The 60,948-nt window shown below is 39.6% G+C and overlaps 1 protein-coding gene and 1 long non-coding RNA gene across 3 annotated transcripts; both read left to right on the forward strand.

Moving 5' to 3' along the window:
* Window positions 1–7,920: 7,920 nt before the first annotated feature.
* On the forward strand, window positions 7,921–15,260 carry LOC135180128 (uncharacterized). Its single transcript, XR_010304289.1, has 4 exons — window positions 7,921–8,067; window positions 10,106–10,317; window positions 12,723–12,896; window positions 14,859–15,260. It is a non-coding gene; the product is annotated as an uncharacterized LOC135180128 (long non-coding RNA).
* Window positions 15,261–17,198: 1,938 nt separating this feature from the next.
* Window positions 17,199–43,203, forward strand: BACH1 (BTB domain and CNC homolog 1). 2 transcript variants are annotated; one of them, XM_064152388.1, is made up of 5 exons: window positions 17,199–17,342; window positions 29,541–29,838; window positions 33,299–34,684; window positions 36,323–36,529; window positions 39,798–43,203. In XM_064152388.1, exons 2-5 carry the CDS (start codon window positions 29,599–29,601, stop codon window positions 40,257–40,259), a joined length of 2,295 nt encoding a protein of 764 aa, XP_064008458.1. In that variant the 5' UTR covers window positions 17,199–17,342; window positions 29,541–29,598; the 3' UTR covers window positions 40,260–43,203. The 2 variants fall into 2 exon arrangements, with proteins under 2 accessions (XP_064008458.1, XP_064008459.1); XM_064152389.1 differs by lacking the exon at window positions 17,199–17,342 and adding an exon at window positions 22,710–22,730.
* Window positions 43,204–60,948: the final 17,745 nt, after the last annotated feature.

The raw sequence follows: 60,948 nt of genomic DNA on the forward strand, positions 1-60,948 counted from the left end.
AGCTGAATCTCCACAGACCTCTCCCTTACTGCATCTTTCTTGCATCCGTATAAAAGAGCCATTTATTCACTTTTAAGTGTGACTCTCTACACTTAAGTAGTAGCCCTCTGGGAATGCTGTTAAAAATGAGACTCTGAGTCATGCTATGCAGACATAAAAAGTACCTAAAACTTGGATTCTGAGTAGCATGAGCACCAAATTGTTCTGTCTTCACTTGAAAAACCCTTCTCAGAAACCAAATACTTATCAACAACATATTCTGCCAATTCCACAGAGCTGAGTATAGCATGGGTATGAACTGAGCACACATGGAAAACTTGGAAACTTATGCTTGTGCAGCTCTAATCGTAGATCTCTTAAATTCAGTGCTCACACAGTGCAGCAGGTTTGTGACTTCCTTGTGGAGAGAACTACAACTTTCGCAGGGGAAAGTGAAGCGAAAGGAACTGCTTCGTGCCTTGCCTGGCTGGTTCTGCCTCTTGTTCTTCACATGACTGGCAAAATGCAAAGAGATATTCAGAGGACATAAAACATAGCCACTTGTCATTAGGGCAGCCCATTCCAATGGCAAATCACTCTCTCTGGCAAGAACTTCCTCCTAACATCCAGCCTAGACCTCCCCTGGCACAACTTGAGACTGTGTCCCCTTGTTCTGTTGCTGGTTGCAAGCAAAGCCCATAAACATATTTTAAGATTAGCAACTGAATATCCAGATTGGCTCTTGTTCTGTTGCTGGCTGTCTGGGAGAAGACACCTGGCTACAGCCTCCCTTCAGGTAGTTGTAGACAGCAATGAGATCACCCCTGAGCCTCTTCTTCTCCAGGCTGCTGTCCCAGGTTGAGGCTATAGGGTTAAAAAAAAAATCTGGGGTTTAGAAGATTTTTTTTCAATCCCATAATTCTGCTATCTCTTTATAGACCCACAACAAGGTCAGCTCGTTCTCCTTTCCTCCTCCTCCTGCCCTGTGTGTGTGGCAGGAGCCAATCTCTTGGGAAGAACATGTAAGCAGTGGGCCTCTTGCACTGCAGTGGCATTGGGGGGGGAGGATTGGAGCACTGGGGAATGTAGATCTATGTTTTTTTGGGGATGGGGAAAAATTCAAGGGGGTTTGCCATGGATGGGATTCTTGCTTTGTAATGTCTAGCTCTGCTATTTTTTTTTCTCTCTAAATATAATTCTGTGTTTTCTCTCCTATTTGATTTGAGAGTTTAATTTCTGTTGTCTCTCTTTAGAGAACCACGGCAGCTGCACACCCCCAGCTGCCTCAGCCTCTCCTCACAGGGCTGTGCCCCAGGCCCCTCACCAGCTTTGTCGCCCTCCTGTGGACACCTTCCAGTATCTCAACATCTCTCTTGAATTGAGGGGCCCAGAACTGGACACAGCACTGCAGATGTGGCCTGACCAGTGCTGAGTACAGGGGCAGAATAACCTCCCTTGTCCTACTGGCCACACTGTTCTTGATATACTAAGAATCTGAATTTTCTCAGGGTTCAGCCTGAAGCTTTTTTGAAGTGAAACACTTGATATTTACATATTCTGTGAGACAGGCAGGCAACTAAGCAAGTGAACAAACCATCCACCCACCCAAGCTCTCAGTGTGTTTCTCATTTGAAGTCTGGTAAAATAAAGTCCTGAAGTGAAACAGCTGACTGGTGGTAGGATATTGATTTTTTTAATATGCTGAAAGAAGAAATTGCTTGGTGATGTCAGCTAAGAAATAGAGGAAATATACCCTACAGAGAAGTCTGTTCATTGGCACTCTTTTACCTTCAGAGGTTTTTGATGATATCTCATCTTAAGACTAGATGATTTATTCTATCATAGTGGAATAATCATAGAATGGTTTAGGTTGGAAGGGACATCAGAGATCATCTAGTTCCAACCCCCCACCATGGGCAGGGACACCCCCCACTAGAACAAGCTGCTCAAGGCCTCATCCAACCTGGCCTTGAACACCTCCGGGGAAGGAGCAGCCACAACCTCCCTGGGCAACCTGTGCCAGTGTCTCACCACCCTCACTGGAAAGAACTTCTTCCTAACATCTAGTTTGAATCTCCCCTCTTCCAGTTTAAACCCATTGCCCCTCATCCTGTCATTACAAGACCTTGTAAATAGTCCCTCCCCAGCCTTCCTGTAGGCACCCTTCAGATACTGAAAGGCCACCACAAGTTGTTCTCGAAGCTTTCTCTTCTCCAGGCTGAAGAGCCCCAGCTCTTGTAGCCTATTCTCATAGCAGAGCTGCTCCAGCCCTCTGACCATCCTCATGGCCTCCACTGGACTGGCTCCAATAGTTTGATGTCCTTCTTGTGTTGGGGGCTTCAAAACTGTACACAGTACTCCAGGAGAAGTCTGATGAGAGCAGAGTAAAGGGAGAATCCCCTCCCTTGCCCTGCTGGCCACACTGCTCTTGATGCAGCCCAGCGCACAGTCACTGTCTGGGCTGCACATGCACACTGCTGACTCACGTTGAGCTTTTCATCAGCCAAGACCCCCAGGTCTAAAGATGTGGAAAGAAGATATAAATGCACTGTAAACCCTGTGATGGTGTATGTGAGTCTTTTGGGGTTGCCTTGGAAAACTGTTTTGGACTGTTTCCTTTATGTCCACAGGACACAGGGAGAAAGGCATGCAGTGGTTTCTTACCACTCTCCCATCTATAGACTGCTGCTTCATCTCCACTGCTGCATGAACTCCTGGGGATTCTAAGGACTTGCACATCCTTGCTCCTGGTCTTCCTGGCATCCTTTACCATGCCCTAACCTGCTGCCCGCTTTGGTCACTCTGAATACCTGACAAGCTGGACTGCTATTTTTTTCAGTTGCTATTCCAGGTGATTCCACCCTGGATCTCTTCACTAACCTTCTTTAAAGATGAGGTAAGCACTCTGCAAGGTCAGCTCAAATTTCATCCTTCCTTCTGCCTAATTATTCCTGGGAAAATCTGCATGCAGTTTATCTGTGCACCATCCCTAAGAACCAACAGTCCATTCTGAGAAAGCAGAAATGTTTCATTTTAATGCTGCTCACAAACAGTCCCAGGACCAAACTTTCCTGTTACTTGTTCTTTCTCCTAGAACTTTTGTCCCTCGTTTCCTTTGGTGAACTGAACCATTTAATTGCATTTCTTGTTACAACTGCCACAACCTGCTGTCAGATGACTGCTTTACAAGAGCTCCTGTCTCTCTTTGCAGAAAAGTTAATTTAAACCCTCACCCCAAAACTTTATTACAATAATTGCATTTATTGGTAGCAACATACTAGCTGTTTAGTTAATCAACTAATTCACTAACAGACACCCATCTTTCTTCATGCACAGCTTTTCTCTGATTGTAAGAGTCCCTAGCAATAAACAACTTGGTTTACCATTTTTCTGCTTTTTAATAGATGACTGAGAAATTGATTTATTTTCCCTTAAGGCTCCTCTGACCAACAGCAACAACAATTCTCCCCAGTATAAGCTTATTTCACCTCTGCTGCCTGTAGGGTGGGGAGAGTACTCTATCTCCAGTATGCCTGCTTTGGCACTGATAGTCTGGAGGCATCTTTCCTACCTGGAACCCATTTTCCTAGAAGTTTATTTCCTGCCTTTATCTGGTAATACAAACACATTTTCTACTTGAGCAGTTTCTGTAAGCAGGATGACTTTACACTCAACACAGAACAATGCATATTTTCTAACTTGTTTTACAGAGGAGGCTTGGATTAACTAATTGTACTTCATTCTATCAGTGGTTAAATCTTGTGCTTTCACTGTAAGCATTTTCCAGGCCATTATCTATCTAAATACCACTTTGTTTTTCCCCTTTGGATGAAGCATCAATTTTAATATGTGTATCCCATAACAGAATCATAGAATCAACCAGGTTGGAAGGGACCACCTCCAAGAACACGCAGTCCAATCTATCACCCAGCCCTATCCAATCAACTAGACCATGGCATTGAGTGCCTCATCCAGTCTTTGCTTGAACACCTCCAGGGACAGTGCCTCCACCACCTCCCTGGGCAGCCCATTCCAATGCCAATCACTCTCTCTGTGAAGAGCTTCTTCCTAACATCCAGCCTATACCTCCCCCAGCACAACTTGAGACTGTGTCCCCTTGTTCTGTTGCTGGTTGTCTGGGAGAAGAGACCAACCCCTACCTGGCTACAATCTCCCTTCAGGCAGTTATAGAGAGCACTGAGGTCAGCCCTGAGCCTCCTCTTCTCCAGGCTGCACACCCCCAGCTCCCTCAGCCTCTCCTCACAGGGCTATGTTCTAGGTCCCTCACCAGCTTTGTCGCCCTCCTGTGGACATGTTGCAGTACTTCAACATCTTTCTTGAATTGAGGAGCCCAGAGCAGGACACAGTGCTCATGGTGTGGCCTGACCAGTGCTGAGTACAGGGGCAGAATAACCTCCCTTGTCCTACTGGCCACACTGTTCCTGATACAGGCCAGGATGAAATTGGCTCTCTTGGCTCTCCTGTGCACACTGCTGGCTCATGTTCAGCTACTATCTACCAGTACCCCCAGGTTCCTTTCTGCCTGGCTGCTCTCAGCCACTCAGTCACCAGCCTGTAGTGCTGCTTGGGGTTGTTGTGGTGAAAGTGTAGAACCCTGCAGTTTGCCTTGTCAAATCTCATTCCATTGGCTTTTTCCCACCCATCCAGCCTGTCTAGGTCCCTCTGCAGGGTTCTCTTGCCCTCCAACAAATCAACACCTGCTCCTAGCTTGGTGTCATCTGAAATCTTACTGATGCCAGCATCTGGACTCAGTATTGATGATCTGGACTCAATCCCCTGGTCCAGATCATCAATAAAGATATTGAACAGGACTTACTGTAGTCCTGTATAGTAGTAGTCCTGTACAGTCCTGTAGCATTAGTTCAATAAAGATACTGAACTAATACTTGCTTAGCTATAATGGCCACCTAGCTGGAAGTCAGCTACAATAGATGGCAGAGTTGTATGTTGTTGTTTGAAAAGCTTTCTAAAAGGCCTGTGCTAATTCTTCAGGCATAAGCTACCTACCTAAAGCCAGAACATCAGAAGGGTGCATAGACCTCAGCTAACACAGTCAGCCTTCTGAGGACAGACACTCAGCACAGGTCCCCTATAGCTGACATGTGCAAACTACTGGAAACTTCCTGGAGTGTGAGTCTGCTCAGTTCTTTGTGGGTCACTTGGTTTCAGAAGATGACTGAGGGCCTGTAGAGTTATGTTTTGCTTGTCAGGGAGCCCCACTGCAGGTCTCAACTGCTAAAAATGCTGTCTGTCTTAAGTGAGACTCATCATCTTTATCATTGTTCATTAGGGTATACTGGTTTATAGTGCTGAAGGAGTTGTGTCACCTCGCATCAGTGCATGTTAATTCATCCTTCTGGCTGTTGTCTTGATCCAGTGAATCGTAGCTCTCTGCAGCAGTGGATGGCTGCCCTACAATACATGACACTATTCTTTACAAAACTGTTACAACACCATGTCACTTAAGGGAGTGTCATGACACAAAAATTACACTAGAGACTGAATTTTAGCATCATTTAAAATTTAATAGTGAAAAATACAAGAGGATATTTAACAAGTTGCTTCTAAGGTAGATTTCTCTATTTTTAACAGTATCAGCAGCATAAAGCTTGGCAGAAGTTGAATTCAAACAACTGCACCACCTGTGATGCAGTATTATCTCAAAACCACAAAATAGCTAGAAAATACAACTGACTCCTCAGTCACCAGTTTTTGGTGCCGCATCAGTTTCAGAGCAATTGGCAAGTAACACAAAGCCACCTAAGTTGTCCCTACCCTGACAGAAATGAGGCTTCCCTGGCACCGTACAACTGATAACTTGTAACCCCAAGTCTATGCTGCAGTGCCTGCCAATTTTTAACTGCTTATCTAAAGAATTTCTCATTTTATGCAACAACAAGCATTGATACCAATGACAGCCAGCTTTGTATTAACAGAAACACGCAAAGCTCTGTCACTGTGCCCTTGCAAATACAACTGCCAATGACACAGAAGCAGTTACAAGCTTCTTGTTGGTAGAACAGCCACCAATCCAAATAAACATGACTGTACTGACACATGACCTCTCTCAAAGTGACAAGATGAGAGGTAGAACCTCAAGCTGCTTTATTTAGATATCACTTTCTGTTTTAGCTGGTCTAAATGAACAGATGGGGTTTGGAGCCTCATATAAGGACCAGTTGGGGGAAAATTAAATTTCCAAAGACAGTAAAATTGGTTGTTACTATTACACAGCAGCATTTTAGCAAAACTGGTTTTATACAAAATTTCTGCTATTCACTGTTTTGTAAGATCAACATTTGGAAGTTTCCTTCCCATTCTGCTGCATCACTTCAGTCTTCTAAATCAAATTGTGCCACCTGTGGTAAGTTGGCCTTGACTGGACACCAGGCATCCACCAGCCTTAGAAGCACAGGCTGGGGAGAAAGTAAGATGGAAATAACTCATGGGTCAAGACAAAAGCAGTTTAATAAAGCAAAAGCAAAGACTGCACACAAAAGCAAAGGAAAACAAAAGACCTATTCTCCAATTCCCATCTGCAGGCAATGTCCAGCCACTTCCCAGGAAGTAGGGCTTCATTACTTGCAGCAGTAGCTCCAGAGGACAAACATCATAACAAATGTCTCCTTCTCTGCTCTCTGAGCTTTTATTGCTGAGCAGCTGTCATAAAGTACAGAATTCCCCTAAATGGAATATTCCTTTCATCATTTTGGGTCAGCTGTCCTGGCTACAACCCCTCCCAAGATCTTGCCCACCCCCCAGTGAGGGGAGAATCTTGGAGAGACAGCCTTTACACTGTGTGAGACAAAACACTGCTGTGTTATCAGCACCTCTCTAGCTGCTATAGGGAGAATGAACTCCACCTCAGCCAGACCAAATCCATCCACCAATGAGACTGACAAACAGTAACAGAAAAAAATAGTCTCTGATATTTGCTGAAATGTAGCAGAACAGGGTAAGCTTTGAGGAAAAGGTTAAAGGTCTGATCATTTACATCTTAGTGGGACTACTCCTTTGCCTATTGACATTTACTCCATTTATGTCTTAGCAGATGAGGAACTCAGTGTATACTGCACTTCACTTTACTCTCTATTTTGGAGTATTCAGCACACAACTCTACGGAGTTGTGTCATTTTGCATACACATTACTTATGTAGGCTATAAAAGCCAATGCCAAAGCCCACATTTCCCAGCTGGAGTGGCAGATCATTTGTGTTCCTGAATGCTCTTTTTCATTTATTGCTTTGTTCAAGAAACATTGTTTAAAAAGCCCCTGGATTGCTCATTCTTACCCACGCCTCCTCACAATCTGCTAATAAGGCAACAGTCACTACTGTGTATCTACATGCAATTTCTGCATGTATTTATTAAGTTCAATACACAGTCAAGTTGTGTACAACTCCTTGAATGCAAAAAATACATTTTTTTTAACTTCAGCTAGCATTTTAAGGTTTCTTCTCCTAGCAGTGTGTCAGCTCTACCGTTTCTCTGCCTGAAAGAAATGTGCAGCATGATATACCTCCTGGCGTCATGCAATGACCATAGTCCAACACTGTCCCTAGCTGCCTTAGTTCAGTATGTTCTCATTTTCTGAGGAGGCACATGATATGTGACTGGTGGGCTCAGCTCTTGCAGCGTAGTAATTCATAAGGAATTAACAAGAACATTGGTATTTTGTTCTTTCTTAGAGGGACTTCATGTGAGATAATTATCTCAATTTCTGATTTACAGCAATGTGTCACAAAGGTCAAGGTATTTGTGTTTCCTAAAGCAGCAACTTGCAGTCACATGGTGGGAAGGCATGCCAACAAGCACTTAGAACTGAAAGGCCTATATCTTATCAGGACCAAACATGACTGTGCTCTGCTATGACTACACATAGAGATGTAAACAGTTTGACCGTGACTTGCAAAACTCCACCTGAAGCCCAGAATCCCAAATTCTTCTACTCATTCTTATGTGGAAGAACATGAGAAGTAGGTAATGCACAAGTACAACATGCCCCAAAGAACACTGCTCCTGTGAGTAACTCAACAAACCTTAAGATGACCCTGGATGTTTTGAGAGGTAGGTCAACAGGAAACTGCTCTCCTGAGCACTCCTTCTTGAAGGGTCACCAGTAACAGCATGTTTTGAAGAAAAAGAAGTAGAGAAGATACTGCTCTGAAGGTTCTATACAGAGTCACAAGTCTTGGAAAGGTTGTAGGGTCTTAACCTCCTAAGGAGTACACCCAACCACAGACAACAGCCCTGCACAGAGAGCAATCTACTATGTGCTCAAATAGTCTTTGAGTTGACATAGTCAGGATTTGATAGATGCACAAAAAGATGAGGACTTTGTACAAGAGAAAAGAGATCATGGTGGTATATGAAATAACATAAGAAAATTAATCCCCTATGCTAAACAGGAGTTGGAAAGCACCTTACAGGGAACTCAAGATCTATTTGTGATTCTCCTTATACGGAAATCAGTCTGAGCGCAAAGTGCCCACAGGAATCTGAATCTCTCCCATCCCTCTATTTGAGCAGCAGACCTTCCATTCCTCCACCTTCCTTCCTCTTCCTTACTCCTTCAAATGCTTGCTGAGAGGTTGTGTAGCCAACACATAACCCAATCCAGCTGGCCTTTTCTCAGGACTGAAGACCCTATGTGAGCTCTGAAAATAAGAGAGAGGAGCTTATTTGAAGGAAGACACAAAATATGCACTAGGAACTATCACCAGCATACTCACAGGCTGCTTTTAAGCACTGCTCTCAAGCTTAGAATACATTTGTCCAGCTTGGATCTTGAACCTGGCACAAGGTATATGGTAACAGTAGGCTGCCATATAGTTCAGGATGTCTAAATAGGTCTTTACCAACTGCAAATGTTTTTGCAGGGTGATTTGAAAAGTTCCCAGGCTAGGCAGCCTCTTGTCTAGGATCCAACAAACACCCAAGGCCTGCACTGTCATTATATGCAACCTTTATGTGCCTGCCTGACAAGAAGCAAATGGCCAAAAGATGTTGTGATTATTGGACAGCAGCAGGAACATCACCAGAGGTTTTTGATGAGCACCTAAGTCAGCTTTGTCTCTGGCTAGGCTGCTTGGACTGTTTGAGCCTTCTTTAGTACTTCATCTCCACTAAGGGAAGGCTGAGGAGAGGGAGAATCTCATCAATGAGTACAAATATCTGAAAAGAGGGTGTACATATGATGAAGACAGGCTCTTTTCTATGGTATCCAGTGAGATGAAGTGGGCAAAAAGTGGAACACAGGGAGCTCTGCCTGAACACCAGGAAACAGTTTTTCACTATGAGGGTAAATGAGCACTGGTACAGGTTGCACAGAGAGATTGTGAAGTCATCATCCCTGGAGATACTCAAAAGCTATCTGGGCATAGTACTGGACAACTTGCTCTGCGTGGCCATGTTTGAGAAGGAGTATTGAGCCAGATGACATCCAGAAGTCACTTCCAACCGCAACCACCCAGTGATTCTGTGAAGGGAAAGAGGAAAAGAAACTGTGTTCCTAAGCCCAACTTTGAAACTGGTTTCAAGAAGCTCCCAACTTGCACCACAAGAAACCAAATTCAAATAGGTTTCTAAAAAAGGCTGTCTTTTCCAGTGCTGGCAGTCTCCACAGGTGTGGATCATCAGACATCCAAAGGGAGAGGAAAGGCAGGAAAAGTAGGAAACCTCCATCTATTGTGTCCCAGGTAACACTTCATAAGAAAAAAAGAACCAAGTTACCAGGAAATGACACCATGAAATCAGTTTCATCATTTCTATAACAAGTGCCAGATTTGCAAGTACCCTTCCCAGTTGTAAACTTGCTGTTTTCAGCAACTTTCACCCTCTGATGACAGATGACCTCGAGTCTGTGCATCAACCAACACGCTGTTTTTGAGAAGAGATGCCATCACAGTTAGAACTAGTGCAGAAAATTTCAGGTCTGTTTCTCTCTCTCATTTTGGCATGTTGATGGTGATACCTCCTCTGTCTTGTTTGCACTGGGTTACCTTTTGCTGCGTGTAGCAGTTTTCAGTTCTTTGTGGCTTTCACAGAATTAAGCTACAGATAAAAATCAAAAGTAGAGTTAAAATTGGCCTTGTTTTCTTTTCAGTATGACTTGTGCACTTAAACCATGACTCATCATGGCTTGCAGTCACACCCAAGCACAGGACAAGCTGATGACTGGCCAGCCGCTGGAGAACAAGAGGAAATCTCGATAAGACACAACAGATGAGTGAAGATTGGCTCACTCTTCTTACTGGATCAGTGCAGTGACAAACAAACCAGCAAGCACTCTGATTTCTCGGTTGAGACTCCAGCTTGGTAATGAGTCCCAGAAACCAACCAGCTTCTGTTATGGGGCATTTAATGTGCAGCTCTAAACAGAAGCAGTCACTGAATCATCTTTTCCTCTGTTACGACAAATGGGAAACAGTACAGTCTCAGAAAGATAAATCCTCTTTTCAGAAAGCTGTAACAGGAGAGTTAATATGTTGAACAGTCAAACTGTTTTCCTGTTAAGCCATTATGTGAACAATGCAACAGCAGTAAGTTACAATAAGAACCTTGTGCTGTGAAATTAAAACCTAGCCAAGTATTTGAATTCCTAGTCTTGGTAGGGTTTACATCCTTAGAGATAAGTCTTTAAATATATCATTCACTTCTGCAATAATCCTGTGTAGCAAATGCAAGCTGGGTGATCATAATGAAGAACCTATTTAAGCAAAAAGAGTATCTTAATTAACTACCTTAAAAAAAAATGTTATATCACACTGGAAAAAAATAAAATATTCTGTCTCTTCTTTCTGACATGGTCAGAAATCTCTAAAAGCAAATACAGTTTCATTGTACACAGCTCTGGCAAATTTACAGCAGCCTTCAGACAGCCTAATTTCAAGTCCATCTTCAGAATCTTTATACCAAAATATCCTAAATTTCACCCTTTTTCAGGCATTAAGACTCAAAAGGCAAATATGCTTAGATGTATGGGAGTGACATCCATTTCTACATTTTCTTTCAGAGTGCTTGAAATGTGTCTGCCTAATGGCAGAAACTGCAGCCTTTGAATCACTGAACCAGTGTTTTTGCTGTTCATCTGTCTTGGTTGTGTTTGACCTCTGTGATGATTGTTAACAGAGAAAACATTCAGCTCTTCTTTCCTTTCTTCACTATGACTCAACATCCTTCTCCTCTCAGGGGTATGACTACAGTCTTTAGGGAATTGGTCCAAAGTTTCAACATTTCAAGTATTTCAGAGGTTTATAAATCTGCATGTGTATGAGAAGCCATTTGTTTCCTACTTTAAAGGGTCTTACCCACAAGTATTTTTGTCATTTAAGAAAACTTAGGGTATCTCCTTCTATGGATATAAGGAGCCTTCTTCTGGGGTGTAGAGGGTCTGCATTTTAATAGAAGAGTGATAACCTAGCACTAATGAGTAGACTCCTCAGTTAGAGCACTTCATAATGAAAGCAAAAGGAGCCCTGAAAGAGACACATATGAGAACAATGTCTTTTACCACTCTCAGTCCTCTTAAACCAAGGGTGTGCAAAGGAGCCATGTCAAGGTGCTAATTCAGGACATTATTTCAATAGACTATATTATAAATTAAAGAAAACACATGGAGTCTTTCTCAGTACTGTGAAGGCTATATTCTGAACAGAATTACTCTCTGAAGAGATTACTTTCTTTCCCTGCATGACCCTTTCACAGGGGAAGGGCACCTGGAAATGGTGGGGATTGCTGTGCATTTAGTTTGCGGTCCTATGAATGCACACCCTCAACTCCCCAGTCATAAGGTCTTTCACCAGGCTTCCCTCCATCTTCCCAAAGCTGCTGTCCTTCCATGAATCTGTTTGCAGATCTATCAATCCAGCTAAAAGCTAAGCTTCTGCTAGTTTCAGGCTTAGTGGTTTTCTGTTGCAGGGAGCTAATTCATCCGAAGCCCACACAGCTGCAATCCCACAGCATTACTTGAGACTGCAAACACTCATCAAACCCTGGATGACATACACTGTCTTTCCCACACACGCCAAGGTTTCCTCCCAGGCTTCAAATGAGCCAGTGTGTCACAATGCCTGGTTTGGAGAGTCTTGCCACAGCAATTTCACCTCACGTCTTCAGTATTTCTGGCCTTTCCCCAGATCCCTAAGATTAGGCATTGCTGCCTGACAAAATGAAGCCATTATCCATTTTACTCCAAGTTTCCAGGAAAGCAAATCCATTTTTCATTAATAGTTTTACTCTTCCAAGCTAAGTACCAGGATGGGGCTTTTTCATCTGTCCTGACACAATTCTTATTATTTGGCCTTTTCAAACACCTCCCTCAGCCTACCTAAGCAGTCTTCTTATTTTCCACAGCTAGACACTCAAATCCTCTTCTCATCTTTTTTGCCACACAGTTTATAACCTTTCTTATAGAATTAAAAATCACATTATTTTCAGGGAAAAAAAAAATTCCCTATTGAAATACTAGTGTTTAAAGTTGCTGGGTTTAAGTGATATTTGTTATTATCATCATCGCTAATTATGTATTTATCATAACAGTTTTTATATTGTTTTATCTTTAAAACATTAATTATTTGTCTGCAGGAAGACATTACTTCCTTGTTTTTTAGCTTAGCTCCCAGATCTTTTTTTTACTGGTTTTACTTCTCTTTTTTAGGAAAAAAAAAAAACAACCCAACACTAACTTTATTTTTCCTCTCTCTGGTTATGTCTGATTTCAGTGAGGAAATAGTGAATTCTTCAGTCTGTGTATGAGAAGCAAGCCATTATGCCATAATGTAATTCCCTGTTGTGTGGGAAGTCAGCATTGCATCATCCCTAGCACTGGGAACAAGAGATACGACCCCTTCTTGATGGGTGCAATCCAAGCTTTGGTAGTCAACCTTCACATCAAAGTAAGAGTTCCATTTGTTTTATTTCTTTTTACTTTTTCTCTCTTCTGTTCCCTTCCCCCACCCCCACCCCTACCCCCCCCAAAAAAAAAAAAATCTTAAGTGAAAAAAACAAAAATACTGAAAAAAAAAACCCACCAAAAAAACCAACCAGAAAAAGAATCCATATATTTTAAGTCTAGTGGTCAGCATTTTAAGTTCTTTTGCTTATGCTTAAACATTGTATTTCTGTAATTGGAGACCAACCATAACCTATCAACTCTCTTTACACCACTTTCCTAAGCATCTCATCCAAATGTCTTTTAAGCACCTGCATGGACAGTGATTCTACCACTTTCCCAAGCATCCTGTTTCAATGCCCTATGACCCTTTAGGTGAAGAAATCTTTCCTACTATCTAATTTAAAACCTTCCTGGTGCAACCTGAGGCCATTTCCTCTCATCAGCTGCTACCTGGGAGAAGAGGCTGGTTCCCCACCTCACTACAACCTCCTTTCAGGCAGTTGTAGAGAGCAATGAGGCCTCCCCTCAGCCTCTTCTTCTTCAGGCTGAACGGCCATAGCTCCTTCAGCCATTCCCCATAGCTGTTCCACACAGGACTTGTATTCAAAACCCCTTTTTAAGACCTGGTAGTACCCAAATCTCAAGCAAAAAGGCGCTAATTTGATATCATTATTGAATAGTTGTATTTAACTCTGATTGTACTGGGGAGCATACTGACCAACTAATAACTAAAAATAATTAAATACTGCTTTGTTAATGAGGTGAAAGGCAGTTATAAGTCAGAGAAGGAAAATCTGTATTAGCCTTTATAAAAATTGAAAACCTCAGAAATTTGCTCAATACACTCTTCATATGAATGGCAGAGGGAACCACACCATCTTTCCCTGATAAATTATTTTGCTAAATACTGTGTGAGATCAAAAACATCTCAGATGCTCAAGTTCAATAATTCCTTGCATAATCAAAATATGAGAGTTGTATAAACACAGGAATAACCGTTGTGTTATGCATGAGGAGAACTGTCAAAGGGGTTATTTCAGTTTACAAAGCACTGGATGTAATTTATTCCTTTAGCGGAAATATACATGAATATATTTGTCAGAGAATTCCCAAAGGAACTGGGGTGAGGCAATCTTTCATTGTAGAGAGGGATTCTTCTCACTTCAAAGGCATCTTACTTCCTTCAGAGAACGTTTGCAAGATCAGTGTATAAAAATGAACAAGCAAAGCCCATAAACATATTTTAAGATTAGCAACTGAATATCCAGATTTGCTCTTAATGCAGTAAGTATCTTTGAATCTTCCATCAAGTGCCTTTGAATCTTCCATCCTTTGCCTGGTCCCATCGTTTATACTGCTGTTGCTCTTTACAGTCTTTCAACACTACCCTCTTTGCCTCGCCTGCTCCAGCACGGTGTAGCTGCAACACATTTGTCCCACATGTTAGTGTGGATGATCATATGGGTATATAATCCTGTTTGCTGCAGGCCTTTCAGAGAAAACATCGCTTGACTAACCTCATGTGCTGCCAACACAGTAGACTGTTTACTTTGTGGCTGTTGCTTTTGTTAAGAATGATTGCCAGTTACAAAACGCAACTGTTACTCACCTGCATTAGCCCACAACAAAGACTCTATGAATCCAGGCACATGTGAAAATAAAAGGAAAGATGTATTACTTTAGAAGACAGATATATCTATGTGCCAAGCACTACAGCAGGTGTAACAAAAAGACAGACTTCCATCTAGTGCAGACACAGACATGGTGTTAATGTCTATCTTGAATTTTGTCAAAAGAGGGAAAGATAACTTTTATTTTTCAGCCTTTTCCATCTGTTTGCACAATTTTCTGAGTTAACTACTAGGAGATCTTGGAGTCTGCAGCAAGTGGGAACCCTTGAGTAAGCTGAGCTATGGTTGCACATCTGCTTTTACAGTGCTTTAGGTTGTCATTTTTATCTTAGGTGTTATTGAAGAAGACTGATTACAGAAATAGAGACAAAGAAATACTAAGAAAATGCACCTTACAAATCTGAACCTAAAAGATGTAAAAATGATCCAAGAAAAAGTGAAGTCTTCCTCTGAAATGCAGCCACTCTCCTCTTAAAGAAACCTCAGCATTCAGAATCATCTCTTCAGCTTGCAAACTAATAAAGTAGCAAGAATGTTTCATCTGTTATCAGTTTTAATAATGCCTTTTGAAAAAAAGTTATTGAAAAGTTCTAGTTTGTTGTGAAAATGAAACTGTTTGGTTCACTGGGCAGGGGTGGAATCAGTCCTAGAACCCTCAGTCCTCTGACCTGTGTTAATTTCTAACTTGCTTGCCAACGAAAGCAAATAAAATAATTTCATTGTAATGATAATAACTCTGCAGAAGAGTACTAATACATGTGGGAGTAAAGCAGTATATAAAGGTGTACTCCTGACACTCTGTGATTTTGAAACATAAGCATTTTTCTGCATACTTTCATCTGTTTCTGATTTCTACAAGCTCAGTCATTACATTCAAACATGAACTCCTTCCCCTTTTACACACAACTATAGTTACTAAATATTACCAGGAAGATATTTCCTCATACTTTCCCTAAAAGTTCTCAAGAAGGTTAAAATGAAGTTTAAAATGTCTACTTGTAAGAACGGCTACAGGATGCTTAAATCCAGTGCAACACAGATTGTGTATTTCATAGATTCATATAATGTTTTGGATTGCAAGGGAACTTGAAGATCATCTAGTTCCAACCCCCCTGGCATTGGCAGAGACACTTCCCACTACACCAAGTTTCATACTTGCTTTATTTTACAATGTATAAATTTATTTTACAATTAATACATTTTACATTTAAAAATGTAATCTTATAATTCAATTGTAAACAAAATTATTAAACTTTGTTGACATTTAATAACAAGGAAATTCCAGTAGTATTCTTGCAGTGTATCTTTTGCCATCATTAAAGTTTTATTCACCTTCTGGAAGGAGGTTGCCTTCAGTGGTGTTATTGAATAAACAGGTACATGAAGTTTACCCTTCCTCTGATATTGCCAAAGGAGCATTTTTTCCCTTTTAATGTACAAAGGCAGATAAGTTTTTTCTAGCTTTGAATCAGTTGCATTGCCTTCAAGCTGTTACTGGAGAGAAGGAGCTGTCCTCTGGCTCTTTTTAACTGACGGAAAGGCTTTACTGATACTCTAAATTGCTTTGGAGGAGTCAAGCATCTACCAAAGCCTAGAAATACTGAAAATTTTGTGGCCCTCAACAGGGTAACATGCCACAGCAGTCTCGAAAATACTCTGAGCTATCTTAGACTGAATTTGTACATGCACACAAAAATACTTGTCAAGACCTCAAATCAGTATGCAAGCTACATAGACATAGCACTGGACATCCTAGACTGCCTTTCAGTAGGGATAGTAGCTCAGCAGTAACACCAGATCACTTTCAGCTCCGGCAGTTCTGGTGTGCCCGTTGCTAGCTGAAGGCTATCCCTTTCCCGTAACTTACTCCACAGCATTTTTTTGCCTTACTTGACACCTTATCTCCTCGTACACTGCACAGCAGCGAGCTTGATAGTTGGATGACAACTCAGACACAGATGAGGACACTGTCAGCATGACGCGTCCAGATCACCTTCACATCAACGCAGCTGGGCTGCCAGAAAAGATTTCAGACCACACACTTACACTGAGCACGTCTGTGATACCGGCAAAAGCTCCCTCAGGATGGTACCTGTACAAAACGCTACTTCAGCATTTCCTGGCACAAAAGTAATCACGTTACTGGTCAAGCCTGTTAAATTAATGGCAATTCCCAGCACAGGTCTCGCCCCACGCTTGTAAAAGCATGCGAGTTTTACAAAGGTAAAGCTCTAGACGCTTTTCTCGCCCCGTCACGCCCCCTACTCTAGACAACACAGGGGGCTACCGACCACTCAGCTACGGGGGCGGACACAGCAACCAGCACACTCCAGCCACCAAGAGCTGGCCTTCGGAGGTACCTACAGCTTTCTGCCCGCGAAGACCCTTCCCCTCAGAGAGGCGGCGAAAGGCCCGCCCAACGCCCATGCCAATCCCCCGCCGCCACCTCGGCTTTCCAAGCCGCCCCGACGAACCGGTGCGCTCCCGACAGTGCCAGAGGAGGGCAACAGGACCCGGCGCTGCAGCCGGGAGCGGTGCCCCGCATGCGCACTGGCAGCGGTGTGGGCGGCTGCGCGTCGGCAGGGCCAGCCGCGCCCAATCAGCGAGCGGGGTGTGCGCGCGGAGCGGAGGGGCGGGGGCAGGAGCTGCGGGCGGTAATGTTGTTGGTGGTCACCTGACCGCTCGCGCCGCAGTTGGGCCGCAGCCCTCTCCTGGAGCGGCTGGGCCTGGGGCAGCGGGAGGAGAGAAGGTGTGAGGCGGTGCTGGCCGTACCCTCTGGCCGACTGGCCCGCAGAGAAGCGGCAGCATGTACTAAGGTGAGCTGAGCCGAGCCCATCGCTGTTGCGAGCGGGTGCGCGGGTTTTCGTCCGCCTGTCTATCCGCTCGGTGCCCGCTGGGCTGAAGGGCTTAGTGGGGTGAGGGCAGCACCGGTCGGGCGTGGAGGGAGGGGCGAAGGTGGAGGAGTCTGAAGCGTGTTCACAGGGGCGGTGTTAGTCAGCGAGTGCCCCCTTCCCCTGCCGCTCTGCGGCCGGCGTAGTGGCCTGTCCCGCCGCGGCGGGGGCGAGGGCTGTGAGAGCAGTGGAGGAGATAGCTGGCGGGGGCGCCCTGTCAGCGATGGGCACCGTGCGGCGCCCCGGGCCCCTTTTTCTGCGCTCCGCTTCAGGTATTGTCCATTCGCCCCGCCCCTCTCCCCCCGTCCCCCTTCCCCCGCGGCCCGTGCCGTGGGCTGGGCGTTCAGTCGTTACTCGGTGTCTCGTCCCCGGCTTCCGCGGCTGCCCACGTGCCTGCGCGCTCTGGTGACACAGGCGTGACTCTCCCACGCCGCGGACCCTGGCTCTGTGTGAAAGGGGCGGCCGTAACCCCGCTTTGTCGGGGTGAAACGTACAACTGGTGTGTTTACTGTTTGTTACCCATTGTGGGAGCTGGGGGCAGATTTATTTTAGACTGTAAACAACGTGGTACAGATGCTGTCTGCCTTGTTCTGTGCAGTGAGATACTTGGCATGCTTTGGGGCATGCTGAAAACGTTGCACTTGAAAAAATATGTCTGCTTTGTTGTTAAATGATATTTACATTATTTTAGTATGGTAACATAACAGTAATCTGGAATTCGTATTAACGACTGCAGCCGCTACATATTTATTGAGTTAATAAAGAAAAAAAGCTTAAGTGTTCTAGCAGTAAAGTGAAGATAACTGTATACAGTTTCATCGTGTCATTACTTTTGACAGACACATTAATTTGAGGCAGTTCAGGAAGGCAATTCCAGTGTGTGAAAAATATTTGACTATAACAATGGAATAATTACAGTCCAAATGCACTGCAAATTAGGGCTACAAAGCACTCTGAATACTCCAGTAACAGAGTCAGTTCTTTAATCTCAGATATTACACCACATTGAAGAGAAAACTAAGCATGTATTCCTGTCAAACATGGTGGGTCTGAATTAACTAAGAAACTCCAAATCTTGGCTTATGAGGTTCATTTTGAAGGTAACTTAAATTGCAGAATTACTTTTGATGCCCTGATAAGTCTAAGTCTGTGTGTGCATGTTACTAAGTAATGAGAGCCAGAAATGGCTTATTTGCAGAAAGAAGCAGTTGTCCCTGAAAACAGAATGTGGATGTTCAAGGCATTGTGTGCTTTTCAGAAGTGCTTCCTTTGAGCTAACGCTGAGTCCTTTAGTATTTGGACTTCTTAAAAAGTACTTTTAGAGTACATTTCCCAGTTTAATTTAGTCTAAAAAAGAACCTACTGTTGTCCAAGTCTGTCTTGTGAAGTGAAAGTACAGTTAAGTGGAATGCTTGAGTAGTTTGCTTTGCTAGCATATTCCTGATTCTAATCAAAATACTGAAGTAGAGGTTTAACTTCAATCTGCTGTATTTTTGATTGGTTTATACTATACAACATGCAAGATTTTGGTGTGCTAATTATGTATTAGTTTTTAATATGTACTAAAGATACATTGAACAGTAATACATTTATGTGAATATAAGAAATTTCTAGCATTAAAACCCACACCCTTGATCATTTGGATCAGGTGGCACTCTCATTGGGCGTAGAACAAACATGTCTTTGCACGAGTTGTATGAGTCCCAGATAGCTTTGCCTTATAGGTTAGGGAAACGTAGCTCAACAAGTCTTCTTGTCATTTCCACCCATGCCTCCCAGCCCTCCAAATTTTATGAGATGAGGTGTTTGCAGAAATTCTTTGTAGATTTCCTCTTAATCATAGATCAGTCTTTCTACCTCACTAGGCCATCTGAGTTGTCCCTAAAATTTGACCACTGAAAGTTTCAAGGAAGAGGTTTTAGGGTGGCACTTATAGTGTACATCCTGTTTATGTGCCATTGTTAGTTAAATGGTAGGTAATATGTTCATGCAAATGTGGGTAGAAACAAAATCTCAAGTGAGCAAAAAATAACTGCTGAAACAACCATTAAGTGCATGAATTCAGCCTACTATGACCACAGTGGGCTTAACTGTATGAGGACAGCCACCTGCAGCTTTCTCTGCCCTTTGTGCAGAGGAAAAAGAACTAATAAAAAGGTTCAACTTTGCTGTAACAGATTGTATACTATATCACAAAAGTAACTTCATCTCCAGGAGTATGCTTTGTTTTTCAGTTAAGGTGCTTTTCAGTGTGGAGGAAAGTTTTGTTCTTTTTAAGAACACAAAGAGAAACTTCAGTGGCTTGTATACTTGAGCCTTATGCTGACCTGCTAACTCACAGCTGACCGGTCAGCTACTGAAGAAAGGGAGGGCAAAGTGCACTATGAAAGGCAAACTGATTTCAGTAGCATTGGTGAAATACAAATAAATGAAGTTTAATCACTAGGTGTACTTTGCAGAGTGGAAGAGATATCACTCACTCAAAATGCCTTTAAAGGAGGGTTTGTCTGAAAGAATTATTCAGCTGATCTTTGGAATCATGATGAGATAACTTGTGAATTACTTCATTTGAACTGTCAAGATAATGTTTGTAGGTCTTGATTCCAATCTTTGCCCATTGACTAATGATTTGATAAATGAGTGGCATTTGCTATCCCTGTTTGCATTTCTTTTAAGATCACTATTTTAGATGATACTATCTCAAAAGTAGATAAAGCCATAAGTACATGTCTTTTAAAATCATATATCAGATAGGAAGTAGTCTACAGTTTCTTAATGGGGTAAGTGAAATGTACCTCCATCAAATCACAAAAAGCTATTTCCTAGAATTACCATCTGAAGTCTGTTTTTCTGCATCTTTTTTTCCTTTATAGAAATTTTGCTTGTGCATTTCTATTTTCATAAAAGTGTTTCTGAGGTTCATTCTGGTTTACATCTTAAAAACTTAGAGAATTTTGAATTTCCCATACTGTGAAGAACAGTTGTGGAACCAAATTGGAGTTAAAAAGTTAATACTATATATTATAATATGAATATTATTACCTAAAAGTATTTTTAAGGCAATATATTTGCTTCTTATTTCTTTCAGATTTGTTTTTTGTGTCCTTTTAACTTACAAGGAGTAAGAGATGGTAGAACCACAGATGGTTAACTTAGTATTCATTAAAAATATTTTGACCTATGTAATTGCGAATGGATTCTGACAGTAATTCAAAGAATTCATGTGGTTTAACCATGCAAAGACTAGAATGTGGCTATAAATGTGTGTATTTCTCCTTCAACTAAAGGCAGGAGTTGGCAGCAGATGTTATTTGTGCATGCTTTACATTATTCCTACTTGCCTCTTATCCTAAGTGAATTTTTTGCTATCTAACCTAGTTTGTGTTTAAAAACAAACAAAAAAAACAAACAAAAAAACAAACAACCCCCCCCCCCACCACTTTCTACCAATATTTTTGGGGTGTTTTTTTTGCAGGAGGCTTTTTTTTTTAGGGGTTTGGGTTTGTGTGTGTGAGTTTGTTCGTTTTTAGTGTGAGTGTTGTGGTGGTGTTGGTTTTTGTTTGGTGCTTTCTGTTTTTTCAGGTCTCTAAAATCCATTCAGTCCTACTTTATTTTTTATCAGTGAAACAAATCCCACAACATGATTAATTTTTGCATTAGGAATAAAAAACCCCAAACAATTAGTGTTGTGTAAAATAATGGTGAGCTGCAAAGTAGTAATATGTTTTTCTGGCTTTGATATGGACTGCTTTATATCATCATCAGAGGAAACTATTCAAACCTCTGCTCTGTGGAAAATCTCATTACACTGTGTCATACATTTGAGTTTTTTTTTCTTTAAAATCCTGGCTTCTGGAGTCCTGTGACTGCTAGGAATCTCAGGTTCCACTACACACTCTCTACCCCAAGTTCTCATATGGCTTGCAATATTAAGAAAGTGAATAGTCAGATTTAAAACCTGGAAAATTAATTAAGACTCTCAGCACAGACTTAAAACTTGCCAGACTTCCCGTGATTCTTTTTAATCCTTGTTTGTGACTTGGCAAAAGTCCAAATGCTGTGGTAACGATTGAGTTGCTTAAATGCAACATCATAATTATTTAAAAAAAAAAAAAATCTGTAGTTTAGCTGTGAACAATATCATGCAGGTGTTTAGTCTAATAATGAATAGAATTTTGAATTTTATTTATGAATGTGCTAATTATCCAAAGATGAGATTTGTATTTTTACAGAGACAGCATTGTTCTTATAAAGCATTTAATTTTTTTTTCTATTAAAGTCTTTCTGAACTAAAGATGGAGAAGCAATAAACACAGTAAACATGAATACTAAAATGCTTGCTCATTCCTTGTCAGCATAACGTGAATCAGCAGCTATTAACTGCTGTGGGCATTCATCTGTAATGTAACTTTATTTCCTTAAAAGGAGAGGTAGCTGGGGGGCAAGTACATAGATATCAAAGTTTAGAAGAAAGCCTTTGCAGTGTATTTTGAATAAACTGTTGCATATCTTGTTTTAGCAATACTAAAGGATATTTTTCCCTTTGTACTTTGACTTTGTGAATGAAATTTTTTATAGCACAAAGTAAATTTAAATGTCCACTGTAAGGGACAGAGATAAGTGATCTGCTGGAAGTTAGTTGAGTCAGGAATAGCACCCAGCTTGTTTACTTAAGACTTTTCTGGTGGTCTATAGTTTGTTTTTTTTCAGCCGTTCAGGTATTTAAAGTGCTCCAAGAATTACAGATATATTACGGGTATAGTGATATCTGAGCAGACCTTTATTGGCTGCTAGGTGATAAGTCTTGTTAGTTTTATCATGATTGTGATTGGAACTAAAATTGCATCTGGATGTCCAAGTTCAATCAGTTCAGACAGCACTGGTGGCAAAGGGCTCCTACCTGAGCTCTGCAGCTACCAAAGGGGAGCCTCACATGCTATGCTTTCTTCTATTTCAAGAATTTTACCTGTTTTCAAGTGAGTGCTACTGTGATTACTACCGAGGACTGATAACCAGCAAATGGTTTTTCATTAAGTAAAGACTAAGGAACAGGATTTGTTTGCTTTTTTGGTAAATTGAGTAACTTTTGGGCTGGATCATCTACATGAAATCTATAATAACCAACGGTTGGGGTGGTGGGGGAACATATGAGTAGATTGAGTTAAATCATGATGGTAGAGCTACATAAGTAATACCTGAGTCTAGGGATAAAAGATCAGTTCTCCTTTTTAGGAATATCTGAAATGAAATTGAGTGATTGGAATAAAGTAAAGGTTTATTACTCTTCAGAAGAAAGCATTGACTTGATATAAGGTAACTCTTACAGTTTGTGTATTTTTGCATAGCTCTTGCTAGTGCTGTTTTAGAGCTTAAGATCAAAGAATCAGAAATCAGTTTGTGCTGATTTGTTGCATGGTTTGCTGTTAAGTGCATCATAGATTATGGTAACAAAGTACAGTCCTTTTTTAATGTTTTAATTTGACAGTGACTCACAGACAATCATTAGGTCTGTATGCTAGGCTGGATTAAATACAAATTCCTGTGGATTCCCACTGCATCATTGTGTGGATTTGATACTGGCATTTCTTTTCCAGATCCTTAGATTTACCACGAAGAGATTTTAAGTTTGGCAAATCAGCTATGTTTTCCCTGAAACACCAAGCCTTCTAAGTAGTAAAGGAATGATCATTGTTGATGTCCATGGATTTATTTCTGTGCTCTGATTTGGTCTTTTTAAGGGCATTTGAGACAGTTAAACTCAATGTTCAAAAAGTGTTTTGTTAAATACATACACTAACTATCGATGTCATAATGTAACTAGGAGGAGGAATGGTAATGCTTTACATTCTCAAACCTGTATCTTACTTTTAAGGACCATTTTAGTATTCCCTGGCTGTTTACCTTAAAGAGACTCAGAGAGCTTATCCAGCATATTTCTGTGACTCATTCATTCTTCCTAGTTTTGAATTTTCTTCTAACACTGCTAGCAGATGATTCCGACATCAGCTGATCTGACAAAGGCATACACCTTTATATGTTGAAATCTCACCCTTTCATTTTTGTGGTGGTTAAATATAAACTAAAGGATTCTGAATTTGTCTCTGTTAATGGTCCTGTTGTTCTGATTTATTCTGTGGTAAAGTTCTTGGCAGCTGTCATAGACAGAGACACCTCCAGCTGTTATTTTTGTCGTCTTTGTTCAGAAAGAATGATGCAAGTACACTATAAATGAGCTTGCTATGAGCATGCAGAATTGGTATTACCTGATTTCTTCTAAGTTAATGAAAAGCATGGTTGTAAACTATATGGGATCTTCTAACACTGATGCAAAAGCATAGAATCGTAGAGTGGTTTAGTTTGGAAAGGACCTTGAAGATCATATAGTACTGACCCCCCCCCCCCCCCGCCCCGTAGCCCAGCTCTGCTTAAATCTGCATTTAAACTCTAAAGATATTATTAAAACTAATGTGCTGCAGAATAGTATGGAGCTTTTGTTTATTGAGTTAATTTGGTATGCTTAGCATTCATTATCAATAAGTATTTTGCACAGAGCATTCATGTCCTAGACATTTTCTACTGAAAAGTTAGATTGCTGTGGTAGCTGTGCAGTGGGTATGTGCATAAGTGGCAGTGATTTGCAATGACTGATGCTGATCCAAAGACTATCTGTGAGTTGATGAGTGGTCCAGTTGTTTATTGTTCTAAGGTTTTGAATGTTGTCTTAAAGTTGGTATCTTATTGATACTGGTTCTGGTTAGCCATATAACTTTGAATCGTATTTCTGTTTATCAGCTTCTAGCAGCCACGGAGAGCTTAATCATTATATGCAAATTAAGTTCAACAACAGGAAAAAAGGGGATGCTCACATTGAGTGTTCTTTGTCAGTATAAATACACTGAGTGTTCTGCTGCCCTTTTGCACAGTGGAGAAAATTGCTTCTCAGCGTTAAATACTTGAGAAAATGGTGCTGTATCAAATCCTGACTTTCAGGAGTGGCTTGCCGGAATGATCTATTGCAAAAGGCATTTACTTGTTATATTAATATTTTAATATATGTGTGTATATATTATAAAAAAATCTATATATTTGTACAATACAGTATTTCCATATTAACTTCTGTTATTCAAGAGTATATATTTTTTGTGTGAAATACAATACAAAACTTCTCAGGACTGTCTTAATTGCATTTTAAGAGATAATCATCAAGAAACTCATTTGCCCTATCAAAAGTGTGTGGAGGTAAGCTGGTTTCTTTGCATGCTTTTGTCAACTCAGCAAAAAATTGATGCTCCAAAGCTCCCTTCACCTCTCATGTACATATATCTTGATGACCACAGGATATTGAGTGCCAATTTGCACAAGTTATGTTAGTGCTGCTGAGCATAAAAAAAAAATCTACTTTGTGCCAGATTGGTGTGTGTGTGTGTCTATAAGAGATATATCACACTATGACAAGTTTTATCCTGCAAATATGTCCCTACTCGAATGCTGTCTATTCCAATCTGGTATTATCTATTACTGTTTTCCTTCTATAACTTAGCAACAGCTTTATCTGTCTCAGCCACTGTAATTATAATTTTTTGACATAAATATATATTTTATTTTTTTTAAGTATCAAATGGGTAGACTTTTCATGGTTTACCTAAAGGTCTGCACCAAATGACTCTTGAAAATAGAGACTGTGGGAGAAGAAAGTAGACTATTGTTTAACTAGTTTCTTAACTCTGCAGTCACCTAGAAGTCAAAGAACGGTAATTGCTACCATTTGTAAGCCATCAGATGAACAAACCAGGAGACTAATATTAAAGTAACTTATACTTACTACACTAAGCAACTACCCTCATGCTAATAATGTAAGCAGATGACTGACTGTAAATGCATGAAAAAAATGAGCCTTGGATGAGATTTGTATTTGCCAATGCGTCTTGATTGGCATCTTGCACTGGTCTCTCTGCTGTGTACTTAAATAAATATGTACTCCTTCATAAAATGTTGCGGTGCTAAGTTTCATTATGATAAGTATTTTATGTGTTTCTGGAAAAGAAATGTGGTTTTATCTAGTTCATTAAAAGTGGAGGTACCTAAATTTACCAAAAGTTGAGTAATTTTACAGATAATTGACAGACATTTTTCCTATTGAATTGTATGCTAATAAAGGAGTGGGGGAAAAAAAAACAAAACCCCAAAACTGAGAGACTTCACTTTGATAAACAGAATAGCTTTCTAGCCACTATGTAAGAGGATATATTTTTGCCTTTAGGCAAAACACTCTAAAAAAAAATCCTGAGACACCATCTGGTAAACAATGGAAACTTCACTATTTCAGGCCCAAGTGGCCAGGAGAGCCAGTGGCATCCTGGCCTGGATCAGGAACAGTGTGGCCACTTGGACAAAGGAGATTATTCTTCCCCTGTACTCAGCACTAGTCAGGCAACACCTGGAGTACTGTGTTCAGTTCTGGGCTCCTCAATTCAAGAGAGGTGTTGAGATACTGGAAAGTGTCCACAGGAGGGCGACAAAGCTGGTGAGGGGCCTGGAACACAACCCTGAGGCTGAGGGAGCTGGGAGTGTTTAGCCTGGAGGAGGCTCGGGGGGACCTCATTGCTGTCCACAGCTACTTGGAAGGAGGTTGTAGCCAGGTAGGGCTTGGTCTCTTCTCCCAGGCAACCAGCAACAGAACAAGGGGATAGAGTCTCCAGTTGTGCTGGGGAAGGTATAGGCTTGATATTAGGAGGAAGTTCTTCACAGGGAAAGTGATTTGCCATTGGAATGGGCTGCCCAGGGAGGTGGTGGAGTTGCCATTCCTGGAAGTGTTCAAGAAATGCCTGGATGAGGCACTCAGTGCTATGGTCTAGTTGATTGGATAGGGCTGGACTGGATGATCTTGGTTGGATAGGTTGGACTGCATGATCTTTGAGGTCTCTTACATCCTGGTCAATTCTATGATTTTTTTCTTTCAACAGCAAGTGCTCCTTTGTGTAGATTTTATGCTAGTGTGTGTGTTTATATGCTTTCTTCCCTCCCCTTACTGTGAGGTTATTAGCATGCAGAATTTCAAGTGAGAAGAATGTAAGGAGTGTTTATGTACTGACAGCACTACTTTTCTTCCACTGACTGAGGATTTGTAACTACCGAGCTTTCATGTGTTCCTTCTTTAATCATTTCAATCTGCATTTTAAGGACTTTTATGTTTTGAAATGTCTTTTTGCACTTTCCTTATATTTGATAAGTGCTGTATCAAGTATCTTAAAGAACATTATTATCTGCTTTTGTTTCTTAGCATCTCTTGCATTCAGTCATCTGGTTGGTTGTCGACACTGTAAATACACTAGTAAATAGTGATTTAAATACACAGTCACCTGCTGGCTCTTGGAATACTTTTAGTTTTCCTTTAAATGCTAATTGAAAAAAATAGCATAGAATCATTGTTTGTATTGTCTGGTTTTATTTTTTGTAGTAACTTGTGTCTGCTTTCATTTAAATTCTGAGGGGAGAAAAATAAACTGATAATATTTGTAGAAAATTAAGTTATTTAAAACGGACAGTTGCAGTGGGAGAAAACCAAGAAGGGCTGCTTTTTGTAGGACAGTTACAACGTGAGCTTGTAAATTGTAAAGCTTCTCTTTAAAAAGCACCATTGAAGTGTTTTCTGCAATCACACCTTTTACCCTCTTTGTATATCTGTAAGAAGTGAAATTAGCTTTAAGAATTGAGTGATCCAGGGGAAGAGATAAAGTTGGAGAAAAAACAATTTGCAGAAGGTATATACTTCTTAGTGCAATAGTTAAGTCCAGATTTTGAGAATATGTATATAATAAAACTACTTATGAACAAGTCTGTTTTCTGCTCGCATTGTAGACAATCTGATTGACTGTCTTGACAAATACTAACATAAATGTGGGAGCATGCCTTTATTACACAAGTTCAAAACAGAATTAAGACATTCAAAACTTTGACCTTTATTAGTACTTCTCTAAAGTGTTGCAGCTTTTAACAGTGGTTACATTTTCCCTTTCCTGTTTGCTTTTTGTTTTCGCCAACATTTTGAGTCTTCTTTTCCTTTTGACTTCTCTCTTTGCTGTGTATGACAGTAATTAGATTGTACAAAGAAGACTGAGAGAAATCTAGTGTTTGAGTGTGGTGCATAGTGGTGTTTTTGTTTGTGCTTTTTTTTCTTGTTGATTGGGTTTGGGCATTTTTTTTGGCCTGCTTGTTTTCTTTTAAAACTTATTCTAAATTTTGTAATGATTAATGAAATTCTACATTTTATGTTTTAGTTATATAAAAAAAATCTTTGCATTCTGTTTAAAAATAGGGGGAACATAACTTGGCTGATGAAACACTCATATTAGGAAGTACAGCATTCTGTCAAAGTGTTATATTTGCTTATGCTTAAATATTTTAACTTCTCAGGAAATAAAGTTAGGTTTCAGTGTTGAAACAAAGTGTATTTTAGTAGTAACAGCATTGGAAGCTCACTGCATGCTGATTCGGAAGCCTGTTGAACGCTTTGTGGATCTCGAGTGAAAAGGGGGGTTAACAGTCCTCTGGATATTTATATATAGATATATAAACTGCTGTTCCTTCTAGCCTTCTGTGCTTTGAAAGATCAGTGAGCTGAATTTGGTCATGGAACTGATTCTTTTGTAAAGGAGAAAGCAAAAGCATCACATGTGATGTATGAATTGTCTATCTGAGCATTGGGAGAACTTGGGACTTTAAAAGAAGAAAGAAAAAAAATATTTGAAGGCTTGTCTCTAATTGTCATCTCCCTCATGCACTTTGCTTGGATGTTCACCCCAAAATGTGGCCTTGTCTTTGCTGCTACTTATAAAAATAACATGACTAGTGAGTGAGCGAGTATAGCCAGCAGGGTAGTTGTTTTTTATGTGCTACTGTGTTTAAAAATAGCCATACACCCCTCCTCTCTCCCTGCCTTGTGCAAGTTTCCCATATTTAAAAACTGAAGATTTGAGTTGGACACCGTTTCAGTGTTGTTGGGAGCTGGCATATCATTAACAACCTCTATTGAGCAATATAATGATCGGGTAGTCCTGTGTCAGCCAAAGTAGCTTTCAACAACTGTGTTCAGTTACAGTAACTCTTGGGTGGAATAGTGTAGTCTAAATGCTTAGTTTAAGGTAATGCTTTTGGTAGTAATATAATAATTTCTTTATTAGACTCTTTAAGGTGGGGGAGAGGTTAAATCCAAACCATCACATGAATTTAGAAAGACATGAATTTAGAAATGCAAAGATAAGAGTGTAAATGCTGCTAAACTTTGCACTCTGTAGAACTTCTCCCTAGTGCTCTTTTTGCAAATACTAAGGAATTAGGGATAGCTTTGGGACAATTAGATATGAGCTCTTTTCAAAGTTTTTAACACCGCAACTCTTGTTTATTATCTAATAAATACTGTTTTTTGAGAACTCTAATGCTGTGTCATGAGAGAGATTCTATTGCCAAGTGATCTGAATCATAGGAAAGCAAATGTCTACTGAGCATGACAAATCAAATAGCAATGAGGAGGAGAGTGGAAAAGACTGCATTAGGGAGTTAAGGCAGGTGGAAGATAGGAGAATTAAAATGGTTTCAAAACGAAACGCAATACCAACCAACTAGAGATAAAAGAAGATAGAGAGAAAGAAGGTAGAGCATGTATTTTAGTCCTTACTGTGTCAGTCGGTAAACAGGTAGCTTACATAGTATTTTGGTGAATTTTTGCTTAATGCATTTTTAAATCTCTCTTTACCTTTTCATAGTATTAGAATAACTAAAACCCAAAAATGTAAAGAGCTGAGGTATTAGTGTAAAGTTACGACTTTTAATCACTTGCTGAGAAATAATCGGTTCTTTATCTCAAGTGACATGAAAAATTGTTCCTTTTTTCATCTATGAGACTAATAAAGCATTATTTTAAGATCCACATACTAAGGTTTAGGTACTTCAGATAATCATAAGCATGTATCCATGCATTAACATGTCTGAAATACTGAATTAATCTTAGTCCTAAAGAGAATTAGAACCTACAATGCATGTTCAGCAGTTTGTTTACTTTGTTTTAGTATCTGTAACTTCCTGTTGGATAAGATTTTCATGTGTACAACTTGTTTATTCTTCCAGATTTGAAGAACAGAAGCATGCTTTCCATTGAGACTTACACTACCATTTGTGATACAGAATGTCTCTAAGTGAGAAGAACAGTGTGGTTTTTGCATATGAGTCTTCAGTACACAGTACCAATGTACTTCTCAGTCTTGATGATCAGAGAAAGCAAGATATTCTCTGTGATGTTACTATTTTAGTGGAAGATCAGCGATTTCGGGCTCACAAAGCTGTGCTTGCAGCTTGCAGCAGTTACTTCCTTTCGAGAATTGTGGGCCAGGTGGATGCTGATCTTATCATCACTTTACCAGAAGAGGTGAGTGTCACTCCCTTCTATATATTACCTGCCAGTGCCTCTAAGCTGTTTTGTTAAGTTCTGTTTTACAATAGGCTGGTGCTTAACTGAGAAGTTAAGGTGAGAGATTTAAGAACCGAATGGAAGGAGTTTCAAAGTGGTTAGATACAAAAGCTAGGCAGGTCAGAGTGTATATCACAGGCTGAAGGTAAGTGGATGCTGCCTTGGGAAATGTGTAGGGAATATCTTCGGTGAAATATTTATTACTTTTAAAATTGTGCACCTAGTTCAAAGCATGTAAATTTGTCAAAAAGAAAGCCTTAAACGTAAAGAGGAGTTGCAGAACTAGTCCTCCTATATGAAAAGGGAATACTTTTGGAGTAATAGGAAACCTTTTTAAGCTTTAATTCATCTATGCTTGAGTAATAAAACCATGTTTATATTCTTGCTTGCTGCTTGTGATTGTTGACAGTTCTCTTCCTCTCAGTTCCCTATCCTTTTTGCACACTGATCATTAGCAGCTTGATTATTTTTTCCTACTGCATTTTATTACTTTTAAGACTGAGAAAATGTATTGGAATTATGTCTTTTCTCTTTTACCCCTAAAATACATATTCTTAAATCAGATGAAATTCAAGGATTTTCAGTGGGAATGAGCCAGAGTTTGACATCCACGAGAAAGAAAATTTATTATTACATATCTGGAGTCTCAACACATTTAAAGATTCCAGATGGTGTTAAGTTGTTATAAAAGGCATGAGGCAAGCAGGTGACTGAATTTTTATATGAAGCCCTGTGCCTTGTAGATGCAAAGTGAAGAACCTCTAAGTGCTTGTAACAGCAACCTGAAGAGTTGGTGGTTAAATAATCAATGTTTTTCTGGGGTAGTTTATGATAATTAGCTTTAGGGGTGGGAAATAATAGACAAGCTGACAGCTACAGTCATTAAAGTTGTAGGGAAGGTGCATGTCAATGAATTTTATAGCAACATTGGGGATTACATTATACACTTGTTCATCTACAAGACTTAATATGTAGACAATGTGTTCAGAAAGTCTGTACTTCATTAAAGTAGCTGCCTCACTGACTTTGATATACTGAGGTAAGCACAAGGGCTCTTTGCTACCTAAATCTTTCAGATTTTATAGAAAACAGAAAAATGAAAGGATAAAGTGGTCTCTTTAAAGAGCTTTGGGAGGTTGTGCTATTCTCTATTGATAATGAATCTGTTAGAAAATTGAATTAAGCATGAACCCAGTATTTCAGTTCTGCTCAAACTTCATACTGTGTCTGTATGTTCATTTCTTCATACAATTTGTTTCTCTTATGGCTTAATATATTGATAGCCTGAGCATAGAATCATAGAATCAACCAGGTTGGAAGAGACCTCCAAGATCATCCAGTCCAACCTGGCACCCAGCCCTAGCCAGTCAACTAGACCATGGCACTAAGTGCCTCATCCAGTCTTTGCTTGAACACCGCCACGGACGGTGCCTCCACCACCTCCCCGGGCAGCCCATTCCAATGGGAAATCACTCTCTCTGTGAAGAGCTTCCTCCTAACATCCAGTCTATACTTTCCCCAGCACAACTTGAGACTGTGTCCCCTTGTTCTGTTGCTGGTTGCCTGGGAGAGGAGGCCAACCCCCACCTGGCTACAACCTCCCTTCAGGTAGCTGTAGACAGCAATGAGGTCGTCCCCCCCCAGCCTCCTCCAGGCTAAACAAGCATCTCTCAGATTAAAAGAAAAGTAATGATAGGAGTTGATGTGGAAAGGAAGTAGGTTGCTGAGAAACAAAAAAACCCATAATTTGGAGTAAAAAGGGGCAGTTAGTGGCATGTAAAACTTCTGATCTTGAAGAATTTTTCTTGGATGGTTTTGAAATTAGGGTACTGGAAGAATAAGAAATGTTAATCAATGTTGAAGAGGCAAAAAGCAATCTCTGTTGCAAAGTGACAGTTTTCCGGTGATCTCTTGAAATAAACCATAGGGACCAGAATTTGTAAGGAAAATGAAGGAACATAATAATCTAGATATTTACTATGATGTGAACTTAAAAGGGCTCTTAATATAATTTATGATTACTGATAAAATATGATGTAGGAATTGAATCTGCTGAAGAAAAACAAGCAATAACCTTTAATGACTCTGTCTGATCACTTACTTGGTAAAAGCATTTTAAGACAGCAACTCTTCTGGGAAATGCTAAATATTTTGTTATGAGTCAATTCACAAAGCTGTGCATTTGAGAGGCAAACACTGATCACGTAGTTTGATACGTGAATTTCTTTCATTATTATTTTTAACTTTTTAATCATCAAAATAAAGTGCACCAGTCCACACTGATATTAATTATGGTGATGTAATCAGTATTCTTCTCTCCAAAGCACATTTCAAATACTATTTTAAGAATTTTTTACACAGGTTTTCAGGCAACCTTGCTGAAATGTCTCTGCAGATTTCTTGCAATTTCATTTCATCTGGTATTTGTGTTCTTCAAAAAAGACCATATCTAAAATCCAAACAAAACAAGCCCTGAACTGATTTCTGAATGAAATTGCATGTATCATTAATTACCTTGCTGTCAGAAGAGTTCAGTGTAACTAATGCGTTAATATAGAACTTTATTCAGCATAAAATCCAGTTCATTTCAGTAAAAGAAGGGAACAGAATGTGGGCTTGAGTTTGAGTAGCAATAATGGACACTCTTTATCTTTCACTTGCAGAGAAAGGTAATAGGAAGTGTTCAAATAGTTTGTAATATGGTAATCTATTTAAGAAATTGGGCAGAAGGAGGTGATTTTTTTTCATAGAAACGTGGTCACTTTGTAATAATGCAGATTTTGCTTATTGCTGGATTCCCTGATAGACAGCTGTTCTTCAGTAAGAACTGAAATGGTGGTGATGGAAATGTTCAACTAAAACTTCCTACTCCAAAGAGGCATTAAACTGAGAAGAACTGGTTTTGTATACAGATTTTTGGGCACAATTCTCTTAATCTGTAGGAGGGAGGGAGAAATAGATAATAAAATTCAATGTTTTCAAACTTTTTTGCATTGGTGATGCATAAGACTAAGCAAATAACAGTAATTATAGATAAAGGAACAATTAAATGCCATCAACATTTTGATCTTGCAGAGTAAATTGTGTACAACTTTGGTTTGAAGGTATCTTAGTAAAGCTGGAATCTGCTCGTTTTCAGTGTACAGCACTATTTTTCACTTGTTAGGACTTCATTGTCAGAACATTTTGTTATGAGGTTGAACACAGTGAAAAAGATAATAGCTACAGAACGGAGAGGACAAAGTTGCATTGGAAGACTTGTGGCCAAATGTTCTCTGTAGACACATTTGCGGCTCTTCTTGCAATATGTCCTGCTTGTATGACTTACACACAGAACCCAGATTCACCTGTATCTCTAAACCCTGTTTGCCATACTAATGTGTTGTGGTTTTGTTTTTTCTTTCTTTCTTTCCAATAGGTAACACTCAAAGGATTTAGTCCTTTGCTTCAGTTTGCATACACAGCTAAACTTATTTTAAATAAAGACAATGTGTCTGAAGTTTGCAAATGTGCTGAATTTTTGGGTGTACACAACATTGAAGAGTCTTGCTTTCAGTTTCTCAAATTCAAATTTTTGGACTTCAAATTGGATCGGCAGGAGTGTCCTAGAAAGAAGTGCTGTACACAGCGTTGTCAGAAAACAGCCCCTAAAACTGGCAATGTGGATGATGGAGACCTAGAGATTGATGAAACAGAGCTTTTAGAAAAGGAGTGTGTTCCAACTCCTGACACAAATCTCTGCAAAGGTGAAGAAAACCCTAAGGCATCACCTGCTCTCCAAGATAATCCCAGTCAAGTGTGTGATCCTGTACATTTAGAAAGGGGTAGTGTTTCCAGCTTATCTTCCCAATGCCCAAAGTATAGGAAATTCCAGAAAGCTTTTGGAAATGACAAAGTCCACACTTCAGAACCCAGTTATAGTGTTAAAGACATTCAAGTGCCACCAATTGCAGCTTTTCCTGAGAAGGAAATAACCGATAATGATGGCATACAAAAAGCTCAGGAATGTGTACCTATGCAGCTGGTCTCAAAATGTGAAGAGACTCAGGTAAAAATGGAAGAAGGGGAGGAAGGCACTGAGAAAAAAGAAGAGTCAAGGAGCGATTCTGTGACTCAGAATGTGTTGTGTCCTGTGGAGAAGATGGATCTTGCTGCTTTCCCTCCAAACTCTGCTTCACCTCATGGACTCACTTCTGTGTCTTTTTTAAATACTTGTGAACAATATGGTAACTTGAATTTCAGTAGTATGCAAAACAACACAATGTTAGCTGAAAAGGTTGTATCAGGTACAGGAGTTGGGAATGACAAAATTGAAAGTCAAGGTGACATCCCTTCAAAAGTCGATTTCTGCACTAGGGAAGCCACTAGCATTACATTATCTGGTGATCGAAGCAGTGTGGAGAGAGAGGTAGCAGAACATCTAGCAAAAGGATTCTGGAGTGATATTTACAGCACAGAAGCCTGCCAAATAAATTTACCACCTGCTGTTTCAAAGGAGTGCTTAGAGCCAGTGTATTCAGGGAAAAAATCAGAGTGTCCGTGGCTGGGTATCAGGATTAGTGAAAGCCCCGAACCTTGCCCTCAGCGAACTTTTACAACACTGAGTTCTGTCAACTGCCCCTTTATAAGCAACCTTGGTACTGAAGGATGCTCCAACACCTCTGAAACAAGCAGTGGAGATTATGTTCAAGGACAGCAGCAAGAGCAGTGTCCCTATAATTATGTGATAAGTCTGGGAGAGGATTCAGAGACTGACACCGAGGGAGACAGTGAATCCTGTTCAGCAAGAGAACAAGAATGTGAGGTAAGAACATCCTGGGTGTATCCTTTGCTTTCCTGTCTCTTTAGGTGCTATTCAGAGCCCTAATTCTGAATCTCCTGGAGTTTTGAATTGATTCTTGGGGTTTGGTTTTTGTGGTTGCTTGTTTTAAAAATCAGGTCTACATGGAAGGTCAAAGTTAATTCATGGAGACTTATGAAGTATGTTTTTGATAGGATGCTGAAGCAATAGATGCTTAGGTATTGGAGATCTTCAGTATTTTTTTTTTTGAGCAACTTTATCAGAAGAAGTTTCAAATCTTAAACCAAGGCATGGGGACTCTTACTGAGTAGTTTGGGTTTTTTGTCTTCTTCAGTTAGATATGTTGGAATCTTTGTTTTATAGAAACTTATCAATTGTCTTGGGTTTATTCTGAATTGCAGGGACAAAGTGAGAGAAATGGTACTTCAGATTTACTATGAAGTGAAAGTTAAGTGTTCAAGCTGGTTTCAGTAGCTATGTATTTAAGACTGCTCTAATAGTATCGCCCTCCCTAAAATCAAGGTCATGTTTGTGCAGAAATTATTTGACACTACTTTCCTTTGTCATTGCATTTGTAATACTTTATGCAGATGCCCTACATAAGTAGTTTAATCCCAAAATATTTTACAGTTTACCTAGAATGATTTCTGTCGCAGTTCTTAGAATTCTGGAATAGGAGTGTGACTGTTAAATGTCATGGAAATTTGGTTGGTTTTGGAGTATTAGATTTTTCCTTTTCAAAATGCAGGATCATACTGAAACATAAGAGGAAGCTGCCATCAATATCAAAAATTAGTAGGCCAGAATTGGTTAAATACATTGTCTTTACATCACAACGTAGATGGCATCGTTGCTGAGAGCACACTCTGTCCTTTTACTTCTTACTAGTGGTAGCCAAACCCAGAAAACATTTCTCTATTTGTTTTTTCAAACTAAATTCAGGTATTTGGCTACAATGAGATGACATATTCAGCTACTTGATGTACTCAGATGTCAGGATAAAAATGTCTTCAGTTAGATTCTCTATAAAATGCAACGATTTTGTAGAGGTAAACATGTTTTTCAGTATTAATCAGAACTTCATGATATGTGTATGTTTCAGAAACTTCTGCTGCTGTAGCTTAGGTGTAGAGATAGTAGCAAGAGCCTCTTCTCCAGCATGAAAAAGTGCAAGACAAATACCATAACTTCTCTATAAATGCCTATTTCAGGTGAACTTTACTTCAGAAAACCATAGGTATAAAAATGTATACAGGATGAAGTTTTAATAATAGCTTAGAGGAAACATCAGAGTGTATTAGTGGTTCTTGATACGTGTTTTGTGCAACACCCAACCATAGCTTCCTAGAGTGTACCACCTAATTATTTGCTGCATGCATTTGTAGATTCCATCCTATTTTGTATGTGCTTTTGAGGATCTAGTGTGAAGTGTGAGCAGGTTTTTTTTTTCCCCTGTACTTGAACTCATCCAGTTGAAGTCTGGGGTTTTTAACCTCTCCTGATGACTGCTTTAGCTTCCTCTTGTGCTTGAGATTGAGGAAGGAAGATGGGTTGTCTGATAAAGAATGCTTAAAAAGAAAACTATTGATGTTTGTGTACATCAGTCGCACTATTGATTTACAGCTGTATTTTATATTCTAGGTAAAACTGCCATTTAATGCACAAAGGATTATCTCACTTTCTAGAAATGATTTCCAGTCATTTCTGAAAATGCATAAATTAACTCCTGAACAATTGGACTGCATCCATGATATCCGAAGACGGAGTAAAAACAGAATTGCAGCACAGCGATGTCGCAAGAGGAAACTTGACTGCATACAAAATCTGGAATCTGAAATTGAAAAACTGGTATGTATAACTTCCTACTGGCTTGAGTCTTTGTTTAAATATCTTGACTGGACTTCTGGCTGCAGTTTGAAACTGTGGAAGCTTACTACTTTTTCCACTTAAGAGTAGCAAACTTGTTCAGTCTTGGGTGACTACTTGATAGCAGTTCTAGGTTTCCTGTGCTCTACACACGTTTTTCCTTCTGCACACTTGTTTCCATTACAAAGTGCATCACAGCATAGTGTTTGGTGAATGGCATTTCTGAAGCCTGTCAGTATTGAGCATAACTCTACAGAATGATTCCCAAACCACCATTCCACTCAATTTTCTACCTCTTTCCCCTTTTTCATGCTTTATGCTTTTGTTCTTCAGCTTGTGGTATTGCTCATGCTCATGTTTACAGTTGTGCAATTGTAAGTTGTGTAAGTATTGTTCTTGTAACATATCAGCATGGGCTGATGAACTGTTTCCTCAGTCTTGAATCTTAAAAATGAGATCCTTGAAGAAAGGCAGAAGATGCAGCAGAACTCAAGAAGCTGCTTGGTTTTTTTTAGCAGTTGTATGTAGATTATAGATGAGGAGTTAATGCATTGAGATTTCTCTTCGACTATCTATTACTATAGTTTCTCCTTCAACAAAAGGCAATAAAAAAACAACTAAATGTGGATAATCTGAAGTTCTCCTGCCTAAAAAGCTCTTGAGTGACTTTTTTTTGTGGACTTGTGTCTGGTTTCTTGTACCTTCTCATCTCAATTTACGAGTTGCTCTTACTATGTGCACTTAATAGTTCAGTTGTTTAGTGTTACTATACTGCTTTAATTCTTCTTTATGGGGTGTTTTAAACTTTGTTTATATGTGTGAATTTATCTGCATGAGCTGGGAACATACACAGGCATATTGCACCTTTCTCCTTATAACTCGGAGTGAAAAGGAAAATGAAATCAAAGTGCCATGAGTTAGAAACATATTTTCCTGAAGTGCCTATTTTTGTTGTCATTGCCATTTCTGTTTGTTATGTAACCTTGATCGATGTTGTGCAACACTTGAAGGGGAGAATTGGAGATTCGTCTTCAAGATTAGACCTGTAGTTGAGTGATAATCATAGCATAGTATCCTTTCTTCTGTGGGCCTGTGTTAAAAACAGAATGTCTGCTGGTTGGCAGATACCTCTGTGACAAGGTCTAGACAGTGACTGTTGAGAATTGAGGCAAAATCTGAGTTGTTATGAATCATGCCCTAGGCACAGGCATGTTCCAGTTGCTTATTTTTTCCAACTGTGCAGGTACATGTCTTCAGAATTTCCTGGAAAGACCTTCTTTGGAGCTGTTGATCATGTCTGGCAGCAGCTGGTGTTATGCACCATCAAGCTAGTATAAGCTTTGTGCAAATACAGAAATGTTATGATCTGTCTAGGTATAATTTCCAGGTGACATAGCCTGTTAGGGAATATTATTTGGTGAAATTCCTCATCCTGGTTTTCACTGTAAAGCATGTTGTCTTGAATTGATTTCTATTTGTTGTTGCTTGTGAGGTTTTTATTTTCTCAGATTAAAAGATAGTATTTGAGGTGCGTTTCTTGGGAAAGGCCTATATCTGGAACAGTTACCCCTTGTATGAATAGAGCCTGGAGACTGGCAGGGGAGTAGCTTTGTGGACCTTTCATCATAGGGGGCTAGGTGTTATACTATTTAAACCTTTTTTTGTGTCTTTGGAAATCTGCTGATTAATTATAGAACTTGTAACATGTGACATGTTTTGTTTTTAGGCTATTTTTCCTCTTTTCCAACTCTAGGATTCATTATGTTCTTCCTTCGTTTTTGTCTTTTTTGGCCATTTCTTAGTTTTTCTTTTTTCTGATTGTTGTTGTTTCCATCCTTTGACCAACCCTTCAGTTATCCATGTCCTTTCATCTACAGCCAGTGGTATCAGAAGTCTCACACATTTGTAACGCTGAAGCAAAACAAACTACAAAGAAAAGAAGATAATTTTTAGTGTACAAGTGCTTTTTTGAAGCTGATATTAGCAAATTGCCATCCCTTTTGCTGTCTCCTATTTGGAAAATCCTTTTGCATTATGTAGCTAAATTTAAAGTTCTTTGGCGCAAGGACAGTCTTTTTTCGTGTCTGAGTGGTATCAGACAGTCCTAGTGTGTCAAAGGAACAACCATTCAGCTAATACTCTGTTCCAGTACTCATTTATCTAGTTGCACCTCTATTCTGGTATCTTCAGTGCACTAGTCTGACCCTCCTCTCCTACTTCAGTTCAAATTCCTCCCTTAAATACACTGTTCTAGCAGGACCTTGAAGCAAATTGGAGTGCTACATGTCCAGTGAAAATATTTTGTGGTTTCACTTCAATTTTTGTTTATTTTATGTTTTAGATAATACTCATAATTGCTTGTTCTACAGTGTACCTGACATTTTATTTTCATCTAGTAGGCTAGTATCAATAGTCAAAATGTGATGTCTAGTTTTCAATATGTAACTTTGTTGACATTTATAGAGCAGACAGACTTGAGGTTATTTTACTTTAAAAGGCAGTAAAATAACAACACTCTTGCTGAATTGGAGAGGAATACAGAAAAGTGTGTTTAAAAAAAATACAGGAAAAAATATGGAATACATGAATCCTTAACACCTAATACAGATACATGAGAATTCCCCCAAAAACCTTTTCCTGACAAAGCTAGACCACGCCATTCCAGCACTCGTTTTCGCCCCACTATTATCTCCTGTTAGGCCCGAGCAGGCCTGATTGCGCAGCTAGAAAGTTATTCTCCCATTAGTTACCCAGAGAAGACTCCCTCCAGAGAGCCGAACAAAGGTAGAGGAAAGAGAAACATTTGACTTTGCTGCCCACTTATAAAGTGATAGCAGGATGACGATTTCCGGGGTCCAGTTCCTGGACCTCTCTGGTCCTCCTGGAGATCTCTGTGACTCTTAAGGGGACCTGGATCAAACTAGCCCAAACTTTTTAAATGCAAATCACCGAGGACTGATCTGCTTGAATGTTTTGTTTACCCAGTGGTAATGGTTTAAGTGTTACCCTCTAGAGTTAGTGTTTCAGGAATGCTTGTAGTAAGTGAAGCTAGGTTTTGTTTATTAAATAACTACAAATTTCTGTTTTGCATGCCAGTGTGAACTTTCAACAAGTTGTATGTCTGAAAAATCACTTGAAGTAGCTAAATTAATGATGCTTCAAGAAAGCCTTATTTTAACTTTGTTAGGAGAGTAACAAGATACAGGTTTTGTGTTAATGTAGACTAAAAGGCTTTTTTTTCTTCTTGCAGCAAAATGAGAAGGAGAACTTGTTGAAGGAAAGAAACCACATTTTGTCAACTCTGGGTGAGACGAAGCAGAATCTGACTGGACTTTGCCAGCAGGTGTGTAAGGAAGCAGCCTTGAGTCATGAGCAAATACAAATACTTGCAAAATATTCTTCCTCGGATTGTCCGCTTTCCTTTTTATTCCCGGAGAGAGAGAGAACAGCTCCATCTGACAGTGAGCCTCCAATACCAGCGTGTATGGAACTAGAAGATGGTCTTTCAGGTGTTACATCTACAAGTGAGCAGAGTTCTTGTTATCAGTGTGTGAAAAGTGTCTGTGATGCAACAAGCAATCAAGTACAAGAGCTGCATCCAGTTCCTGTAAGAACATTAGAGAAAACTTCACTGTTGGAACAGTGTGGACAGAGCAGTGGTATCACAGACTTCTGTCAGCAGATGACTGACAAATGCACTACAGATGAGTGAATCTATCCTCTTCCTGTTGCCAGCCTCAACGTTGCAACTAAAGGATTGAGCATTATTGTAAAGTAACTTACTAAATGAAAGAAAGGATGAAACTTTATCTTTTGAACTACATTGACAATTATGTTGTCATTGTATTACTTGTCAAGCTTTGGGTTTATTCTGTGTAGTTCTCGAGTGTAATTTGTGTGTGTGTCAGCCTTGGAAATTTTTCTGTGTGGTGATGGTATGGACAGTTGAGGAAAGTTGTTGGAAAGTATAAATTCTGTGCACAGGTGTTTATTTCTGAAGAAGCTTTTATTCAGGTATAGACCAACCTTCACTCTGACTTAACGCCACAATATCCAATGCCACTCTACATCTCAAGAAAAGCCTAACAGATGTTTATGCACAATGACTTCTGCACCTGGAATACTTACCTTTTAAGATTTCTTTTTTCCTAGTAGACAAACCCTAAGAAAGTTTATACAACTCTGTAGAGATTTATTTTGTAGATGAGGTAGGGTAACATGACAGTATAAGGAGATTTCCAGAGCACCACCTTTCAGAGACAGAAGCTCATTGCTTCCTGCTGTTGCCATCCCTGATCCAGAGCCAGCTTTCGCTGAATATAAGCCTCCAGTATGCAGTTAAAACAGCTGAAACAGTGAAGGTGCTTCAGCATAGTGCTCTCTTCTCTAAATTTTGTGAGAGGAATAACAGTGTAGTGGGAAAGATGGAAGTCTGATGCAATTCTTTAATTGGTGTGCATCAGGTCCTCTGGCATCTGAATCCCATATGCTTGTTAAAATTTGCTTCTGTTTGTGACTTACCTTTAAGTCACAAACCTTTAAGTACCTTTAAGCTCGCTGTTCTTTATGGTGAGTTGGAATCTAACTATTGTGAAATCTTAAGGACAGGGGTGTGCACTGTGGTGTTTTGGTATGTTGTGTTGTTTGGGTTTTTTTTGTTTGTTTTTGTTTTGTTTTGTTTTTATTAAGGTATCCAGGCACCAAATTCTTCAGCTGCAGTGCCTAATTGCCTAAAGTAATCTACAAATATATTTGTTCTCATCACTGGGACCAGAAACATCTATTGAATTTTCGTTTTCGAGCTAAATCTGTAGTGTATTTTGAATGGCTTGTGCTGTAAGTATAAATTCATAAAAAGGATGATAAGGAAATGACCTGGATTTCTTTCATGTACTTTGCAAAGGACAAGTGCAGCCACTAAAACTAATCTGTTTTTTGGGTTTTTACATGGTGATAGATGCATATTGTATACCAATGATGCTTTGTTATTTAGATGTAACTCTCACACCAGAACAAAGTATTGAACCTCACCACAGAAAATTTTGATTTTGCTGGTTTACAAAACGTGAAGAATCTTGTACAAGCCAGTGGAATTCTTCATTTCCTACCTCAGAATGTATATTAGCTTCTTGTCTTTTGTGTGCATGTACAGTAGGCAGCAGCTAAGCAAAAAGGACTGTTGTAAATACTGTTTTGCAGTTTTATCTTGCAGTGAAACTTGTTCTTGGCAAGGCTCTTTCTGTTTTTATCTTTACTCCCCCTCCCTCTATTAATATAGCATTAATGAATATTTTAAGAATATTAAGCCGCTTATTTAAAACAAACCTTTTTAAATTGACAGATTTCAACAGTACTTCTCATAACCAGCATGTAATACAAGTGACTACACTACCTCACCTATGGAATTGGAAGTTGATTTAAATCTATAGTAATACCCTTGGTTTTTCATCAATATAATTACTACTTTTAAGGGAAAAAAATAATGGACTATAGCTTGTATAAACCACAGTGCTTACAGTAATGAAAATTCAGAAACAAATACTACATGGCAGATATTACAAGAGTTCTACTGCTTTGGATATATTTTCAGGTAATTAAATTCTTTGAAATCATTATCATTTACATATGTTGATTATATATATGTGTGTGTATTACTCATGAAGCATTCTGGTTTTTTTGTCCAGTGTCTGTATATGCCTGGTTAATTTAATCTTGCCTCTCTCCCATGCCATCCTGGGCAGTATTTTGCTTATAAGTCTGGATTTAATTTAAAAACCAAATCAAGAAGAAACAATAAAACAAAAACCAAACCAGAAATCCCTAAACCTCTCTACTATCCATATATAATATCACTTAAAGCTGGTGATACTTTGAAATGACGTGGATAATGACATTAACACATTGTCCTAATAGTACTCATACTTTGAAATGGAATTCCTTGGGATGATTGTTTGCAGTAAAGAGGTGGAGCATGTGTCTAGAGAACGACTGCTGGGGAGCTTGAAACCTGTCCAGTGACCCAGACCCCCAGCACCCCTGGTGCTATGGATATTGGTAAACAAGGTCAGTGGTTGCCAAGTTTAGAGGCCTAAATATCCACCAAAGAGTTGTACTCCACAGCTGCAGTCCGGTGATGTCAGGATCTGAATTCTACCCAGCAAATGGTTCAGGACTTCCAATGCAAAAAAACATGATTATCATTTACCAATGATAAAATTCATGTCATGTTATTAAATCTTTGGACTTGATGAAGTCTGAGGGTAGGTTTTTGCCTAACTGGCTGCATCTAAATAAATTTTAAACTATTTATTTAATACACTAGACCTACAAGTTGCATGTTGACTTCCGTAGCCTATATCATCAACTTGGAAAAGTTAAGAATTAATGGTAATTTTATGATACAGAATTCTCAGGTAAATGTTTTGGAGGGGTTTTTGTTTGTGTCTTTTTCAGTAAAGAAATACTCGATTTTGAAATTGTAAAATCCTTTGTTAAAAGCATGTTTTAAAATACCTTGGACAGCCTGTCTTAAAGCCATAAGAGTATGGTGGCATACAGATTGTAAAATAAACAGATAATTACAGCAGTTGATTTTGTATCTTTCATAATTCAGTATTTTTTAAGACTACAATAAAAACCACTATCCTTTCTATAAAGGCTTTTCTTTTTTGTACAAATCTTTTGCAGTGAAAAGTTCTTTACTGGTGCGTTATTCACTACTGAAATGTATCTGACAACAGCTAAGTAGTTTATATAGTTTATGGTACTAAATAATCCACACAGTAGCAAATACTACTGAGTTGGAATAACTTTCCTGTTCGTTTTATTTGACTTCTTTTGTACATGCTGTTCTCATTGTGTTTTCTGGGGAGCTTTTATTGTTATTACTTACTTTTTTTACATTATTTTAAGGGAAGAAAGAGGTAAACAGTTGATTAATGAGATATTTTAAGTTTGGGTCTAGCAGAAACTTGCATAGTAGTATAGACCAGTGCATGAGACTAAGGTTTATTGTAGGGGAAGTTGTAGTGGTATGGATGTTTAAGCTCAAGAAATATATTTTGTAACCATAGGTCTGTTGGGTCCTGATAAATAAGCAGAAGCATTGCCAAAACATTCTTCTTTGAAAAACTGCATTAATCCTAATCTCTGTCTATAGCTCCTAAACAGTAAACTGCAACTGACCTAGCATTTCACTGCTGTGTCTTACCTTGTTCAGAAAAGTTTTTGTAACCTGCATATTTTATACTTTGCAGTCCAAAATTACTTTTCAGCATTAAAACACTTTGTATGGGGAAAATGCCAGAAAACAAGATGATTAATTTATAAGATTCAACTTGATAAGGCAATAGAAGCTACTGCCTTTCTTCAGGAGAGTTTTGTCCTTGAAATTTGCAGTCCCTTGGTTTTAGTTAACGTGTTGTCCATTTCCTGACTTTAAGACCCGAAGTGCTGGCTTGCACAAGAGTGTTGGTGTGGTTCTTCTTTGAGGGAACTTTGTGCAGGGGGAGTCTGATATGTTTAAAACTGCTTGTAATATTTCACAAGAAACAGCAGCAATGAAAGCTGAAAGGTACATATGCAGAGATCTGTACTGCACAATTAGTTCTCTCTCTGGGTATTTTTTTAGGAAGCCATAAACAAGGAACTGCTGATAGCTGCACCCTTTATGTGAGCTCTGGGTTTTTATCTGAGCATGGAGGAGTGAAGTGAAATATTGAAATTTCTTCAAAAGCTGAAAAGAAGCTAAAAGCACCTATTTTAACTGAAGCAGTTTTTGAATGTATTTCTTTAGTACTCTCCTGATGTAACAGTTTATCTTCATGAAGCAAAGAATGAGCCTCAAAACTGCATCTGCGATTCACTAGCACGTAAAAAGGACAATTCTGATGTTGGCACGTTAAGGTTTACGTACTGCCAGTTGAACTCTTACGAACAGAACTAAAGTAAAAAAGGGAAAATGAACTGGCAGGTTCGAATAAGAGAGGCTTCAGGAACACTGCAAAAACCTGTTAAAGCATGTGTTGTGTTTTTCAGACCTTTTAAAGTTGCATACACCACACTTAGTTGAAATGAATAAAGAATAAAAATAATTAAGAACCTTAATCTGACAGATTATGGGCAACAGTGATCATTATTTTCCTACCTTTAGATAGGTGGGTGGAGGCTGGGAAATCACTGTTTACCTGGCTGAAATTTAAACTGGTGTTTCTGTTGAGAACAAGGTGCTGTATGAAGGTACAGGTAAATGGTATTTGTTGCATGGGAAACGTTTTGCCATGTAGGTTTATAAATTATTACGAGTATGTATTTTTCCTGTTGACTCAGTAAAGATTCAGGGTAGAATTTTGCCAGGATCACACGTTAGAAGCTAGTTTTTTCTAATTTAAAGAAGGTTAAGTTTTTACTTTTCTATCCCATCTCTGCCTTTTTATAGAAAACTGGAAGAAATATTTATAGTAATACTTATTCAGAACAGTGTAGCTTTCTAAGGATACTATGAAAGAAGAAAAAGCTTTCATGTATTCTAGATATTGTAGGCACACATACAATTAGTCTCTATTACAAAGATTTGGTTTTAAGGAGTGCGAGATGTCCCAGTAATAGATTTTTTTTTTGCAATGCAAGAGATAAAATGTAACCTCATTTTACTTATAGCACAGTGTTTTGCCTTGCTATGTGCACAACATTCTAGGCTATGAGAAGCAATAGCATCACTGAGGCAGAGTGAAAACAGCTTTATGTTATGACAGAATCTGTTTGGTAGGTTATATTGTCTAAATGTTACATTTACTTTATAATGTATTGGTGACATTACCTCACACTTTAGTGTTATTTCCAACTGGTTTGTTTATATATATATTTGTATCTAAATTTATGGGGGGAAAATGCCTGAACTCATTAGAAATACTACTATTTGCTAGACAACTGGATTGCCACACATGGTAGTACTTGCAGTGTTCTTTAAGTGATGCATCTAGGAGTTAATGCATGCATTGTTTTTCCTGATCGCTTTTAAATCTGTCTTTGAGAGGAAACTGAGGAGTGGGAGACCTGATAGAATACTTAATTCTGGTAATGTCAAACAGAGAAAACCATATGCATGGTCAATATTCACTAGGAAGTCTTGAGGTTATGTTTACAAAGTTCACTAGAATCTGAATAACTGCATGTAGATAGTCTCAAACTGCAGTTATGTGGTGGGCTTACACCATCTTAGCATTTAGGATTTTACCCCCCCCCAAAGATAAATTACCACATTACTCAGAATTTGGAAGTAAAATGAAATTATTATTTAGAAAAGTAGTCTAAATAATAAGGATAATAAACATATACCTATAAATACATATTCAATTAGACAATAGCCCAGTTAATCCCCATGAACAAACCCAGATCCCCCTACCTCCAGACAAAAGTTGGGGAAGGACTGTGTACCAGCTAAGAAGTTACCTCAGTCCGGCTGCTGTTCCTTACCATAGCCTAAGCAATTCTCCACGTATAAAAGCAGACAAGGTTAGAGGGTGGGACTGGGGGGGGAAAAACAAGCAGGCAAGAGAGGGAACACACTGAACTCCCAACAATATAGAAAAATAATGAACCAATGACATATTCATATCTCTTATGTTTTGTTCAGTCTCATTTGGGATGTACTTTCAAATGATCTTGAAAATTTCACTTATAATTTAGGACCTTCAACAAGTTATTAAGTAAAAGTGTTGTATGCATGTAGTGGTTTCTTCCACTTCTCAGCTAGTGAGAAGCTCTCTGACTGCTACAACCAGTAAAGATCTTCCACTCTTCTGTAAACCTATGAATATATAAAACCCCATGAAGATACACTTGAAAATGCTCGTGTTTTAACAGGTTCTAGTAGTAGTTTAAAACTTGTAAGTTGTACATTTTGGGTTAATAAAAAAAGCTCAATGATTTAGTAATGTTCCAAATTCAGGAGATAAAAATAAGTATGTTTGTAATGCTTATAGAGGATCTTTGGAAAGTGTCACCTGCTTTTGGAATTCCAATTGAAAGCAAATTAAACAGGGAACTTCTTTGCTCTCTTAGTTTTTTTATAAAACCCAAAACAGGCAAACACCAACAAAGGAAATAAAACCAGGAAGTATGAGATTCTGGAAGACAGAAATCAGTAATTTACAGGATTTCAAAGTTAAAAACAAAGCCAAAATACCCAAACAACAAAGAAAAAAACCACCAACTTTTACTTTCTTGAATGGGGAAAAAGCTTCTAGTTCTAGAAGAAATTTATCACATTTTTCACTTTTTAAAGGCTTAGGTTTCTGCAAAAGTATGTAATTTTATGAAGAGCTGCTTTGAGAACAGAAGAACCTGGATGCCATGTCTGAATTATTTGGGATGAGAAGATATTTCTTTACCTTCTTTTTTTTCTTTCTAGCTGCTAATACCTGCTTTGAATGTAAAGGCTAGTGAGGGTCTCATGTAGGTAACAGAGTCCTCAGTCTCTGTTTTATAGTCACATAAAGCCTTCATTTTCAGACATGATGATAATAGAATCATAGAGCTGTTGAGGTTGGAAGAGATCTTTGAGATCTAGTCCAACTAGAGTTCACCATCCTACCACTACTGCTGATCTACCACCACTAAACCACATCCTTAAGAACCACATCCATGTGTCTTTCACATACTTCCAAGGATGGTGACATCCCCACCCCTTGAGGAGCCCATTCCAATGCCTAATAACCCTTTCTGTTAATATTTTTTTTCATGCTGCTTTTCCCCTATTTTTTGTCCATTATGTGAACAGAAACATGGTATATCAAAATGAGACTGTTTTGGGGTAGAGGTGCTGCTTCGAAGGGCCCTAAACTATGACTTAGTCCAACACAGAACTCCTTACAGAGCTCTTGCTGGTATTTTAAATGAGACCCCGAGTCCTGCTCACACAGCTGGAATGCAAGCATAAAAATGTGTCTGTCCAACTTTCTCAATCACTTGTCTTTGGAGAAGCCTGGATCATTTTTGCTCTACAAATGCTACCTGGCTCTCGCCTGGCTCCTTTTGTGATTTGAACTGTGAAGTCTGTTTTCTTCTTTAAACTATAGATGGCAGCACGATCCTGTATCTGCTGCCGGCATTCTCCAAGTGAGAAGAACTGAACTGACATTTCGTGCTTTTGGCTGGGGGAAGAGTAGAAAAGTAAATATGTTTGAGAAAACCTAATTTGGAGGGTAAATTTCAATATGTGGCTTTTCAGTCTGTAAGCTATGCTTACCAATAACCTTACATAATTTCAACGGATTAGTGATGCAAATACAGCACACTGGTAAATGACATTGTAATATTGAATTCTAGGACTGAAATCTAAATGCATATATCACATCCTACTCATAACTTCCATACTAGAATTATATTGTATCGTATGGAATTGAATTCAAGACAGAAAGGAGGACAACAGTAAAAACAATTAACAAACTGTTTCCTGCGGCTTTCTGCTTTGTGAATATAATGAAGTTGGAGAATAAATCGAAGCTCTCCTTGAGGCCACAGCCTAATGGTGTCTTAGTGCCATTTTAATATTAAATGTGCTATCAGTTGAAGCAGCTTATATTGCTTGTTTTCCAAAAGAGGAGAGATTTTTTTTAAGTCTGTGCTATCAATGGACTTTTTAAATATAGAGACAGAAATAGATTATGATTTAAACATCAAGCTGCTGTTTTCTAACTCATACAGCTTTGCTTTAAGAGGCTTGATTAAATGACATCTCTAGTTGAAGTTCAAGAAAGTATAAACCTGTCAGACCATGCATAGTGCACAGCAAGGTATTGGAAAGTAGTTTTCACAAAGATGGAGATAATTCTATTTCCCCTTTCCCCCTTGGTGAATTCTCTTCTTCTTGAGTGCTGCCCTGAAGAGTAAAAGTGCTGTTTTCAGATCATCTGAATGGTATTTGTGGTTACCAAATGTATTCACAGAAAGGTAGGATGGCTTGAGTTGGGAGGTACCTTAAAGATCATCTAGTTCCAATCCCTGTGCTATGGGCAGGGACACCTCCTATTAAACTGAGTTGCTCAAAGCCTCATCCAGCCTGATCTTAAAGACTTTCAGGGATCAGATGCCTACAACTTTATTGGGCAACTCATTCCACTGTCTCCCCACCCTCATAGTAATGAACTTTTTCCTAACATCTAATCCAAATCTACCCTGCTCTGGTTTTAAATCATACCCAAACCATTTTTGTATGAAGAAACAGCAAACCAAGATTCTTAAAAGAAGATTTTACACATTCTCTGTGGCATGGGCTGCAGCATTCACTTGAGGCTGTGTAATGGTGCCCACAAAAAGAAAAAAAAGGGAAAAAAAAAAAAAAGAAGGATGGGAGGGGGAAAAGTTGAGTTAAAATAAATGCCTATGTTTAATTATTTTGCTGAGAACCTACAGTGCTATCATTCATGTTGATGTCAGTATGTTAGATTAATCCTAAAAGTACAGATTAAAGAAGAATGAAGGTGGTAGAAGCTAACATTTTGGTGTTAGGTTGAAGCTTTTTGTAGTTCTAAATTGCTCATGTTGATAAAATACTTAAACTCCTTAATACACAGATGCAGACAGTAACTTCTCCTGTACCTTTTTTTCTCTAATCAGCCAAAAAAAAATCCAGACTTGTTAGTTCATGTCGATGTGGCAAGACTTTCTGCTGCAGTACTGCAAAAGATGTAGCTATATAACTCTTCCTATACATACCGTAATAGAAGTGGTTTAAGTGGTTCATTTGCATGAAAAATGATAGGCTGAATTGGAAAGCAGCTTTTTGTTTGAACAATATGTGGAGAAGTCTTTGTTCTCTATGTGTTGAAATGCAAATGTTAAAAGCAAATGTGTACAGATGTCATAAAAAGAAAATCAGTATTTCAAAGCTGATATATCTCCCTATTTGCAGTTACAAGAAATACAAGTACTCCAAATGCTTTTTCTTAGTAAAGGGAAAATGACCTTTGTATAATTCCCATCTCAAACACGACTTAAGAAAATAATTTAAGTTGTCAAAAATTATTTCTTCCTCTTCTTAAGCTCAAATGGTTATGCTTCAGTTCAGAGAGTGTATTTAACATTGGACTATGAAACCCTGAAAATACAGCCTGGAACGTTGATGGAACCAAGCAATGAAACCTGGTGGCACTTTAATTCTTCTTTACTTTTTTGCTGTTATGTTGATCTGAAGATCTGGAATCTGATCCCAGAAATATTCTTTGTTGACTGCATTACCCTGTGGAGCTCTTAATGGGGAAAAATAACCTCTAGTCAGCAGGGCTCAATGGTGCAGCTGAGGTGCTTGCCATACAGTTGTTCCCATATGATTAGAGATATGGCTAAGATTTTGCTTGCAGGATCACAAATTTAGCAAAACTATCAATCAAAAAACAATGCCATGCCAAGAACCCAGCTGCTGTGCATTGCTGGGAGTTTGGGTTTGTTTCTCAAATGAGATGAGGTTTGAGGCTGAGGCTTAGAGATCCAACAGCTGCTGTTTGGGGTTGGCATTTTGGTTTTGTAACTTTCTGATGTGTGAATTCTTCCAGGGAAAATACCTCAGGGAGAAACATGGTCTCACATATCATTGAAGGAGGCATTGCATTGCTATAATTGTTCATTCATAACCATCTTCTGCAGGTGGTCTATCACTTGAAAATAGTTGTTAGTGTTGAATGCATTTTAGTTACCTATTGTAAGTTCATATCTTAGAGAAAAAAAGTATCCTTGGATTTTGTTCTTCTGTAAGGAAAAGGTTGATGCAGTTGAGGGCATGGTCACTCCAGCATTTATGAGTGCTTTCAAAAGTACTTAAAGGTCCAGATTATTTACAAGCAATGGTGGCTTTAATTTTCCCTGTAAGTCTCAAGTGGGATTGAGCAATGCCTTTGAGCAATGTAGTCTCAAGGCACTACAATGTCTTTTACATTCAGAATCACTGATGGGATGCTGAGCAAAGTCAACTAGACCAGAGGTCTTGTTCCAATGTTCAACTCACTAAATGAAGGAGAGGAGGGGAAAGACCCTGTGCACAAGTCTCCTGGTTCTGTTATGTCCTTTTTGCCTTTCTCTTCCGCCTAATATGCAAATAGCCATACTAAAGAATCTTAATCCTGTGTGTGCTGCAGGATGATGGTTCACCAGTCCACCACCAGTCTCATCTAAGAATTATCAAGATCCAGGCAGATACTCTCCTCTCTGTTCACTGGAATGTGACTTTTTAAAAATAAATCAGAAAAAAAAATATTGTGCAAGGCTTAGGAGAAGTCTTGAGCTTCTGTGGATTTTCTTCTGGTATTTTTATCCACTTTCAAACCTATTTTGTGGTATTCAGATAGGAAGTAAAGCATATGAAAACGTGACCTAATACTAGCTGTGACTCTTCCCACAGATAAGACAATGTGTGTGGGTCTCTCTCAGAGTCTGTGCTTTCTCCCTGGACTTTTGCTGTGTAACTAATCCTTCTGCTTTCTAACTCCCCTTGCTGATCCACCAAACTGACCTTGCATGTAAGGTACTCTGGGATAAGGTAGAAGGGTGGAAAAAAGGTGGAAGGGTGGCTGGGAGACCCTCCTGGGGACTCTGAATTCTGGGAGGGGAGTTGTGTTTCTCTATTATTTTTAACTTGTGTATTTCTGTATATAGCTGCATGTATTTATGCTATATTGTAAATATCTGCTTAGATATTGTGCTAAGCTGTAAACATAAAGCTTCATTCCTTAACTTCTAGCTTGGCTGAGTCTAGTCTGGGTGATTTCATCAGAGTTAGGGGGTGGGTAACACCCAAACCATCGCAGTGTGGTATATTCTTATTGGTTTACTTTGTTTCATTTTCCCTAAAAGTTGGTCATCAAAAGAAGTGGGTTTGTGTTACAGTCCATTATTCCCACTGTCTTCAACATTAGCACTGAGCAGTCAGGGGTATAAATGGATAAACTCTTGTGGCAGAGCAAATTGCATGTGTAGCTCAAGATCTACACCTTCAGCATCCTAAACATTTACTTCATTCACAAATAATCGGAAGCAGAGAAGCCAGAGGTTGTCACTGTGGCCAAAATTTGAAATCCCTCTGCTGTCAAGGCCAGATCTGCTCTGTAACAACATGGAATTTTTGTTACCTCCTATCTGGTTCCTGGTGCATGTGCTCTGTGGATTTCACTGATAAAAGGATGTTATTATTGGAATCAAAGTAGGGTAGATTCTTCAGCTCTGCTCAGAGCTTGAATTGTCTTATGCCTAGTTATGGTGTTAGCAGACTGGGCCAGAGGGCACAAAAATCTAAGTTATAGCAAGACCTTATAACAAAATTGCAAAACAAGCATTTTAAGACAAATGGAAGCAAAGATTCCTGTTGTTGGGATATACTGAAGGAACTAAAGCTATCTTGAAAAGCTCGATAATATGTGTTTAAATTCTGTGTTCTTCCAGGGGCAAAGAAGCTCAAAGGAATAAGGCTCACTGTGGAAATAATAATTGCAGTAAGCAGTTTGACTGCTGCATGAAAATATCGCTATGACTAGATGCCTAGGAAAGTACCAGTGATTGTGATTGATTTTGCTGTTGTCTTCTATGGTGCTGGCAGAGGAATGTGGCTGCCTGAAGATAAGTATTTGGTACCATTTTACATATGTGTCTCACACATCAGATCTGTTAGACTCCTGTAAGGTCTTACCTACATGATGACAATTGCTATTGCACTTGCAGTGGAGACATGATTAAAATGAAGGTCATTATGTCACTGGACATCAAAGCACCCTTTAGGCATTGCCACAAGTTAACCTAGCAAAATTGGGAAAGATAACTTCAAATGATGGTTCTGAAATGTTAAGCAGCTCTCCAGCTTCACTCAGGGAAGGTTTGAAGTAGATATAGTCAGTATAATTTAAGGGCTTGGTGGTGTTTTTTCCTCAGAAGACTTCACATTTCAGGAATTAGATTAACTTGGGCACTTCAGATTAATGGGAACTTCAGACTAAAAGAAGATATTTTAAAGCACTGAACAACAAACCACCCTTTATATATTAAAAGAAAGTTGATAGCTAACCAAGCAAAATTGAGAATTATCATACTGGTGAAACAAATGGGTAAGAAACCATATTATATTCAGTAGATTAGTCAGAAGAATCACAAGAAGTCTGTGAGGGGAAACAAGAATTCTTAATTCAGGGAAAATGGATTGGGAAAGTTGAAATTAGAGGACCCTGCTAATTGCTAAGAGGAAGTAGTTCTTGGACTGTGTAATTTAACACTGATTGCATTTTAAAGGATACTGTAAGGCTAGCTTTGAAAACAGACTTCTTGCCTATCCAGGTGTTGAGCTTGCAACAAAGCCTCAGTAGCTACTGGATGGTGCCTTCTACAGTGCTTTCGTCCAAGAATATATCCACAAGTCAGGGAAGTCAGTACACAGCATCAGGCCAAGTGGAATTAATGGACATATCCACGTATCTCATCAACATCTGTGTCACTTGGATGAGGGAAGTGGATCAGAAGTCTACCAAGGGTCTAGATGCCCTATGACTGTTCATCAAGAGCCTTCTTTATTTAGAAAAGCAAGAGAAAATGTTAACAAAAAAAAATCATAGGCAGATATTTTGTTTAGCTAAAATTTCATTCATTTTAGTCACTCTGAGCACCAAATATTTTGAGAGGGTTAGACAATGGGGTAAAACCTATTGTGAAGAGCAGATCCAGCCTCTCAGGTTTATATTTTTCACATGCTTTTTAAATAAATCTGCATTGAATTGAACACTTAAGAAGTAGTTCTATTCTGTGTGAGGATTTTGGATAGCAGAGTAATAGCTGTTTGTATGTGTTTGAAATCTAAGTGTCTTTTAATGAAGCAGAAGCAGTGAATATTACCTCCATCGCATGTATTAGTGAACCAAGCCTATAAACTGTCTGATTCAGTACCTGAGGATGCCATAGTGTGCAGACAGTGATCGCTGATCTAATATATCTTAAGAATTCTTGTTTAGACCTAAAAGCTGTGCTGAAGCTCTCTCACCTTCACCATCCTTGTCAATGACATACTTGGAGGAATTTGAGCACAGCAAGACTATGGTGAGTAACACCCTTGTTTTGACTCCCTTCTTCTACACCCTGCTGGATCATGCCTGGGGGAAGAAACAAAAGAAAAATAATTTTTTAAAAACTAATTTGATTTATTTTAATGCAGGCTTTCAGATAAGAAGCAGTTAAAGAGAAGGGAAGTTCGCTCAGTAGTTTAAAATGTTTAAACTCCAATCTTTTAGCCTAAATGTAAATATCACTGCGAGCCCAATCCAAAGAATTCCTTAGTGTTACATTAAAAGGGAATGAAACAGATATGTTTTCTCATTCTTACCTCCCTCCCCTTTGCCAGTGAACCTACTTAGCAAAACAGGATTCCCCAGAAGAAGAGCCAGCGGTAATATGGAGCTGTAGATGACAGCCTCAGTAAGGGTCACTACGGAGCATTAAACATGTTTGTATTCGTGGAACTGTCACTTTTCAGAAGCTGAAGGTGAAAGAGCTCTGCCGATTCTGACTGAGAGGAAAGGGCTGAGCGGTGTCAGGCTGCTGTGGCAGTTTGGGGCAGGGGTGAGCGGTGTCAGGCTGCTGTGGCAGTTTAGGGCAGGGGTGAGCGGTGTCAGGCTGCTGTGGCAGTTTGGGGCAGGGGTGAGCGGTGTCAGGCTGCTGTGGCAGTTTAGGACAGGGGTGAGTGGTGTCAGGCTGCTGTGGCAGTTTAGGGCAGGGGTGAGCGGTGTCAGGCTGCTGTGGCAGTTTAGGGCAGGGGTGAGCGGTGTCAGGCTGCTGTGGCAGTTTAGGGCAGGGGTGAGCGGTGTCAGGCTGCTGTGGCAGTTTAGGACAGGGCTGAGCGGTGTCAGGCTGCTGTGGCAGTTTAGGGCAGGGGTGAGCAGTGTCAGGCTGGTGTGGCAGTTTAGGGCAGGGCTGAGCGGTGTCAGGCTGCTGTGGCAGTTTGGGGCAGGGGTGAGCGGTGTCAGGCTGCTGTGGCAGTTTAGGACAGGGGTGAGCGGTGTCAGGCTGCTGTGGCAGTTTAGGACAGGGCTGAGCGGTGTCAGGCTGGTGTGGCAGTTTAGGGCAGGGCTGAGCGGTGTCAGGCTGCTGTGGCAGTTTAGGGCAGGGCTGAGCGGTGTCAGGTTGCTGTGGCAGTTTAGGACAGGGCTGAGCGGTGTCAGGCTGGTGTGGCAGTTTAGGACAGGGCTGAGCGGTGTCAGGCTGGTGTGGCAGTTTAGGACAGGGCTGAGCGGTGTCAGGCTGGTGTGGCAGTTTAGGGCAGGGCTGAGCGGTGCCAGGCTGCTGTGGCAGTTTAGGACAGGGCTAGGTTCCCTTAAGGAAGCTGCAAAGTCCCGCCCCAGGGGCCGGACCTGGTCATCTCAGGACGGTTGTTCTATTCCGCTTTCTGGTAGCATAGCTTATAAAGCAGCTCCTGGCTAGTATCATCCTCTTCTCCTCCCTGCCTTTCCTCTCTTCACTTCATTTCTCCAAGGAGTGCATGCCTCCCTCCTTATCCCACAGTGTGTGTGGGAGATGGCTTTAGCTGGCAGGGAACTCCGGGCTGCCTCATGCGGCCTGCTGGGGCCTTGTAGGCCTAAGTCGGGGTGGGCAGTTGTGGCCTACTCTCAGGCCTCCTGAGGGTGGAAGGGACGGAGGATTCTAGAAGGTTTTAGTCCGATAGACATGGCCTAGCTTGTGGGTGTATGCATTCTACCTGACTGCCTTTTGCATATATACACCTGTAAACAGAACCTCCCTTTAAACTCCCAACCAGTGTGCAGTATCTTCAGTCTTACTCTTCCAAAGGAGTGAGAGTCACTTCTGTGCTGCAGTCCTGGGTAGCTCAGGGCCCTAACCCAGGACAGCTGCTGTCTTGCTGGATTGGCACCTTCTTTTTGCTCTCCATCGGGTTGCAGGTGCCCAGTCTGTTTCCACGAACACACTGCAGAAGTTGCCTGTGTTTGCATTGGCCACTGGTCCGCATCTTTGAACATACTGTGTTCTGTGTGAGGATAGCGACCCTGGAAAACGTTGCTACCAATGTGCCTCGGCAAGCTGTGCTTTTCATCCGAATTCAGAAAGCCAACCAACCAACCAACCCACACCACCCCACAGCACAACAGTGAGAGCATCCAAACAGGTAATAAATAAAACCCTTCTCCTATAGCTGCTGGTTGGGACTGCCTGGGATTGCCTGAGCACATGATGGCTCACTGAATCCACTGACAGTGCTTCCAGAAGTTATAAGAAGGATGTGGAAACATTTCTGCATATTTACAGAACACTTCAAATTCTTCATTTCTCACATAGTCAAACACCAGCTGCATCTTCCAAACCCAGCCACCTCCTGGGTTTTTACTGAATTACTCTTCCATTCCGATGTTAATTTTAAGGTTTAAAGCTCTTCCTTGTTATTTACATTAGTTTTTTGTCTTGTTCCTTTCAAAGATGAAGAGTTGTGATAGGAGGCACTGCAAGGAAAAAGAATTCTTGCCATTTTTGTGACAGTAATAGATCTCTTGCTAAATACAGCAGTTATAAAGTGGAGCTTCCTTTAGGGAAGTTAGTGGAGAAAGATCTTGCCTGTGTTTGTCAGGGTTGTTTCTAAAACTTTTCTTAATCCTGAGCTATCTTCCTCAAGGGAAGGCAAGGGATCTCATCTTAATCCCTGAGTTATGGGAGTAACATTAGTGCTTACAAATGCGTCAGAAATCATACTGGATACATTCCTTTTATTCACTGATCAACTTCTTTCCTGTGTTTATTTGCTTGTCAGTATCAAAAACGTCCTTTTCCTTTTGACATTTCCCCACTCCTCTGAATAAAACCCCAGATAATTTTTGCTATTCTGTCCAGCAGTATCTTTAAGGAAACAATCCAGATTAAGAAAACTTTAATTCTAGCTCATTGGTAGCAAAAGAAGTTCAAAATAGTTCAAAACTCTTACTGAATTTCAGGAAATGAGTTTTCCATAGACTTTGCCTCTATTTAAGTGATTTGAATAAATCAGGATCAGATAAACCAGGATAATCATCACTAACAATGATGTAAAATAAAGTGTCTCCAAAATTATGCTGGAAAGTGCAAGGGATTCGTTTTAAATGGTGAAATCAAGATTATTCTTCTCCTAATGCATCTGATAAAGATTTTCATGACATTAAATAACTTCATCTCAGTTATGTGCAATGAAAATCAACAACTGTTTTGTCAGGCAACTCAGGCATGTGAAGATTTCTATACAGGACAGGGAACTGAGCACAGGAGGAGTAAACTAAGTTTACAAAAGAAGAGAGGTGACTTTTGCTTTTACCTGAGATCTCTCTTGCAATTAGTGAGGCCTGGCATGTGCTTGCTTTCAGACCAGCTGAATCACCTATACTGTAATGATCTTCACATCCACAGGACAAGTCTGAGTCAAAAATCTTTGAGCTAGACCATCTTGCTGTGGTAAAGTGAAATGAATTATTAGGCTGGCCACAGTGAAGCCTCTGTCCCAGTGCCCTAAGGACCTGTGTCCAGGGTCTTTGCTCTTCCTCTTTAAATGCTCTGACAGTGGAGGCTGCATGGGTGGACCAAATGGCTAGAAACACCAATTATAGGAGAGGAGATGTTACTACAACTTTTGATGCCTTGCATGTCTGCTGTGGTGCTGTTTCAAAGTTGTGAAGTCCCTGCAGCTGTGGCCAGCTAAGATGGCATGACTTGATGCCACCACAATCTCCTTCAAATATGAAACAGATTTAAAAGTTCTTAGTATATAAGAACACCTAACCATTTGGAAAGAGTTTTTCTATGTATTTCTCATTTAAAAGAAACCTGTCCCCACAGTAAAGAATTTACAAGAGAACCAGACACATTTGGTCAAAGTATCCTCAAACATTTATTGATGGAGACAACTCCTAGCTTTGTGCAGAATATCTTGTTGTCTCACCCTTGTCTTGCATACTGTATGCTTTTAAACTTGAGTAGGCACTGAAGCCTGTGGATGTCTCTGGTGTTCTAAGGGTGGAGGAAATGTGAACATAGCTCTCCTTTTCCAGTGAGCAATCTTACCAGACCAGAATTATTTTTCTGTCACATTGACAATGTTTTAAAAGCAACACACACAGAGGCACAGATGGATTTTGCTTCTTCCCCAGAGAGCAAAAAGGATGCTGATTCTTATGAGTTAGAGAACATATATGTCATTTCCTGTTCTCCCAAAGCCTTCTTAAAGGTTTGAACTGACTCTCAGTTGCTGCTCTGGTGAGAAGAGGAGGAGGAGGAAGGGAACAGCTGTCTACGAGAGGTAGATCAGGGTCCTCTAATCTTCCATTTTATACATACAAGATTAAAGATCTACTTTGAGTTTTGATTAAGAATGCAAAGTTAAAAGATTAAATACCAGCAAACCAAATTAAAGAGGTTTAAGTCAATCTCAGAACTCATCAAAGTACCAAATTTTTAAGCTGTCATTACAACACAGGATTAGTGCAAAGCTTCTCTGAACCCTCAATTGATGTCCTTCAGTCAACAATGTTATTTTCCCTGCAGTTTTGTGCTTTCAGCATAAAACCAGCTATTGTCTTGTATTTAAAGCTCATCTCACCTAGATCCTTCCTCAACTTTTTCTTTTTTTTTTATACTCATGTCCCAGTTAATCTAGGAACCCTAAATTTTTTGGTGACCTGCCTTTCATACTCCAGCAGCAATGTACTGATCCGCATTATGCACTGTCACGAAATGCATTAAATCTTAGTAAATGTGGCTGGTTTAGAAAAAAAAGGTCTTAGTCACTGGGATAACTGCAAACTACTCCTGTGAGTCCTGAGAAGTAAATACATCCCATTTCCTTTGTATGTTTCAGCTGATTGACTCCAAAGACCCAGAGAGAAGCAAATTCTAATGAGTAACTAGAATGAGATGAGGCTAATGTAGTTTCACCACCAAGTATATGAAAATGTGTTTTTAAAGTCCATAACTGATATTCACATCTCTTTGGAACCATAAATCATTTCAGCTCGAATTAGTGAAAACCTGGGATGGGAAGGGTGAAAGTCTGGGCGGTGGTTATATCCAGGAATCTGCTAATGCAAATAACTACTTCTATAATAGAATTTAAAAACTGTCATAAATATTATTTAAAGCTCATGCTGTAATGCATTACCATTCCACTGGTTTTCAGTGTAATAAATTGAGTCCTTTCCATTTTTTATTTATGGGCTTTGAGATATCTCAGTTACATCAAAATTACGCTTTCCACAAGTGTAACCACAAAAGGTAACTTAATGATGTTACTACATGATGTACAAATTAAAGCTTTAATTTTAAGTCATTCCCCCATGTAAGACAGTCTGCCAAGTAACCTATTTCAAAATTTTCATCTTAAGACTCGTGATTTTTTTATAACAGTTGAGAGCAAAAGTGTAGTTTTTTGAACCTACATTTTAGCTTTCCTACATACCTGTGCGGAATGTCTTATCCTAAGCATCAAACTTAAGTGTCAAATTCCATATTTCTTTCTTTTTTTTTAAAGACAAATTCAAATTGAAATATACTACCTTCATTTGTGCATTACTGAGGACTCTTCTCTGTCTTTTCTGTTTCTTGTGATCATTTCTGAGGCTATTTCCTTTATTAAAGGACGTTGAAAATACTGCTGTAGAAGTTATCCAAACATACTCTACTGTTGTCAGCACCTAGTAGCTTACAGAAATATTCTTCAGGATGGTGGTGGAAGACAAATGATAAATTCCTGGACTTTTAAAAAAGATTATTCCCCCCCCCCCAATAGTTTTACGTCATCTTTTTTGGATCCTGCCTACTGATGTCATTTTATTTGGACATACTGCATGCAGTCTGAAAAGACTCATTCATCAAATAGAAGTGAAAGCAGGTAGGTTCCTGAAAGAACTTAATATGTGCCTTTTGAGTAAAGATGAAGTGAATCACAATGAAGGAAAAAACAGTAACAGCTTATGAATTTCTTGGCATCCTGCTCCTGGCAGACTCACAGTTGGTTTATATCTGAATTTTCTTCATGGTTTCACTTAAGGATGTTCAAGCTGCAGACAGAAATAGAAACAGGTGAATGTGACTTCCAACCCAAAACCATTGTGGCAGGTAACACAGTCACCATAAACTCCATCTCCTGAAGGCAGTATTTACAGATTAACCTCAAAGATAAGCAGATCGAGGTTGTGCAGAGTCTGGGTAAATTTATTTATGCACTGGTAAAGCTGAGATGCAGCTGACTCCGACCACGTTGTGCAAATTTGTTCCTGCCATGTTTTAGAATCATGGAATCTTAGAATAATAGAATGGCTTAGGTTGGAAGGGACCTCAGTAATCATGTACTCCAACCTCCTCACCTTGGGCAGGGATGCCTCTCAACTAGACTTGACTGCTCAACTCTCTCAAGATATAGAGTGCAGGAACAGTGATACTGACTGTACATGGGCCCATCTGTTTGTGTGTGCACTTTCTGACAGACAGTGGCTACATCACTTTGGAAAAACACCATGCCGTCTTTCCCCTGTTATTTCCTCCTGCTGATTTGCAAGCTATGGACTTCCTAAGCCCAAGATTGCAGCTGGTTCTTTCTCTTTAATGGCTTAGTGTTCCTTTTGGTTTAGACAAAGTGTACACTTGTGAGTGCCACTGTTTAAGTACCCACCCCCCAAAAATCCTTCTTCTTATCTTGCTTTTACATCTTCAGCCTGACCACTTATTCTGATACCCTAAAGTGTATGTGTTATGAACAAGGAAGAAGAACAGGTTTTGTATTCACATTTTCCATTTTGTCTCTCTTTCCCTCACCTTCTAGGTTATGCTGTATATCCATTTTCCTGTATGGTGATCAGAACTGGATGCCTCGTTTAAGATGCGCATTTATACACTGGTAAAAAAACTTTTTGTTTAATTCTTCATTCCTATTTTTTTCTAACCTTCTGCATTGCTTTTACCACCACCAAATACAGAGCTTCTTCCAAAAATATATTCACTATGGATCTGTGGGAGTTTTTCCTTAGAGTTTAGAGCTTGTTATTGTGTAATGGTTGTTTTTCCTTATATGCATCACTGTGCTTTACCAACACTGAATTTAACTGCTTATTTTACAGTTCAGCTGCTCAGTCTCCTTTTACAGCTCTTCATAGTCCATTTTGTGGTTTTTTACTGTGCTGAATTATTGTCATCAGCAAATCTATAGTTCACTTTCTTTTCCATATAATTTATGAGTGTGTCGAACACAGAAATATCTCCTCTGTCATCTGTAAAGGGAAGCAACATCTGCATAGGATGACCCTTAGGCCTCCTGCAGCTGTCAGGTTTCAGCACAGTTGCACTTGGGGTAAAATCCTGACTACACTAAAACCCAGTGCTCCCACAGTCTTACTGAGAATCTGCAGTAACATCAG

The sequence above is a fragment of the Pogoniulus pusillus genome, chromosome 12, assembly GCF_015220805.1.
Source record: "Pogoniulus pusillus isolate bPogPus1 chromosome 12, bPogPus1.pri, whole genome shotgun sequence".
NCBI lineage: Eukaryota > Metazoa > Chordata > Aves > Piciformes > Lybiidae > Pogoniulus > Pogoniulus pusillus.

What these genes read in the sequence shown, in the direction of transcription:
- BACH1 (XM_064152388.1), top strand. Translation starts at nt 29,599, where the DNA reads ATGTCTCTAAGTGAGAAGAACAGTGTGGTTTTTGCATATGAGTCTTCA. An exon ending in CAAGAGAACAAGAATGTGAG is followed by an intron (nt 34,685 to 36,322) that starts GTAAGAACATCC and finishes TTTATATTCTAG; the next exon opens with GTAAAACTGCCATTTAATGC. An exon ending in AATCTGAAATTGAAAAACTG is followed by an intron (nt 36,530 to 39,797) that starts GTATGTATAACT and finishes TTCTTCTTGCAG; the next exon opens with CAAAATGAGAAGGAGAACTT.